General features: G+C 47.6%; 2 long non-coding RNA genes across 3 annotated transcripts; both read right to left on the bottom strand.

Annotated features, from left to right (window-relative positions):
- Nucleotides 1–18,152: 18,152 nt before the first annotated feature.
- LOC142557974 (uncharacterized) lies at nucleotides 18,153–22,650 on the bottom strand. Its single transcript, XR_012822908.1, has 4 exons — nucleotides 22,488–22,650; nucleotides 21,621–21,719; nucleotides 20,490–20,621; nucleotides 18,153–18,431 (listed from the first exon to the last, which is right to left on the bottom strand). It is a non-coding gene; the product is annotated as an uncharacterized LOC142557974 (long non-coding RNA).
- A 20,147-nt stretch (nucleotides 22,651–42,797) lies between these two features.
- LOC142592600 (uncharacterized) lies at nucleotides 42,798–48,243 on the bottom strand. Of its 2 annotated transcripts, none has more exons than XR_012830730.1 (3): nucleotides 47,987–48,243; nucleotides 45,903–46,030; nucleotides 42,798–43,873 (listed from the first exon to the last, which is right to left on the bottom strand). It is a non-coding gene; the product is annotated as an uncharacterized LOC142592600 (long non-coding RNA). The 2 variants fall into 2 exon arrangements; XR_012830731.1 differs by lacking the exon at nucleotides 47,987–48,243 and adding an exon at nucleotides 46,972–47,276.
- Between the last annotated feature and the right edge of the window lie 23,140 nt (nucleotides 48,244–71,383).

Consider the following 71,383-nt stretch of genomic DNA (forward strand, 5'->3'; position numbering starts at 1 on the left):
TTACCGGGAGAAGTTTTGGCGCTCTATCTGAGCCCAGACATTATTGTAGATAATTTCACAACTTTTTGCGGTACTTTTCAAGCACAGTGGCCGCGCTCGGCGTAGTGGCGCAGTTAGCGAAAAGCTGCGCAGCTGTGTGCCGCAGTTAGTTTCGTGTGTACTGAATCTTACCGGGACTAGTTTTGGCGCTCTATCTGACCCCAGACGTTATTTTAGCTAATTTCACTACTTTTTGCGGTACTTTGAAAGCAGACTGGCCGCGCTCGGCGTAGTGGCGCAATTAGCGAAAAGCAGCGCGGCTGTGTGCCGCAATTGGTTTCGCGTGTACTGAATCTTACGGGGACAAGTTTTGGCGCTTTATCTGACCCCAGACGTTATTGTAGCTGATTTCACTACTTTTTGCCGTACTTTGAAAGCAGAGTGGCCTCGCTCGGCGTAGTGGCGCAATTAGCGAAAAGCAGCGCGGCTGTGTGCCGCAATTGGTTTCACGTGTACTGAATCTTACGGGGACAAGTTTTGGCGCTTTCTCGGACCCTAGACATTATTTTAGGTAATTTCACTACTTTTTGCCGTACTTTGAAAGCAGAGTGGCCGTCCTCGGCGTAGTGGCGCAGTTAGAGAAAAGCAGCTCGTCTGTGTGCCGCAGTTAGTTTCGCGTGTACTGAACCTTATCTGGACAAGTTTTGGCGATTTCTCTGACCCTAGACATTATTTTAGGTAATTTCACTACTTTTTGGACTACTTTTCAAGCACAGTGGCCGCGCTCGGCGTAGTGGCGCAGTTAGCGAAAAGTAGCGCAACTGTGTGCCGCAGTAAGTTTCGTGTGTACTGAATCTTACCGGGACAAGTTTCAGCGCTTTCTCTGACCCCAGAAATTATTGTAGCTAATTTCACTACTTTTTAGGGTACTTTTCAAGCACAGTGGCCGCGCTCGGCGTAGTGGCGCAGTTAGCGAAAAGTAGCGCAGCTGTGTGCCGCAGTAAGTTTCGTGTGTACTGAATCTTACCGGGACAAGTTTTGGCGCTCTATCTGACCCCAGACGTTATTTTAGCTAATTTCACTACATTTTGCGGTACTTTGAAAGCAGACTGGCCGCGCTCGGCGTAGTGGCGCAATTAGCGAAAAGCAGCGCAGCTGTGTGCCGCAGTTAGTTTCGTGTGTACTGAATCTTAGCGGGACAAGTTTTGGCGCTCTATCTGACCCCAGACGTTATTTTAGCTAATTTCACTACATTTTGCGGTACTTTGAAAGCAGACTGGCCGCGCTCGGCGTAGTGGCGCAATTAGCGAAAAGCAGCGCGGCTGTGTGCCGCAATTGGTTTCGCGTGTACTGAATCTTACGGGGACAAGTTTTGGCGCTTTATCTGACCCCAGACGTTATTGTAGCTGATTTCACTACTTTTTGCCGTACTTTGAAAGCAGAGTGGCCTCGCTCGGCGTAGTGGCGCAATTAGCGAAAAGCAGCGCGGCTGTGTGCCGCAATTGGTTTCACGTGTACTGAATCTTACGGGGACAAGTTTTGGCGCTATATCTGACCCCAGAAATTATTGTAGCTAATTTCACTACTTTTTAGGGTACTTTTCAAGCACAGTGGCCGCGCTCGGCGTAGTGGCGCAGTTAGCGAAAAGTAGCGCAGCTGTGTGCCGCAGTAAGTTTCGTGTGTACTGAATCTTACCGGGACAAGTTTTGGCGCTCTATCTGACCCCAGACGTTATTTTAGCTAATTTCACTACTTTTTGCGGTACTTTGAAAGCAGACTGGCCGCGCTCGGCGTAGTGGCGCAATTAGCGAAAAGCAGCGCGGCTGTGTGCCGCAATTGGTTTCGCGTGTACTGAATCTTACGGGGACAAGTTTTGGCGCTATATCTGACCCCAGACATTGTCGTAGCTAATTTCACTACGTTTTGGGGTACTTTTCAAGCACAGTGGCCGTCCTCGGTGTAGTGGCGCAGTTAGAGAAAAGCAGCTCGTCTGTGTGCTGCAGTTAGTTTAGCGTGTACTGAATCTTACCGGGACAAGTTTTGGCGCTTTCTCGGACCCCTGACATTATTGTAGCTAATTTCACTACTTTTTAGGGTACTTTTCAAGCACAGTAGCCGCGCTCGGCGTAGTGGCGCAGTTAGCGAAAAGTAGCGCAACTGTGTGCCGCAGTAAGTTTCGTGTGTACTGAATCTTACCGGGACAAGTTTCAGCGCTTTCTCTGACCCCAGAAATTATTGTAGCTAATTTCACTACTTTTTGCGGTACTTTTCAAGCACAGTGGCCGCGCTCGGCGTAGTGGCGCAATTAGCGAAAAGCAGCGCAGCTGTGTGCCGCAGTTAGTTTCGTGTGTACTGAATCTTAGCGGGACAAGTTTTGGCGCTATATCTGACCCCAGACATTGTCGTAGCTAATTTCACTACTTTTTGGGGTACTTTTTAAGCACAGTGGCTGCGCTAGGCGTAGTTGCGCAGTTAGCGCAAAGCAGCTCGGTTGTGTGCCGCAGTTAGTTTCGTGTGTACTGAATCTTACCGGGACAAGTTTCAGCGCTTCCTCTAATTCCAGACATTATTTTAGGTAATTTCACTACATTTTGGGGTACTTTTCAAGCACACTGGCCGTCCTGGGTGTAGTGGCGCAGTTAGCGAAAAGCAGCTCGTCTGTGTGGCGCAGTTAGTTTCGCGTGTACTGAACCTGACCGGGACAAGTTTTGGCGCTTTCTCGGACCCCAGACATTATTTTAGGTAATTTCACTACTTTTCCGGGTACTTTTCAAGCAGAGTGTCCGCGCTCGGCGTAGTGCGCAGTTAGCGAAAAGCAGCTCGGCTGTGTGCCGCAGTTAGTTTCACGTGTACTGAATCTTACCGGGACAATTTATGGCGCTTTCTCTAACCCCAGACATTATTTTAGGTAATTTCAATACTTTTTGGGGTACTTTTCAAGCACAGTGGCCGTCCTGGGCGTAGTGGCGCAGTCAGCGAAAAGCAGCTCGTCTGTGTGGCGCAGTTAGTTTCGCGTGTACTGAACCTTACCGGGACAAGTTTTGGCGCTTTCTGGGACCCCAGACATTATTTTAGGTAATTTCACTACTTTTTCGGGTACTTTTCAAGCACAGTGGCCGCGCTCGGCGCAGTGGCATAGTTAGCGACAAGCAGCTCGGCTGTGTGCCGCAGTTAGTTTCACGTGTACTGAATGTTACCGGGACAATTTATGGCGCTTTCTCTAACCCCAGACATTATTTTAGGTAATTTCAATACTTTTTGGGGTACTTTTCAAGCACAGTGGCCGTTCTCGGCGTAGTGGCGCTGTTAGCGAAAAGCAGCTCGGCTGTGTGGCGCAGTTAGTTTCGCGTGTACTGAACCTGACCGGGACAAGTTTTGGCGCTATATCTGACCCCAGACATTATTTTAGGTAATTTCAATACTTTTTGGGGTACTTTTCAAGCGCAGTGGCCGCGCTTGGCGTAGTGGCGCAATTAGCGAAAATTAGCGCGGCTGTGTGCCGCAATTGGTTTCACGTGTACTGAATCTTACGGGGACAAGTTTTGGCGCTATATCTGACCCCAGACATTATTGTAGATAATTTCACTACTTTTTGCGGTACTTTTCAAGCACAGTGGCCGCGCTCGGCGTAGTGGCGCAGTTAGCGAAAAGCAGCGCAGCTGTGTACCGCAGTTAGTTTCGTGTGTACTGAATCTTACCGGGACAAGTTTTGGCGCTATATCTGACCCCAGACATTGTCGTAGCTAATTTCACTACTTTTTGGGGTACTTTTCAAGCACAGTGGCCGCGCTCGGCGTAGTGGCGCAATTAGCGAAAAGCAGCGCGGCTGTGTGCCGCAATTGGTTTCGCGTGTACTGAATCTTACCGGGACAAGTTTTGGCGCTCTATCTGACCCCAGACGTTATTTTAGCTAATTTCACTACTTTTTGCGGTACTTTGAAAGCAGAGTGGCCGCGCTCGGCGTAGTGGCGCAACTAGCGAAAAGCAGCGCGGCTGTGTGCCGCAATTGGTTTCGCGTGTACTGAATATTACGGCGACAAGTTTTGGCGCTATATCTGACCCCAGACATTGTCGTAGCTAATTCCACTACTTTTTGGGGTACTTTTTAAGCACAGTGGCTGCGCTCGGCGTAGTTGCGCAGTTAGCGTAAAGCAGCTCGGTTGTGTGCCGCAGTTAGTTTCGTGTGTACTGAATCTTACCGGGACAAGTTTCAGCGCTTTCTCTGACCCAAGACATTATTGTAACTAATTTCACAACATTTTGGGGCACTTTTCAAACAGAATGTCCGCGCTCTGCGTAGTTGCGCAGTTAGCGTAAAGCAGCTCGGTTGTGTGCCGCAGTTAGTTTCTCGTGTACTGAATCTTACCGGGACAAGTTTTGGCGCTTTCTCGGACCCCTGACATTATCGTAGATAATTTCACTACTTTTTGCGGTACTTTTCAAGCACAGTGGCCGCGCTCGGCGTAGTGACGCAGTTAGCGAAAAGCAGCGCAGCTGTGTGCCGCAGTTAGTTTCGTGTGTACTGAATCTCACCGGGACAAGTTTTGGCGCTCTATCTGACCCCAGACGTTATTTTAGGTAATTTCACTACTTTTTGCGTTACTTTGAAAGCAGAGTGGCCGCGCTCGGCGTAGTGGCGCAGTTAGCGAAAAGCAGCTCGGCTGTGTGCCGCAGTTAGTTTCGTTTGTACTGAATCTTACCGGGACAAGTTTTGGCGCTCTATCTGAGCCCAGACATTATTGTAGAAAATTTCACTACTTTTTGCGGTACTTTTCAAGCACAGTGGCCGCGCTCGGCGTAGTGGCGCAGTTAGCGAAAAGCAGCGCAGCTGTGTGCCGCAGTTAGTTTCGTGTGTACTGAATCTTAGCGGGACAAGTTTTGGCGCTCTATCTGACCCCAGACGTTATTTTAGCTAATTTCACTACATTTTGCGGTACTTTGAAAGCAGACTGGCCGCGCTCGGCGTAGTGGCGCAATTAGCGAAAAGCAGCGCGGCTGTGTGCCGCAATTGGTTTCGCGTGTACTGAATCTTACGGGGACAAGTTTTGGCGCTTTATCTGACCCCAGACGTTATTGTAGCTGATTTCACTACTTTTTGCCGTACTTTGAAAGCAGAGTGGCCTCGCTCGGCGTAGTGGCGCAATTAGCGAAAAGCAGCGCGGCTGTGTGCCGCCGTTAGTTTCGTGTGTACTGAATCTTACCGGGACAAGTTTTGGCGCTCTATCTGACCCCAGACGTTATTTTAGCTAATTTCACTACTTTTTGCGGTACTTTGAAAGCAGAGTGGCCGCGCTCGGCGTAGTGGCGCAATTAGCGAAAAGCAGCGCGGCTGTGTGCCGCAATTGGTTTCACGTGTACTGAATCTTACGGGGACAAGTTTTGGCGCTATATCTGACCCCAGATAACATTTTAGGTAATTTCACTACTTTTTGGGGTACTTTTCGTGCAGAGTGTCCGCGCTCGGCGTAGTGCGCAATTAGCGAAAAGCAGCTCGGCTGTGTGCCGCAGCTAGTTTCGCGTGTACTGAATCTAACCGGGACAAGTTTTGGCGCTTTCTCTGACCCCTGACATTATTGTAGCTTATTTCACTAGTTTTTAGGGTGCTTTTCAAGCACAGTGGCCGCGCTCGGCGTAGTGGCGCAGTTAGCGAAAAGTAGCGCAGCTGTGTGCCGCAGTTAGTTTCGTGTGTACTGAATCTTACCGGGACAAGTTTTGGCGCTCTATCTGAGCCCAGACATTATTGTAGAAAATTTCACTACTTTTTGCGGCACTTTTCAAGCACAGTGGCCGCGCCCGGTGTAGTGGCGCAGTTAGCGAAAAGCATCTCGGCTGTGTGCCGCAATTGGTTTCGCGTGTACTGAATCTTACGGGGACAAGTTTTGGCGCTATATCTGACCCCAGACATTGTCGTAGCTAATTTCACTACTTTTTGGAGTACTCTTTAAGCACAGTGGCCGCGCTCGGCGTAGTGGCGCAGTTAGCGAAAAGCATCTCGGCTGTGTGCCGCCGTTAGTTTCGTGTGTACTGAATCTTACCGGGACAAGTTTTGGCGCTCTATCTGACCCCAGACGTTATTTTAGCTAATTTCACTACTTTTTGCGGTACTTTGAAAGCAGAGTGGCCGCGCTCGGCGTAGTGGCGCAATTAGCGAAAAGCAGCGCGGCTGTGTGCCGCAATTGGTTTCGCGTGTACTGAATCTTACGGGGACAAGTTTTGGCGCTTTATCTGACCCCAGACATTGTCGTAGCTAATTTCACTACTTTTTGGGGTACTTTTTAAGCACAGTGGCCGCGCCCGGTGTAGTGGCGCAGTTAGCGAAAAGCAGCGCGGCTGTGTGCCGCAATTGGTTTCACGTGTACTGAATCTTACGGGGACAAGTTTTGGCGCTATATCTGACCCCAGACATTGTCGTAGCTAATTTCACTACTTTTTGGGGTACTTTTTAAGCCCAGTGGCCGCGCCCGGCGTAGTGGCGCAGTTAGCGAAAAGCATCTCGGCTGTGTGCCGCAATTGGTTTCGCGTGTACTGAATCTTACGGGGACAAGTTTTGGCGCTATATCTGACCCCAGACATTGTCGTAGCTAATTTCACTACTTTTTGGAGTACTCTTTAAGCACAGTGGCCGCGCCCGGTGTAGTGGCGCAGTTAGCGAAAAGCATCTCGGCTGTGTGCCGCAGTTAGTTTCGTGTGTACTGAATCTTACCGGGACAAGTTTCAGCGCTTTCTCTGACCCAAGACATAATTGTAACTAATTTCACAACATTTTGGGGCACTTTTCAAGCAGAATGTCCGCACTCTGCGTAGTGCGCAGTTAGCGAAAAGCAGCTCGGCTGTGTGCCGCAGTTAGTTTCGTGTGTACTGAATCTTACCGGGACAAGTTTTGGCGCTTTCTCTGACCCCTGACATTATTGTAGCTTATTTCACTAGTTTTTAGGGTGCTTTTCAAGCACAGTGGCCGCGCTCGGCGTAGTGGCGCAGTTAGTTTCGTGTGTACTGAATCTTACCGGGACAAGTTTTGGCGCTTTCTCGGACCCCAGAAATTATTGTAGCTAATTTCACTACTTTTTAGGGTACTTTTCAAGCACAGTGGCCGCGCTCGGCGTAGTGGCGCAGTTAGCGAAAAGTAGCGCAGCTGTGTGCCGCAGTTAGTTTCGTGTGTACTGAATCTTACCGGGACAAGTTTTGGCGCTCTATCTGAGCCCAGACATTATTGTAGAAAATTTCACTACTTTTTGCGGTACTTTTCAAGCACAGTGGCCGCGCTCGGCGTAGTGGCGCAGTTAGCGAAAAGCAGCGCAGCTGTGTGCCGCAGTTAGTTTCGTGTGTACTGAATCTTACCGGGACAAGTTTTGGCGCTATATCTGACCCCAGACATTGTCGTAGCTAATTTCACTACTTTTTGGGGTACTTTTTAAGCACAGTGGCCGCGCCCGGTGTAGTGGCGCAGTTAGCGAAAAGCATCTCGGCTGTGTGCCGCCGTTAGTTTCGCGTGTACTGAATCTTACCGGGACAAGTTTTGGCGCTTTATCTGACCCCAGACGTTATTGTAGCTGATTTCACTACTTTTTGCCGTACTTTGAAAGCAGAGTGGCCTCGCTCGGCGTAGTGGCGCAATTAGCGAAAAGTAGCGCAGCTGTGTGCCGCAGTTAGTTTCGTGTGTACTGAATCTTACCGGGACAAGTTTTGGCGCTCTATCTGAGCCCAGACATTATTGTAGAAAATTTCACTACTTTTTGCGGTACTTTTCAAGCACAGTGGCCGCGCTCGGCGTAGTGGCGCAGTTAGCGAAAAGCAGCGCAGCTGTGTGACGCAGTTACACGTACTGAATCTTACCGGGACAAGTTTTGGCGCTCTATCTGACCCCAGACGTTATTTTAGCTAATTTCACTTCTTTTTGCGGTGCTTTGAAAGCAGAGTGGCCGCGCTCGGCGTAGTGGCGCAGTTAGCGAAAAGCAGCTCGGCTGTGTGCCGCAGTTAGTTTCGTGTGTACTGAATCTTACCGGGACAAGTTTTGGCGCTTTCTCGGACCCCAGAAATTATTGTAGCTAATTTCACTACTTTTTAGGGTACTTTTCAAGCACAGTGGCCGCGCTCGGCGTAGTGGCGCAGTTAGCGAAAAGTAGCGCAGCTGTGTGCCGCAGTTAGTTTCGCGTGTACTGAATCTTACCGGGACAAGTTTTGGCGCTTTATCTGACCCCAGACGTTATTGTAGCTGATTTCACTACTTTTTGCCGTACTTTGAAAGCAGAGTGGCCTCGCTCGGCGTAGTGGCGCAATTAGCGAAAAGTAGCGCAGCTGTGTGCCGCAGTTAGTTTCGTGTGTACTGAATCTTACCGGGACAAGTTTTGGCGCTCTATCTGAGCCCAGACATTATTGTAGAAAATTTCACTACTTTTTGCGGTACTTTTCAAGCACAGTGGCCGCGCTCGGCGTAGTGGCGCAGTTAGCGAAAAGCATCTCGGCTGTGTGCCGCCGTTAGTTTCGCGTGTACTGAATCTTACCGGGACAAGTTTTGGCGCTCTATCTGACCCCAGACGTTATTTTAGCTAATTTCACTTCTTTTTGCGGTGCTTTGAAAGCAGAGTGGCCGCGCTCGGCGTAGTGGCGCAGTTAGCGAAAAGCAGCTCGGCTGTGTGCCGCAGTTAGTTTCGTGTGTACTGAATCTTACGGGGACAAGTTTTGGCGCTATATCTGACCCCAGACATTGTCGTAGCTAATTTCACTACTTTTTGGGGTACTTTTTAAGCACAGTGGCCGCGCCCGGTGTAGTGGCGCAGTTAGCGAAAAGCATCTCGGCTGTGTTCCGCCGTTAGTTTCGCGTGTACTGAATCTTACCGGGACAAGTTTTGGCGCTTTATCTGACCCCAGACGTTATTGTAGCTGATTTCACTACTTTTTGCCGTACTTTGAAAGCAGAGTGGCCGCGCTCGGCGTAGTGGCGCAGTTAGCGAAAAGTAGCGCGGCTGTGTGCCGCAGTTAGTTTCGTGTGTACTGAATCTTACGGGGACAAGTTTTGGCGCTATATCTGACCCCAGACATTGTCGTAGCTAATTTCACTACTTTTTGGGGTACTTTTTCAGCACAGTGGCTGCGCTAGGCGTAGTTGCGCAGTTAGCGCAAAGCAGCTCGGTTGTGTGCCGCAGTTAGTTTCGTGTGTACTGAATCTTACCGGGACAAGTTTTGGCGCTCTATCTGACACCAGACGTTATTTTAGGTAATTTCACTACTTTTTGCGTTACTTTGAAAGCAGAGTGGCCGCGCTCGGTGTAGTGGCGCAATTAGCGAAAAGTAGCTCGGCTGTGTGCCGTAGTTAGTTTCGCGTGTACTGAATCTTACCGGGACAAGTTGTGGCGCTTTCTCTAACCCCAGATAACATTTTAGGTAATTTCACTACTTTTTGGGGTACTTTTCGTGCAGAGTGTCCGCGCTCGGCGTAGTGCGCAATTAGCGAAAAGCAGCTCGGCTGTGTGCCGCAGCTAGTTTCTCGTGTACTGAATCTTACGGGGACAAGTTTTGGCGCTATATCTGACCCCAAACATTGTCGTAGCTAATTTCACTACTTTTTGGGGTACTTTTTAAGCACAGTGGCCGTCCTCGGCGAAGTGGCGCAGTTAGCGAAAAGCAGCGCAGCTGTGTGCCGCAGTTAGTTTCGCTTAAACTGAATCTGACCGGGACAAGTTGTGGTGCTTTCTCTAACCCCAGACAATTTTGTAGATAATTTCACTACTTTTTGCGGTACTTTTCAAGCACAGTGGCCGCGATCGGCGTAGTGACGCAGCTAGCGAAAAGCAGCTCGGCTGTGTGCCGCAGTTAGTTTCGTGTGTAGTGAATCTTACCGGGACAAGTTTTGGCGCTCTATCTGAGCCCAGACATTATTGTAGAAAATTTCACTACTTTTTGCGGTACTTTTCAAGCACAGTGGCCGCGCTCGGCGTAGTGGCGCAGTTAGCGAAAAGCAGCGCAGCTGTGTGCCGCAGTTAGTTTCGCGTGTACTGAATCTTACCGGGACAAGTTTTGGCGCTTTATCTGACCCCAGACGTTATTGTAGCTGATTTCACTACTTTTTGCCGTACTTTGAAAGCAGAGTGGCCTCGCTCGGCGTAGTGGCGCAATTAGCGAAAAGTAGCTCGGCCGTGTGCCGCAGTTAGTTTCTCGTGTACTGAATCTTACCGGGACAAGTTTTGGCGCTTTCTCGGACCCTAGACATTATTTTAGGTAATTTCACTACTTTTTGCCGTACTTTGAAAGCAGAGTGGCCTCGCTCGGCGTAGTGGCGCAATTAGCGAAAAGCAGCGCGGCTGTGTGCCGCAATTGGTTTCTCGTGTACTGAATCTTACCGGGACAAGTTTTGGCGCTATATCTGACCCCAAACATTGTCGTAGCTAATTTCACTACTTTTTGGGGTACTTTTTAAGCACAGTGGCCGTCCTCGGCGAAGTGGCGCAGTTAGCGAAAAGCAGCTCGGCTGTGTGCCGCAGTTAGTTTCGCTTAAACTGAATCTGACCGGGACAAGTTGTGGTGCTTTCTCTAACCCCAGACAATTTTGTAGATAATTTCACTACTTTTTGCGGTACTTTTCAAGCACAGTGGCCGCGATCGGCGTAGTGACGCAGCTAGCGAAAAGCAGCTCGGCTGTGTGCCGCAGTTAGTTTCGTGTGTACTGAATCTTACCGGGAAAAGTTTTGGCGCTTTCTCTGACCCCTGACATTATTGTAGCTTATTTCACTAGTTTTTAGGGTGCTTTTCAAGCACAGTGGCCGCGCTCGGCGTAGTGGCGCAGTTAGCGAAAAGCAGCGCAGCTGTGTGCCGCAGTTAGTTTCGCTTAAACTGAATCTTACCGGGACAAGTTGTGGTGCTTTCTCTAACCCCAGACAATTTTGTAGTTAATTTCACTACTTTTTGCGGTACTTTTCAAGCACAGTGGCCGCGATCGGCGTAGTGACGCAGCTAGCGAAAAGCAGCTCGGCTGTGTGCCGCAGTTAGTTTCGTGTGTACTGAATCTTACCGGGACAAGTTTTGGCGCTTTCTCTGACCCCTGACATTATTGTAGCTTATTTCACTAGTTTTTAGGGTGCTTTTCAAGCACAGTGGCCGCGCTCGGCGTAGTGGCGCAGTTAGCGAAAAGCAGCTCGGCTGTGTGCCGCAGTTAGTTTCGTGTGTACTGAATCTTACCGGGACAAGTTTTGGCGCTTTCTCGGACCCCAGAAATTATTGTAGCTAATTTCACTACTTTTTAGGGTACTTTTCAAGCACAGTGGCCGCGCTCGGCGTAGTGGCGCAGTTAGCGAAAAGTAGCGCAGCTGTGTGCCGCAGTTAGTTTCGTGTGTACTGAATCTTACCGGGACAAGTTTTGGCGCTCTATCTGAGCCCAGACATTATTGTAGAAAATTTCACTACTTTTTGCGGTACTTTTCAAGCACAGTGGCCGCGCTCGGCGTAGTGGCGCAGTTAGCGAAAAGCAGCGCAGCTGTGTGACGCAGTTACACGTACTGAATCTTACCGGGACAAGTTTTGGCGCTCTATCTGACCCCAGACGTTATTTTAGCTAATTTCACTTCTTTTTGCGGTGCTTTGAAAGCAGAGTGGCCGCGCTCGGCGTAGTGGCGCAATTAGCGAAAAGCAGCGCGGCTGTGTGCCGCAATTGGTTTCGCGTGTACTGAATATTACGGGGACAAGTTTTGGCGCTATATCTGACCCCAGACATTGTCGTAGCTAATTTCACTTCTTTTTGGGGTACTTTTTAAGCACAGTGGCTGCGCTCGGCGTAGTTGAGCAGTTAGCGCAAAGCAGCTCGGCTGTGTGCCGCAGTTAGTTTCGCGTGTACTGAACCTTACCGCGACGAGTTTTGGCGCTATATCTGACCCCAGACATTGTCGTAGCTAATTTCACTACTTTTTAGGGTACTGTTCAAGCAGAGTGTCCGCGCTCGGCGTAGTGCGCAGTTAGCGAAAAGCAGCTCGGCTGTGTGCCGCAGTTAGTTTCGCGTGTACTGAACCTTACCGGGACAAGTTTTGGCGCTATATCTGACCCCAGACATTGTCGTAGCTAATTTCACTACTTTTTAGGGTACTGTTCAAGCAGAGTGTCCGCGCTCGGCGTAGTGCGCAGTTAGCGAAAAGCAGCTCGGCTGTGTGCCGCAGTTAGTTTCGCGTGTACTGAACCTTACCGGGACAAGTTTTGGCGCTATATCTGACCCCAGACATTATTGTAACTAATTTCACAACATTTTGGGGCACTTTTCAAGCAGAGTGTCCGCGCTCGGCGTAGTGCGCAATTAGCGAAAAGCAGCTCGGCTGTGTGCCGCAGTTAGTTTCGCGTGTACTGAACCTTACCGGGACAAGTTTTGGCGCTATATCTGACCCCAGATATTGTCGTAGCTAATTTCACTACTTTTTAGGGTACTGTTCAAGCAGAGTGTCCGCGCTCGGCGTAGTGCGCAGTTAGCGAAAAGCAGCTCGGCTGTGTGCCGCAGTTAGTTTCGCGTGTACTGAACCTTACCGGGACAAGTTTTGGCGCTATATCTGACCCAAGACATTATTGTAACTAATTTCACAACATTTTGGGGCACTTTTCAAGCAGAGTGTCCGCGCTCGGCGTAGTGCGCAATTAGCGAAAAGCAGCTCGGCTGTGTGCCGCAGTTAGTTTCGCGTGTACTGAACCTTACCGGGACAAGTTTTGGCGCTATATCTGACCCCAGACATTATTGTAACTAATTTCACAACATTTTGGGGCACTTTTCAAGCAGAGTGTCCGCGCTCGGCGTAGTGCGCAATTAGCGAAAAGCAGCTCGGCTGTGTGCCGCAGTTAGTTTCGCGTGTACTGAACCTTACCGCGACGAGTTTTGGCGCTTTCTCTGACCCCAGAAATTATTGTAGCTAATTTCACTACTTTTTAGGGTACTTTTCAAGCAGAGTGTCCGCGCTCGGCGTAGTGCGCAGTTAGCGAAAAGCAGCTCGGCTGTGTGCCGCAGTTAGTTTCGCGTGTACTGAACCTTACCGGGACAAGTTTTGGCGCTTTCTCTGACCCAAGACATTATTGTAACTAATTTCACAACATTTTGGGGCACTTTTCAAGCAGAGTGTCCGCGCTCGGCGTAGTGCGCAGTTAGCGAAAAGCAGCTCGGCTGTGTGCCGCAGTTAGTTTCGTGTGTACTGAATCTTACCGGGACAAGTTTCGGCGCTTTCTCTAACCCCAGAAATTATTGTAGCTAATTTCACTACTTTTTAGGGTACTTTTCAAGCAGAGTGTCCGCGCTCGGCGTAGTGCGCAGTTAGCGAAAAGCAGCTCGGCTGTGTGCCGCAGTTAGTTTCGTGTGTACTGAATCTTACCGCGACGAGTTTTGGCGCTTTCTCTGACCCCAGAAATTATTGTAGCTAATTTCACTTCTTTTTAGGGTACTTTTCAAGCAGAGTGTCCGCGCTCGGCGTAGTGCGCAGTTAGCGAAAAGGAGCTCGGCTGTGTGCCGCAGTTAGTTTCGCGTGTACTGAACCTTACCGGGACAAGTTTTGGCGCTTTCTCTGACCCAAGACATTATTGTAACTAATTTCACAACATTTTGGGGCACTTTTCAAGCAGAGTGTCCGCGCTCGGCGTAGTGCGCAGTTAGCGAAAAGCAGCTCGGCTGTGTGCCGCAGTTAGTTTCGCGTGTACTGAACCTTACCGGGACAAGTTTTGGCGCTTTCTCTGACCCTAGACATTATTTTAGGTAATTTCACTACTTTTTGGGGTACTTTTCAAGCACAGTGGCCGTCCTCGGCGTAGTGACGCAGTTAGAGAAAAGCAGCTCGTCTGTGTGCCGCAGTTAGTTGCGCGTGTAATGAACCTTACCTGGACAAGTTTTGGCGCTTTCTCTAACCCCAGAAATTATTGTAGCTAATTTCACTACTTTTTAGGGTACTTTTCAAGCATAGAGGCCGCGCTCGGCGTAGTGGCGCAGTTAGCGAAAAGTAGCGCAGCTGTCTGCCGCAGTTAGTTTTGTGTGTACTGAATCTTACCGGGACAAGTTTAGGCGCTCTATCTGACCCCAGACATTATTGTAGATGATTTCACTACTTTTTGCGGTACTTTTCAAGCACAGTGGCCGCAGTCGGCGTAGTGGCGCACACACTAAACATTGTAACACCCTTAAGGGTGTAAATCAGTTTGTCGCGAGACGAACACCCTAAGGGTGCTGTTGTCTACACCCTACAGTTGGGGTGCCATTATAGCACCCTAGAGGAAGGGTGTCCAGCAAAATAAATTTAGGGTGTAGGGGTGCAAGTCCATATTAACACCCATCTATGTGGGTGTTGGAAGGGTGTACACCCTTTTATTTCTAGTGTGTATGGAAGGCAGGTTCGACAGTACACGCCTTCAATTACTACTATGTACAGCGATCCACGCGTAACTCTCGCGTGTGTCCGAAGGTTCAAGTTCGGCTACCAAACGCACCGTCGAACAGCCGGCCTTGAAGCTTCGATTAGCACACTCACACCTATACGAGTGATCACATTACATATTAGTAATTCACGGTGTATATGGCAAAATCTGTCTTCGCTGCACAAATACAACCTAGCAAATGTCACTTTTGAGCATGTATATCAACACCAACGGTTATCACGATTTCCAGATCCACATAACATGCAATACAGACTGGTATGATATATGCTGCATTTTCAACAAAAATGTAAATATATTTATTGCATGCTGCAATACAGAGTACAAGATATACATAAATCACAGGAAATATAAACATGCACAATCACCAAACACATCGGTAAGTACAAGAACATGGACATTTCCCACAAAGGTATCTAAAATATATGTATTGATCAAATCTGTTATTAGAGAAGAAACTATGTATAGCAGCACTGAAAGAGCCTGAGTTGACCTCGCAGTGTTTCGGGCCACATAAAGGAATAAATTATCAGTATAATGCTCAATGAACGAAAATTCAAGTTTTGATGCCTTGAAAAAAAAAGGGGGATATTGCAAAGGTGAATTAGGGAAGCAATTGAAATGCAGAGCAAACGCACAAGACACCTGTTATTTTGTAAACTAATGTAATCGCAAAGCATTGTGAAAAGTTTGGAAAGTCGTAGCATAACTGGCGAACATTTTTCGGACTGAAACAATACTTTCCAAGCGTAGACATGCTTTAAGTGAGGTTTAAGCCAGCAGCATTATTCCTAATTTTCCTTTCTAACAAGATTACTTGAGCACGCAAAATATGTAGAATTTTTTAGTGCCTACATAGTTTGTCCTCTTTTGTGAAACGAGAGTTCTCTGTGCTAAAGGTGCTGTGTAGCATATTTTCTAACTACAATTCCAGTTTCTATAAATTTTTGTCTTGTAACCCGAAGGCACTGGTACATATACAATATGTAGTTTGAAAATAGGTTCTTTTCTTACTATAAACCAAGAGTGAATATTCCACATTTACTATTGTGTGGGTGCAAAGTGCAGTTGAAGGCCTGATAAAAGCAAACCACTGTTGAGTAAACGATTTTGCTGAGCACGAAAGGTGGACAGTGTTTTAAAATACATAGTAAATTTCTAAATTATTTGCACTTAGATGCAATAATACAAGATTAGGGCTTGCTGTAGCAGTGAGTATGCAAATGAGCAAATATGGTTTAATAAATTATCCATACTCTGGTTACTAAAACAACACAGGCAGTCATGTAAAAGTTCAAGTTAAATATCACACTGTTAACATTTGCCAGCAAATGGTCGTATCAAACATTATAAATATACTGAAAAAGGTGCTTTCTTGGGATAGTTGGCAATTATTGAGAAAAAATTACGTACAGCGTGAATTACAAGGACTGCGAGAGGCGACACACTGCGCTGACTTCCAATAATATTTTATTGCGTTGCCACATTGTGTGTATGTATACAAGAGCGGGCATGCACAGAAAATGAGTCACAAGGGGCGTCTAACAGCAAGTCATTGTACTAAGCACGTGGTCACCTGAAAAAAAAACAATTTCTATCTCATGAAATACAATACTTCACTAGGGTCAGCGTGATAGAGGGGGCACTAAGGCACACACTACCCAGTTTTCTGGTCAAGTTTGCTTCTATAATTTCCCGGATGACTTGTGTCTCGCTACAACTTCCGTGTCTTCAAAGAGGGGCACGCAGCCAGTTCCAGGGCAATGGATGACGAATTGGCCTTGAACAGTGTTATGGACATTATAGTGCACTATTAAACGATCATTTAGGCACCCGCCTGTCCGTCCAACGTATTTACTGCCTCAAAATAGGGGAATATGGTAAACCAAATTCGTTGCACATATCGCAAAACGCTTTCTGTGCCCGACAGAGCAAGAACTCTGACGCGATTCAGGCGCGTTTACACACTTACAGAGCTTTGCCAGCTTTTCCGGGGTTGAGAAAAGGACTGCGATTCCTGGAGGTTGCCGAATCTTTTTTAGCCTATCGGAGACATCATGCACGTACGGTGGCACTGCGAACCGATGTCTTTCAACCAGCTGGTTCCTTGACTGAGCAGGCTCATCACGGTTTGTGCCCCTCAGAAGCTGTTCCGCTATGGCTGAAATCAAGGCCAAAGGGTAGTCAACTCTAGAAAGGCGATCAACCTGTGCAGCAAGACTATGTTGCATCTCGTGTGAGCAAGATTTATTGAGGCTGTTAAGGATGCAAAACTTTTAATACCTCATTTAACGAGGTCTGAGTGTGCAGAGTTAAAGGGCAAGAGTGACTTCTTACTTCTCGGTTCGAAGCACCAGCCTCAGATCTACAAAGCGCGAAGAATCATCAATGGGGGCCTCATGGGTTAGTTGTAGAGGCTTTCTTAAACATCTGCAAGACTCCCGAAGCAGCAGGCTCGAAAGCGTGATCAGTGCAATCAATAAATACCAGGTAGCCATTTACAAACCTGCACACTTTGACAGGAGATGCATCTAGGTGACCTTCAATATCGATATCATGAGCTAGATAAATATCACATAGTTGCGGCGTGAGGCATGATCCTATACAAACACCATTTATTTGTATATTGTGAAGGATCATGCTTGGCGCCGCCACTGATATTTATCTAGCTAATCATGATTGAAACATTCAAGGTCACCTGGATGCGTCTCACGTTGTCAAAGTGTGTAGGTTTGTGGACGAATACCCGGTATTTATTGATTGCACTGATCACGCTTTAGAGCCTGGCTGCTTTGGGAGACTTGGAGATCTTTAAGAGCTGCAGCCTCTAGAACTAACAAATGAGGTCCCCATTGATGAATCTTTGCGCTTTCTAGATCTCAGGCAGTGCCTTGAAAACAAACAGGTGTGCTAGTGCTTTGAACCGAGAAGTAAGAAGTCACTCTTGCCCTTTAACTCTGCACATTCAAAGCTTGTTAAACGAGGTATTGTGAAGTTTTGCCTCGTTAACAGCCTCAATAAATCTTGCTCACATGAAATGCAAGATAGTATAGCTGCACAGGTTGATCACCTTTCTGGGGTTGGCTACCCTTTGGCCTTAATTTCAGCCATAGCGGAACAGCTTCTGAAGGGCACAAAACGTGATGAGCAGTCAAGGAACCAGCCGGTTGAAAGACACAGGTTCGCAGTGCTACCGTATGTGCATGCTGTCTCCGATAGGCTAAAAAAGGTTCGGCAACCTCCAGGAATCCCAGTCCTTTTCTCAGCCCCGGAAAATCTGGCAAAGCTCTGTAAGCATGCAAACGCGCCTAAATCGCGTCAGAGTTCTTGCTCTGTCGGGCACAGAAAAGATTTTGCGATATGTGCACCGAATGTGGTTTACCATATTCCCGTTTTGAGGCAGTAAATACGTTTGACGGACAGGCAGGTGCCTAAATGGTCGTTTAAGAGTGCACTATAACGTCCATAACACTGTTCAACGCCACTTGGGCATTCATTGCCGGGACTGCTGCTGCATGCCCCTCTTTGAAGATACGCAAGTTCTAGCGAGACACAGCTCACCCGGTACATTATTGAAGCTGATTGCACCAGGAAATTGGGTAGTGTGTGCGTTAGTTCCCCCTCTATCACGCTGACCCCTAGTGAAGTCTTGTATCTCAACAGATAAATATTGCGATTTTTTTTTCGTGACCATGTTCTCAGTACATTGACTTGCTGTTAGAACACCCCTTGTGACTGCCTTTCATTTTCTGCGCCCCCCCTCTTGTGTATAAACACATTATGTGGCAATGCAATAAAATATTGTTGGAAGTCAGCGCAGTGTATGTCATCTCTCGCAGTCCTTGTCCTTCCCACTGTACATCATTTTTTATACTGCACAGTGAATATTAATTGATTAAAAATTAGAAAAATATAGTACACATCTGAGCTGCAAAAATGCAATTGATGCAGCAAATTACGTTTAGCTTTCCAAAAGAAAAAAAAATGTTCACGGTTAACCACGAGGTGCAGGGACTCCATTCTCTGAGCATCTTGACCAATAAATGCAGCGCATGGCATTGCTGGAATCTTGCGTCCTGTATTAGCAAAATAAGAAGAGAATCATAAGAGTTCAGTCTGCAATTACACATGTACACTGTGGAAAATTCGATAAGGCAGCAAGCTCCTGAAAGTAGCAAACTTAATTAATGTGACTGGGAACAATTCACAGCTCAGGCAACTGGGCAAGACAGGTGAAAGATAGGAGAAATTTTTATTTTGCAAATTTAGGAATTGCATTTACTGTGAACACTAAACCACTATGTCACTTTGAATACAAGGCACATACAGCAGCAAAAGCAAATAAATTTACAGTAGCCTTTTCACCATAGAAAATAAAAGTGAATTAAATTTAATGACACTACCAATGACATCTCTCAACAGACATTTGTCCAGGAGTGTGTATGTGACCCTAATATAAATTGACATGAAATCTGCAATATATCTCTGCATTACACTTTATAAGTACTGCAGCTGAGAACCTTACGGGATATGGTACATTAAGAGTGACATGCATAAGACATTAAAATATGGCTGTTTTTACACAACATTATTACACTAGGAGACAGAGTAGTTTTACAGAGTGCACACAAAATGAAAATGAGGGAACCCCCACTGGCATTCTCATTTGCCCTGCAATACCTGCATTCAGCCCAACAATCTCCAACTCTCCAATGCAGTTTATTAGACCATTTCTGTATACTGAAATTTATTGTGTATTTCTTATTTACTAATTTAGTAAGAACTGACATTTTGGCATACTTCCCTTGAAAATTTAGCATGTGTTAGCTATTTTCCTTAGAGCAGGCCCCTTTCTTTCAATGGGTTAGCTTGGCGATATGGTGACAAGTAGTATTCACAAAGATCATAAGTTTAAATAAACTTACGATCCTTCGTCATGCTCCCACTTTTTACTTCATGCTCTAAACTATGATACCCATCCTAGGCAGTTTATGTTATTCTGCGAATACATACATGGTCCTTCTTTATGTAGCCTCTCAACTAGAGCCTGAAATTTCTCGTCTCCTAAAAGAATCATCTTTACCACCCGAAATATATTGCATGGTTACCCCTCATTGGGGGAAGGAGGGATTGTATATAAGTGTTCATATTCAATGAACCTCAGAGCCACAACCATTTCTCATCCTGTGTTGCCACTACCCGCATGAGTCGCTATGGTTGTAAATTGGCTACCCACCCTCTCCCGCCTAAAATTACATTTTTCCACATGGAAAATCACCACAGCATTGCATTTGATTGAATGAGTCCTCCTGTGCATGTTTTTTTTTACTCGTCTTGTAATGGCTAGGTTCAACATGGTCAAGTTGTCTGAAAACTGCCAAGCCCCAACCAATACTTTGTGTAGTTTCTAAATTATGAAACATTCATTTTTCAAGACTTGTCCCAAATTAAGCATGAGGCAGATTTGCATGATGCAAATGAGGAAAGGTTGTGCTTAGTGACAATGATAGGCCTACTATATCCTGCAAAACTGTGCGAAATGACATATGCTTGCAATATTCATGAGCAGCTAGCTCAGTACAAGAAATAGGCGCAATGCCTGCGGAAATGTTTTTTAACACCCATGAGAGGTCCTAGTTTCTTGTAATTTCTTCAAATCCCTTGCAGTCTAGATTGCAATCCGGCGCATTTTGATATTGTATTTGAAATAAAAACAGCTAAAATTTTAAGGTTTTGAGAATTATACGGGATTAAATTAAAGGTAGCAGAGTAATGCAACGAGCAAATAACAAGCTCATTGCATGGAGTAAAGAAATATTCCTTTCCTGCAAAAACATTGGTAGCAGGAAGGTCATACGAAATTAGCACTGAATGCACAATAAAGAATATCGTGCTGGAATACTCCAGTCTGTGAATATTCTTGCACAAAGAAAATCCTCATTATGAAAGGCCATCAAGAAAATGCAAGTGTATGCTTTGGATCAGCAGTCATACCTGCAGTATGCAGTACAATCGGAAATATTTAAAAACACGCACAACTGCACATAATATCAAGCTTAGGCCGCCAAGGAGCCTCAGAGTTTTAAATTATAACTTGACTTACTATATTAAACTTCACACCTATATCTACTTACAATGTTGTCTTCCCAACTGCTTCCTAGAAGACATCAACCATCTATCTGCCTGAAGGGGAATGCAAGTGGCTTGCTCTTGATGGAGGGCACCAAGGCTGGGCATTGTGAAATTGCTGGTATCATCTGCATGACCTGCGAGAAACAACGCTCTAAGTTCAAGATAAACAAATGCTATTAGAATGAAAGAAAAGATCACTGGCAATGAGCCTCGTTTTGATTTGCACGAGAAAAGCAAAAAATATGGACTTTGTGCTGCTTACTGAAAAAGAAGCAAGCTTCCTTCTAGATGTTGCAGTCATGCATTAACATTGTCACACAGCTGCACGTTTGTATGCTCATATGCTGCTGTCGCTACTCTGCCAGCATGCTTTGCATCGCTTATTATTTCAAGTTATATTGATCATTGTGTTTTCTTCCCAATTTTTGGCAAATAGCACCACCAAAGAAGTAGCTCACTTACACACACACTCCCTTGTGAGGAGCAAATTCACATACACGCACGCATGCATGCACGCGCGCGCACACACACACATGCACACACAACAAACACACAAGCCTCTACCACATAAGCAGCTTCCCACGCTTGACACACTGAATTTTTTATCCTTTGACACTCCTACTGCTAAGGCATAAAAAAGCCTTCGTGTGACCAACCCCAAACTCCTCAACCTACACTTGCAGCTTAAACAGTTTCTCGAGAGCCAGGAGAAGCCTTGCAGCTTCCCCAGTTCTCCAAACTGTAGTTACGAATTTCAATAGGGCTATAGGCGACAGCTCTCGAAGGGCATGCAAACTACCAGGAGAGACCTAAAGCTTGCATATGATACCTCTAAAGCACATGAACAACACTCCAAATTTTCAAAATTCATTAGAGCTCCTGAGGACAATTGCTATATACGTAGGACGTATCGAAAAACCTGATGTTCACAATTTCAGCGGTTGTCTGTATCAACGGAAATGTGGGCTAATGGGAAATTCAGGTCTTTAAGCTCAGCATTAGCGTAATGGTGAAACACACTACCAGATTTCTTAATCATTTATTTATGCTCTGGATGTAACGTTCCCTTTAGAATAACAATCAAGGATATCAATTCATCAGGGCAGAGGAGGGAAAAAGGAGGAAGCGTATACCTGACGCCTTCCCACTGATCCTCCTGAGAAACGGCGCCTCATACAGCAGTTGTCCAGGTTGGCTTGAAACCAAACTCGGGTTTCAGGCGGCAACACTCGCTGCACCAAATTGGAAGAGTTTTATTGCGAGTAAAACTCTACCGGCCTTATGCAATACATATGCACGCACACAAAACGCACTCGCGCGCACAAAAATATACGCACTCTCAAAGCGCAGACACAAAAGCACGCACGCGCACACTGATAAACAGAAACAAGCACACATACATGCAGGCAGACACGCTATCACGTGCACGCACACACAGCGACCCACACAGAAACAAGCTCACAAAACACGTACGCACTAGACACACACAAGCACGCCGGCCCATACAAACCGGCATGTACGCGCGCGCACGCACGCACGCGCACACACGCACGCACGCACACAAAGCGAGCTGAGCGCACACACGCACAGACAAAACGAGCCGAAAACATGCTAAAGGCGCCCGGCAAGCCGCAACAGCAGCACGCGACCGCATCAGGGAGAACCAATACCGCGCCAGTTCTTTTGAAAGGTGGCAAAGTCAGTCGTCCTTTTTCTACGCGACGCAAAAGTGGTCGACCAGATTACAAGAAGCCACGCTGAACGCACAAAAGAAGCACATCTACGAACGTTCAAGCGCAGAGAAACAAAGCGTAACTATGCAGGCGCACCGCGCCCGATATAAGACGGGGCGCGATCGAGGTAGTTAACTTCCCTACTAGGAGTGCAGCTGCTCTTGCTCTTACATTAGTGAATTATGCTACGAGATCACAGTAAGAAACTTCTAGAGCGAACAAAAACACGTAACCCACCAAAGAAATACCAAATAAATGGGCACTTGCCTGAAAATTCCCATTATGGCAGTACTACCGACCGCCGACACAGGGCACATTGCAACTGCTCGTCTCAGCGTCCGTGGATCCATCTTCCAGTGCGTACGAACGCTTTGCTTTGAAGTGGAGCACGAGTAATACACAAAGCACGGGCCACACCTTTCTCTACACCGCGCACAAAACTAATCGCACGTGTAAAATTATTTCGCACAGCGCGAGACGCGAACGCATTTCATGTAGCGAGAGAATGCAATAATGGCGTAGCTTCCGCCTTCCCGTCCTGTCGCGCGCCGAAGTGACGGCATGTGACTGTACAGCGTCCTCCCGTCACTTCCGGTCGCTTTTCATTGGGCAGGGGGCGGCCGCGCAAATTGAACGTTTATTCTGACAGGTTTGCTTGCTCGCATGGCCGCCTGTTTGCTGCTGCTTCGTTCTGGTCTCCAACTAGAGCGGTGAGGCGGGTAGTTGTTACTCGGTTTTGTGCCGAGCATCTTTTTTTTTTGGGGGGGGGGGGCGCAGTCTGGTGCTGCATGACTGAGGGTACAGTACACAAATCGGGACCGTGAGCGAGACGATCGGCGCTCCTCTGCGGGTGCGATTAGATTATTTGCTGCGTCCGAACGAAGCAACCTTGCGAGGTCACAGTGTAGTTACAGCGATATCCTGGCTCGATAAAGACCCTCACATCTTGGTCGTGCGACAGCGACGCGTAAGCATTCATGAGGCGACTGAAGAATGTGTTTGCAAGAGCGTATGCTGTGGATAAGCAATTACAGCTTTGACGAAACCAGCCCCTAATATACAGGCTGAGCCTTACAAACTGTGTCCGAGGATGCGCTTAGAAAACAGACCAGTAGCTTAGTAAAACTCTGAATAACTTAGGCAAGGTACGTGGAGATTCGGATTTGAGAACTTCCAGCGTGATCTCGCCGCTATAAATGTCTTCGTTATGGCTTCACCAAGCAAATTGTGCGTTGATGCCATTGTACAGCAGAGGCTCGTCTAACAGCACGTCCCTGTTTGTTCAGCAATGTATCCACACAGCTTCTTTAATTTCGCCACTTTTTGTTGGGCTTTTACGGACACCGAAACATTCGTGCAGAATTGTGCAAGTTGCTCGCGCGTTTTCATTCTGCTATTGCAGTTTGTCTTAGAAGTGTTAAATTGCATGATAATATAATTGTGAGCACAAAATATAGTGATAATTAAATTGTAAGTGAAAGTGGGTACATTTTCTCAATGATACATTTTGGAGTGGCCGTCATGCCAGTAACATCAGAATCCTAGAAAAAGATCGACAGTCACTTAGGAATGCGAAAACTTAATGACTTCATGGATGTACACTTGCAATTATCACGTGACCATGATACGCACTACATTGTCACGTGTCCTTTACAATTCATCTGCCGCAATCCACCTTGCTACAGTTTGTACGAACCTTAACCGAATTTATTCCACCCTAATACACATTATTTACCCATAATTGCTCATAATTAACGTTGTTCTATTTACTACCTTCTGTATCACTACTGACGTCATACAAGGCGCTGATGACGTCACATTTTATTGCTTTATTATACATACTTTCAAGGCCTAGTAGATACAACAGATAGAAGGGGTGAAATTATACAATATTTGCAGTGCAGGGCAAGAATAGAAAATCAAACTGTAAGACACTTTGAACAGCGATGTTGAATTAGTGGTGTCACAAATTGAGACTGTGGAGGCGGAAAGGCGGTTCCATTCAGTGGCTGTTCTTGGCAAAAAGGAAGAATGGCACATGAATTTTGTGTTGATGGTCCATGTGAGACGAGATATAACTTGGTGGGGTGAAAATATTTTTAAGAGAAGGGTTAAAGTACCATATTCTATGAAAAATACAGAGACGAAGGTACCTACGACGTAACCAAAGGTCAGGTTGACCTAGTGTTCTTTTCATGGACGTGACGCTAAAATGACGTGAATAATTTGAGAGAATAAAAGGGCGGCGCGATTCTGAATGCTTTCAAGGGAAGCGACAAGATTGGCATGAGCAGGGTCCCGTATGGATGGTTGTTGCGGAGAACGCCATCTTTCCTACCTGAAAGGCCATAAAATGCTTTCGCATTAAAAATGCAATACATACATACCTTTCTCAATGCGTGGACGTGTACACGTTACTTAGGTTTATGCATCAATGCGTTCAACACCCTTCAGTCGTTGATTTAGCACCCTTCTTCTAGAAAAGTCGCACCTTATGTGTGGTATACACCCTCGTGAGAGGGTGTTTTGACCGAAAGGGGTGCTAAAAGGGTGTGGACGTGGGTGTAAATGCAGAAAGCACCCCCCTTAACACCCATAAGGGTGTAAACATGTTTAGTGTGCAGTTAGCGAAAAGCAGCTCGGCTGTGTGCAGCAGTTAGTTTCGTGTGTACTGAATCTTACCGGGAGAAGTTTTGGCGCTTTATCTGACCACAGACATTATTGTAGCTAATTTCACGACTTCTTGCGGTACTTTTCAAGCACAGTGGCCGCGCTCAGCGTAGTGGCGCAGTTAGCGAGAAGCAGATCGGCTGTGTGCCGGTGTTAGTTTTGCGTGTACTGAATCTTACCGGGACAAGTTTCGGCGCTTTCTCTAACGCAAGACATTATTGTAACTAATTTCACAACATTTTGGGGCACTATTCAAGCACAGTGGCCGCGCTCGGCGTAGTGCGCAGTTAGCGAAAAGCAGCTCGGCTGTGTGCCGCAGTTAGTTTTGCGTGTACTGAATCTAACCGGGAAAGGTTTGGCGCTTTATCTGACCCCAGATATTATTGTAGCTAATTGCACTACTTTGTGCGGTACTTTTCAAGCACAGTGGCTGCGCTCGGCGTTGAGGCGCAGTTAGCGAAAAGCAGCGCGGCTGTGTTCCGCAGTTAGCTTTGCATGTACTGAATCTTACCGGGACGAGTTTTGGCGCTTTCTCGGACCCCAGACATTATTTTAGCTAATTTCACTACTTTTCGGGGTACTTTTCAAGCAGAGTGTCCGCGCTCGGCGTAGTGCGTAGTTAGCGAAAAGCACCTTGTCTGTGTGCCGCAGTTAGTTTCGCGTGTACTGAACCTTACCGGGACAAGTTTCGGCGCTTTCTCTGACCCCAGACATTATTGTAGCTAATTTCACTACTTTTGGGGTACTTTTCAAGCATAGAGGCCGCGCTCGGCGTAGTGGCGCAGTTAGCGAAAAGCGGCTCGGCTGTGTTCCGCCATTAGCTTTGCATGTACTGAATCTTACCGCGACGAGTTTTGGCGCTTTCTCTGACCCCAGAAATTATTGTAGCTAATTTCACTACTTTTTAGGGTACTTTTCAAGCGCGGTGGCCGCGCTCGGCGTAGTGGCGCAGTTAGCGAAAAGTAGCGCAGCTGTGTGCCGCAGTTAGTTTCGTGTGTACTGAATCTTACCGGGACAAGTTTCGGCGCTTTCTCTGACCCCAGAAGTTATTGTAGCTAATTTCACTACTTTTTAGGGTACTTTTCAAGCACAGTGGCCGCGCTCAGCGTAGTGGCGCAGTTAGCGAAATGTAGCGCAGCTGTGTGCCGCAGTTAGTTTCGTGTGTACTGAATCTTACCGGGAGAAGTTTTGGCGCTTTATCTGACCACAGACATTATTGTAGATAATTTCACTACATTTTGGGGTACTTTTCAAGCAGAGCGTCCGCGCTCGGCGTAGTGCGCAGTTAGCGAAAAGCAGCTCGGCTGTGTTCCGCAGTTAGTTTCGCGTGTACTGAACCTTACCGGGACACGTTTTGGCGCTCTATCTGACCCCAGACGTTATTTTAGCTAATTTCACTACTTTGTGCGGTACTTTTCAAGCACAGTGGCTGCGCTCGGCGTTGTGGCGCAGTTAGCGAAAAGCAGCGCGGCTGTGTTCCGCAGTTAGCTTTGCATGTACTGAATCTTACCGGGACGAGTTTTGGCGCTTTCTCGGACCCCAGACATTATTTTAGCTAATTTCACTACTTTTTGGGGTACTTTTCAAGCAGAGTGTCCGCGCTCGGCCTAGTGCGTAGTTAGCGAAAAGCAGCTCGTCTGTGTGCCGCAGTTAGTTTCGTGTGTACTGAATCTTACCGGGAGAAGTTTTGGCGCTTTATCTGACCCCAGAAATTATTGTAGCTAATTTCACGACTTCTTGCGGTACTTTTCAAGCACAGTGGCCGAGCGCGGCGTACTGGTGCAGTTAGCGAAAAGCAGCGCGGCTGTGTGCCGCAGTTAATTTCGCGTGTACTGAATCTTACCGGGACAAGTTTCGGCGCTTTCTCTAACGCAAGACATTATTGTAACTAATTTCACAACATTTTGGGGCACTATTCAAGCACAGTGGCCGCGCTCGGCGTAGTGCGCAGTTAGCGAAAAGCAGCTCGGCTGTGTGCCGCAGTTAGTTTCGCGTGTACTGAATCTAACCGGGAAAGGTTTGGCGCTTTATCTGACCCCAGATATTATTGTAGCTAATTGCAATACTTTGTGCGGTACTTTTCAAGCACAGTGGCTGCGCTCGGCGTTGTGGCGCAGTTAGCGAAAAGCAGCGCGGCTGTGTTCCGCAGTTAGCTTTGCATGTACTGAATCTTACCGGGACGAGTTTTGGCGCTTTCTCGGACCCCAGACATTATTTTAGCTAATTTCACTACTTTTTGGGGTACTTTTCAAGCAGAGTGTCCGCGCTCGGCGTAGTGCGTAGTTAGCGAATTGTAGCGCAGCTGTGTGCCGCAGTTAGTTTCGTGTGTACTGAATCTTACCGGGACAAGTTTAGGCGCTTTCTCTGACCCCAGACATTATTGTAGCTAATTTCACTACTTTTGGGGTACTTTTTAAGCACAGTGCTGCGCTCAGCGTAGTTGCGCAGTTAGCGCAAAGCAGCTCGGTTGTGTGCCGCAGTTAGTTTCGTGTGTACTGAATCTTACCGGGACAAGTTTTGGCGCTTTATCTGACCCCAGACATTATTGTAGCTAATTTCCCTATTTCTCGGGGTACTTTTCAAGCACAGTGGCCGCTCTCGGCGTAGTGGCGCAGTTAGCGAAAAGCACCTCGGCTGTGTGCCGTAGTTAGTTTCGCGTGTACTGAATCTTACCGGGACAAGTTTCGGCGCTTTCTCTGACCCCAGACATTATTGTAGCTAATTTCACTACTTTTGGGGTACTTTTCAAGCATAGAGGCCGCGCTCGGCGTAGTGGCGCAGTTAGCGAAAAGTAGCGCAGCTGTGTGCCGCAGTTAGTTTCGTGTGTACTGAATCTTACCGGGACAAGTTTCGGCGCTTTCTCTAACGCAAGACATTATTGTAACCAATTTCACAACATTTTGGGGCACTATTCAAGCACAGTGGCCGCGCTCGGCGTAGTGCGCAGTTAGGGAAAAGCAGCTCGGCTGTGTGCCGCAGTTAGTTTTGCATGTACTGAATCTTACCGCGACGAGTTTTGGCGCTTTCTCTGACCCCAGAAATTATTGTAGCTAATTTCACTACTTTTTAGGGTACTTTTCAAGGGCGGTGGCCGCGCTCGGCGTAGTGGCGCAGTTAGCGAAAAGTAGCGCAGCTGTGTGCCGCAGTTAGTTTCGTGTGTACTGAGTCTAACCGGGAAAGGTTTGGCGCTTTATCTGACCCCAGATATTATTGTAGCTAATTTCACTACTTTGTGCGGTACTTTTCAAGCACAGTGGCTGCGCTCGGCGTTGTGGCGCAGTTAGCGAAAAGCAGCGCGGCTGTGTTCCGCAGTTAGCTTTGCATGTATACTGAATCTTACCGGGACGAGTTTTGGCGCTTTCTCGGACCCCAGACATTATTTTAGCTAATTTCACTACTTTTTGGGGCACTTTTCAAGCAGAGTGTCCGCGCTCGGCGTAGTGCGTAGTTAGCGAAAAGCAGCTCGTCTGTGTGCCGCAGTTAGTTTCGTGTGTACTGAATCTTACCGGGAGAAGTTTTGGCGCTTTATCTGACCCCAGAAATTATTGTAGCTAATTTCACGACTTCTTGCGGTACTTTTCAAGCACAGTGGCCGAGCGCGGCGTACTGGTGCAGTTAGCGAAAAGCAGCGCGGCTGTGTGCCGTAGTTAGTTTCGCGTGTACTGAATCTTACCGGGAGAAGTTTTGGCGCTTTATCTGACCACAGACATTATTGTAGCTAATTTCACGACTTCTTGCGGTACTTTTCAAGCACAGTGGCCGCGCTCGGCGTAGTGGCGCAGTTAGCGAGAAGCAGATCGGCTGTGTGCCGGTGTTAGTTTTGCGTGTACTGAATCTTACCGGGACAAGTTTTGGCGCTTTCTCTGACCCTAGACATTATTGTAGCGTAATTTCACAGCATTTTGGGGCACTTTTCAAGCAGAGTGTCCGCGCTCGGCGTAGTGCGCGGTTAGCGAAAATCAGCTCGACTGTGTGCCACAGTTAGTTTCGTGTGTACTGAATCTAACCGGGAAAGGTTTGGCGCTTTATCTGACCCCATATATTATTGTAGCTAATTTCACTACTTTGTGCGGTACTTTCCAAGCACAGTGGCAGCGCTCGGCGTTGTGGCGCAGTTAGCGAAAAGCAGCGCGGCTGTGTTCCGCAGTTAGCTTTGCATGTACTGAATCTTACGGGGACAAGTTTTGGCGCTATATCTGACACCAGACATTGTCGTAGCTCATTTGACTACTTTTTGGGGTACTTTTTAAGCACAGTGGCCGCGCCCGATGTAGTGGCGCAGTTTGCGAAAAGCATCTCGGCTGTGCGCCGCCGTTAGTTTCGCGTGTACTGAATCTTACCGGGACAAGTTTTGGCGCTCTATCTGACCCCACACATTATTGTAGATAATTTCACTACTTTTTGCGGTACTTTTCAAGCACAGTGGCCGCACTCGGCGAAGTGCGCAGTTAGCGAAAAGCAGCTCGGCTGTGTGCAGCAGTTAGTTTCGTGTGTACTGAATCTTACCGGGAGAAGTTTTGGCGCTTTATCTGACCCCAGAAATTATTGTAGCTAATTTCACGACTTTTTAGGGTACTTTTCAAGCACAGTGGCCGCGCTCGGCGAAGTGGCATAGTTAGCGAAAAGCGGCTCGGCTGTGTGCAGCAGTTAGCTTTGCATGTACTGAATCTTACCGGGACGAGTTTTGGCGCTTTCTCTGACCCCAGAAATTATTGTAGCTAATTTCACTACTTTTTAGGGTACTTTTCAAGCACAGTGGCCGCGCTCAGCGTAGTGGCGCAGTTAGCGAAATGTAGCGCAGCTGTGTGCTGCACTTAGTTTCGTGTGTACTGAATCTTACCGGGAGGAGTTCTGGCGCTTTATCTGACCACAGACATTATTGTAGCTAATTTCACGACTTCTTGCGGTACTTTTCAAGCACAGTGGCCGCACTCGGCGAAGTGCGCAGTTAGCGAAAAGCAGCTCGGCTGTGTGCAGCAGTTAGTTTCGTGTGTACTGAATCTTACCGGGAGAAGTTTTGGCGCTTTATCTGACCCCAGAAATTATTGTAGCTAATTTCATTACTTTTTAGGGTACTTTTCAAGCACAGTGGCCGCGCTCGGCGAAGTGGCATAGTTAGCGAAAAGCGGCTCGGCTGTGTTCCGCAGTTAGCTTTGCATGTACTGAATCTTACCGGGACAAGTTTCGGCGCTTTCTCTGACCCCACACAGTATTGTAGCTAATTTCACTACTTTTGGGGTACTTTTCAAGCATAGAGGCCGCGCTCGGCGTAGTGGCGCAGTTAGCGAAAAGCAGCGCGGCTGTGTGCCGCAGTTAGTTTCGTGTGTACTGAATCTTACCGGGAGAAGTTTTGGCGCTTTATCTGACCACAGACATTATTGTAGCTAATTTCACTACTTTGTGCGGTACTTTTCAAGCACAGTGGCTGCGCTCGGCGTTGTGGCGCAGTTAGCGAAAAGCAGCGCGGCTGTGTGCCGCAGTTAGTTTCGTGTGTACTGAATCTTACCGGGACAAGTTTTGGCGCTCTATCTGACCCCACACATTATTGTAGATAATTTCACTACTTTTTGCGGTACTTTTCAAGCACAGTGGCCACACTCGGCGTAGTGCGCAGTTAGCGAATAGCAGCTCGGCTGTGTGCAGCAGTTAGTTTCGTGTGTACTGAATCTTACCGGGAGAAGTTTTGGCGCTTTATCTGACCCCAGAAATTATTGTAGCTAATTTCACGACTTTTTAGGGTACTTTTCAAGCACAGTGGCCGCGCTCGGCGAAGTGGCATAGTTAGCGAAAAGCGGCTCGGCTGTGTTCCGCAGTTAGCTTTGCATGTACTGAATCTTACTGGGACGAGTTTTGGCGCTTTTTCTCACCCCAGAAATTATTGTAGCTAATTTCACTACTTTTTAGGGTACTTTTCAAGCACAGTGACCGCGCTCAGCGTAGTGGCGCAGTTAGCGAAATGTAGCGCAGCTGTGTGCCGCACTTAGTTTCGTGTGTACTGAATCTTACCGGGAGAAGTTCTGGCGCTTTATGTGACCACAGACATTATTGTAGCTAATTTCACGACTTCTTGCGGTACTTTTCAAGCACAGTGGCTGCGCTCGGCGTTGTGGCGCAGTTAGCGAAAAGCAGCGCGGCTGTGTGCCGCAGTTAGTTTCGTGTGTACTGAATCTTACCGGGAGAAGTTTTGGCGCTTTATCTGACCCCAGAAATTATTGTAGCTAATTTCATTACTTTTTAGGGTACTTTTCAAGCACAGTGGCCGCGCTCGGCGAAGTGGCATAGTTAGCGAAAAGCGGCTCGGCTGTGTTCCGCAGTTAGCTTTGCATGTACTGAATCTTACCGGGACAAGTTTCGGCGCTTTCTCTGACCCCACACAGTATTGTAGCTAATTTCACTACTTTTGGGGTACTTTTCAAGCATAGAGGCCGCGCTCGGCGTAGTGGCGCAGTTAGCGAAAAGCAGCGCGGCTGTGTGCCGCAGTTAGTTTCGTGTGTACTGAATCTTACCGGGAGAAGTTTTGGCGCTTTATCTGACCACAGACATTATTGTAGCTAATTTCACGACTTCTTGCGGTACTTTTCAAGCACAGTGGCCGAGCGCGGCGTACTGGTGCAGTTAGCGAAAAGCGGCTCGGCTGTGTTCCGCAGTTAGCTTTGCATGTACTGAATCTTACCGGGACGAGTTTTGGCGCTTTCTCTGACCCCAGAAATTATTGTAGCTAATTTCACTACTTTGTGCGGTACTTTTCAAGCACAGTGGCTGCGCTCGGCGTTGTGGCGCAGTTAGAGAAAAGCAGCGCGGCTGTGTGCCGCAGTTAGTATCGTGTGTACTGAATCTTACCGGGACAAGTTTCGGCGCTTTCTCTGACCCCACACATTATTGTAGCTAATTTCACTACTTTTGGGGTACTTTTCAAGCATAGAGGCCGCGCTCGGCGTAGGGGGGCAGTTAGCGAAAAGCGGCGCGGCTGTGTGCCCCAGTTAGTTTCGTGTGTACTGAATCTAACCGGGAAAGGTTTGGCGCTTTATCTGACCCCAAATATTATTGTAGCTAATTTCACTACTTTGTGCGGTACTTTTCAAGCACAGTGGCTGCGCTCGGCGTTGTGGCGCAGTTAGCGAAAAGCAGCGCGGCTGTGTGCCGCAGTTAGTTTCGTGTGTACTGAATCTTACCGGGACAAGTTTTGGCGCTTTCTTTGACGCCAGACATTATTGTAACTTTTTCACCACTTTGTGCGGTACTTTTCAAGCACAGTGGCTGCGCTCGGCGTTGTGGCGCAGTTAGCGAAAAGCAGCGCGGCTGTGTGCCGCAGTTAGTTTCGTGTGTACTGAATCTTACCGGGACAAGTTTTGGCGCTTTCTCTGACCCCAGAAATTATTGTAGCTAATTTCATTACTTTGTGCGGTACTTTTCAAGCACAGTGGCTGCGCTCGGCGTTGTGGCGCAGTTAGCGAAAAGCAGCGCGGCTGTGTGCCGCAGTTAGTTTCGTGTGTACTGAATCTTACCGGGACAAGTTTCGGCGCTTTCTCTGACCCCAGATATTATTGTAGCTAATTTCACTACTTTGTGCGGTACTTTTCAAGCACAGTGGCTGCGCTCGGCGTAGTGGCGCAGTTAGCGAGAAGCAGATCGGCTGTGTGCCGGTGTTAGTTTCGTGTGTACTGAATCTTACCGGGACAAGTTTCGGCGCTTTCTCTGACCCCACACATTATTGTAGCTAATTTCACTACTTTTGGGGTACTTTTCAAGCATAGAGGCCGCGCTCGGCGTAGTGGGGCAGTTAGCGAAAAGCGGCGCGGCTGTGTGCCCCAGTTAGTTTCGTGTGTACTGAATCTAACCGGGAAAGGTATCGCGCTTTATCTGACCCCAGATATTATTGTAGCTAATTTCACTACTTTGTGCGGTACTTTTCAAGCACTGTGGCCGCGCTCGGCGTAGTGGCGCAGTTAGGGAAAAGCAGCTCGGCTGTGTGCCGCTGTTAGTTTCGCGTGTACTGAATCTTACGGGGACAAGTTTTGGCGCTTTATCTGACCCCAGAAATTATTGTAGCTAATTTCACTTCTTTTTTCGGTACTTTTCAAGCACTGTGGCCGCGCTCGGCGTAGTGGCGCAGTTAGGGAAAAGCAGCTCGGCTGTGTGCCGCTGTTAGTTTCGCGTGTACTGAATCGTATACCGGGACAAGTTTCGGCGCTTTCTCTGACCCCAGAAATTATTGTAGCTAATCTCACTACTTTTTAGGGTACTTTTCAATCACAGTGGCCGCGCTCGGCGTAGTGGCGCAGTTAGCGAAAAGCAGCTCGGCTGTGTGCCGTAGTTAGTTTCGCGTGTACTGAATCTTACCGGGACAAGTTTTGGCGCTTTCTCTGACCCCAGAAATTATTGTAGCTAATCTCACTACTTTTTAGGGTACTTTTCAAGCACAGTGGCCGCGCTCGGCGTAGTGGCGCAGTTAGGGAAAAGCAGCTCGGCTGTGTGCCGCTCTTAGTTTCGCGTGTACTGAATCTTACCGGGACAACTTTTGGCGCTTTATCTGACCCCAGAAATTATTGTAGCTAATTTCCCTACTTTTTTCGGTACTTTTCAAGCACTGTGGCCGCGCTCGGCGTAGTGGCGCAGTTAGGGAAAAGCAGCTCGGCTGTGTGCCGCCGTTAGTTTCGTGTGTACTGAATCTTACCGGGACAACTTTTGGCGCTTTATCTGACCCCAGAAATTATTGTAGCTAATTTCCCTACTTTTTTCGGTACTTTTCAAGCACTGTGGCCGCGCTCGGCGTAGTGGCGCAGTTAGGGAAAAGCAGCTCGGCTGTGTGCCGCTCTTAGTTTCGCGTGTACCGAATCTTACGGGGACAAGTTTTGGCGCTTTATCTGACCCCAGACATTATTGTAGCTAATTTCACTACTTTTGCGGTACTTTTCAAGCATAGAGGCCGCGCTCGGCGTAGTGGCGCAGTTAGCGAAAAGCAGCGCGGCTGTGTGCCGTAGTTAGTTTCGCGTGTACTGAATCTTACCGGGACAAGTTTCGGCGCTTTATCTGACCCCAGAAATTATTGTAGCTAATTTCACTACTTTTTTCGGTACTTTTCAAGCACTGTGGCCGCGCTCGGCGTAGTGGCGCAGTTAGGGAAAAGCAGCTCGGCTGTGTGCCGCCGTTAGTTTCGTGTGTACTGAATCTTACCGGGACAAGTTTTGGCGCTTTCTCTGACCCCAGAAATTATTGTAGCTAATCTCACTACTTTTTAGGGTACTTTTCAAGCACAGTGGCCGCGCTCGGCGTAGTGGCGCATGCAGTTAGGGAAAAGCAGCTCGGCTGTGTGCCGCTCTTAGTTTCGCGTGTACTGAACCTTACCGGGACAACTTTCGGCGCTTTCTCTGACCCCAGAAATTATTGTAGCTAATCTCACTACTTTTTAGGGTACTTTTCAAGCACAGTGGCCGCGCTCGGCGTAGTGGCGCAGTTAGCGAAAAGCAGCGCGGCTGTGTGCCGTAGTTAGTTTCGTGTGTACTGAATCTTACCGGGACAACTTTTGGCGCTTTATCTGACCCCAGAAATTATTGTAGCTAATTTCCCTACTTTTTTCGGTACTTTTCAAGCACTGTGGCCGCGCTCGGCGTAGTGGCGCAGTTAGGGAAAAGCAGCTCGGCTGTGTGCCGCCGTTAGTTTCGTGTGTACTGAATCTTACCGGGACAAGTTTTGGCGCTTTCTCTGACCCCAGAAATTATTGTAGCTAATCTCACTACTTTTTAGGGTACTTTTCAAGCACAGTGGCCGCGCTCGGCGTAGTGGCGCAGTTAGGGAAAAGCAGCTCGGCTGTGTGCCGCTCTTAGTTTCGCGTGTACTGAATCTTACCGGGACAACTTTTGGCGCTTTATCTGACCCCAGAAATTATTGTAGCTAATTTCACTACTTTTTTCGGTACTTTTCAAGCACTGTGGCCGCGCTCGGCGTAGTGGCGCAGTTAGGGAAAAGCAGCTCGGCTGTGTGCCGCTGTTAGTTTCGCGTGTACTGAATCTTACCGGGACAAGTTTTGGCGCTTTCTCTGAACCCAGAAATTATTGTAGCTAATCTCACTACTTTTTAGGGTACTTTTCAAGCACAGTGGCCGCGCTCGGCGTAGTGGCGCAGTTAGGGAAAAGCAGCTCGGCTGTGTGCCGCTGTTAGTTTCGCGTGTACTGAATCTTACCGGGACAAGTTTTGGCGCTTTCTCTGACCCCAGAAATTATTGTAGCTAATTTCACTACTTTTTTCGGTACTTTTCAAGCACTGTGGCCGCGCTCGGCGTAGTGACGCAGTTAGGGAAAAGCAGCTCGGCTGTGTGCCGCTCTTAGTTTCGCGTGTACTGAATCTTACGGGGACAAGTTTTGGCGCTTTCTCTGACCCCAGAAATTATTGTAGCTAATTTCACTACTTTTTTCGGTACTTTTCAAGCACTGTGGCCGCGCTCGGCGTAGTGACGCAGTTAGGGAAAAGCAGCTCGGCTGTGTGCCGCTCTTAGTTTCGCGTGTACTGAATCTTACGGGGACAAGTTTTGGCGCTTTATATGACCCCAGACATTATTGTAGCTAATTTCACTACTTTTTTCGGTACTTTTCAAGCACAGTGGCCGCGCTCGGCGTAGTGGCGCAGTTAGCGAAAAGTAGCGCAGCTGTGTGCCGCAGTTAGTTTCGCGTGTACTGAATCTTACGGGGACAAGTTTTGGCGCTTTATCTGACCCCAGACATCATTGTAGCTAATTTCACTACTTTTGGGGTACCTTTCAAGCAGAGTGGCCGAGCGCGGCGTAGTGCGCAGTTAGCGAAAACCAGCGCGGCTGTGTGCCGCAGTTAGTTTCGTGTGTACTGAATCTTACCGGGAGAAGTTTTGGCGCTTTATCTGACCACAGACATTATTGTAGCTAATTTCACGACTTCTTGCGGTACTTTTCAAGCACAGTGGCCGCGCTCGGCGTAGTGGCGCAGTTAGCGAGAAGCAGATCGGCTGTGTGCCGGTGTTAGTTTTGCGTGTACTGAATCTTACCGGGACAAGTTTTGGCGCTTTCTCTGACCCTAGACATTATTGTAGCGTAATTTCACAACATTTTGGGGCACTTTTCAAGCAGAGTGTCCGCGCTCGGCGTAGTGCGCAGTTAGCGAAAAGCAGCTCGACTGTGTGCCACAGTTAGTTTCGTGTGTACTGAATCTAACCGGGAAAGGTTTGGCGCTTTATCTGACCCCAGATATTATTGTAGCTAATTTCACTACTTTGTGCGGTACTTTTCAAGCACAGTGGCAGCGCTCGGCGTTGTGGCGCAGTTAGCGAAAAGCAGCGCGGCTGTGTTCCGCAGTTAGCTTTGCATGTACTGAATCTTACGGGGACAAGTTTTGGCGCTATATCTGACACCAGACATTGTCGTAGCTCATTTGACTACTTTTTGGGGTACTTTTTAAGCACAGTGGCCGCGCCCGATGTAGTGGCGCAGTTTGCGAAAAGCATCTCGGCTGTGTGCCGCCGTTAGTTTCGCTTGTACTGAATCTTACCGGGACAAGTTTTGGCGCTTTATCTGACCCCAGACATTATTTTAGGTAATTTCACTACTTTTTAGGGTACTTTTCAAGCACAGTGGCCGCGCTCGGCGTAGTGGCGCAGTTAGGGAAAAGCAGCTCGGCTGTGTGCCGCTGTTAGTTTCGCGTGTACTGAATCTTACCGGGACAAGTTTTGGCGCTTTCTCTGACCCCAGAAATTATTGTAGCTAATTTCACTACTTTTTTCGGTACTTTTCAAGCACTGTGGCCGCGCTCGGCGTAGTGACGCAGTTAGGGAAAAGCAGCTCGGCTGTGTGCCGCTCTTAGTTTCGCGTGTACTGAATCTTACGGGGACAAGTTTTGGCGCTTTCTCTGACCCCAGAAATTATTGTAGCTAATTTCACTACTTTTTTCGGTACTTTTCAAGCACTGTGGCCGCGCTCGGCGTAGTGACGCAGTTAGGGAAAAGCAGCTCGGCTGTGTGCCGCTCTTAGTTTCGCGTGTACTGAATCTTACGGGGACAAGTTTTGGCGCTTTATATGACCCCAGACATTATTGTAGCTAATTTCACTACTTTTTTCGGTACTTTTCAAGCACAGTGGCCGCGCTCGGCGTAGTGGCGCAGTTAGCGAAAAGTAGCGCAGCTGTGTGCCGCAGTTAGTTTCGCGTGTACTGAATCTTACGGGGACAAGTTTTGGCGCTTTATCTGACCCCAGACATCATTGTAGCTAATTTCACTACTTTTGGGGTACCTTTCAAGCAGAGTGGCCGAGCGCGGCGTAGTGCGCAGTTAGCGAAAACCAGCGCGGCTGTGTGCCGCAGTTAGTTTCGTGTGTACTGAATCTTACCGGGAGAAGTTTTGGCGCTTTATCTGACCACAGACATTATTGTAGCTAATTTCACGACTTCTTGCGGTACTTTTCAAGCACAGTGGCCGCGCTCGGCGTAGTGGCGCAGTTAGCGAGAAGCAGATCGGCTGTGTGCCGGTGTTAGTTTCGCGTGTACTGAATCTTACGGGGACAAGTTTGGCGCTTTATCTGACCCCAGACATTCTTGTAGCTAATTTCACTACTTTTTTCGGTACTTTTCAAGCACAGTGGCCGCGCTCGGCGTAGTGGCGCAGTTAGCGAAAAGTAGCGCAGCTGTGTGCCGCAGTTAGTTTCGCGTGTACTGAATCTTACGGGGACAAGTTTTGGCGCTTTATCTGACCCCAGACATTATTGTAGCTAATTTCACTACTTTTGGGGTACTTTTCAAGCGTAGAGGCCGCGCTCGGCGTAGTGGCGCAGTTAGCGAAAAGCAGCGCGGCTGTGTGCCGTAGTTAGTTTCGCGTGTACTGAATCTTACCGGGACAAGTTTCGGCGCTTTATCTGACCCCAGAAATTATTGTAGCTAATTTCACTACTTTTTTCGGTACTTTTCAAGCACTGTGGCCGCGCTCGGCGTAGTGGCGCAGTTAGGGAAAAGCAGCTCGGCTGTGTGCCGCTGTTAGTTTCGCGTGTACTGAATCTTACCGGGACAAGTTTTGGCGCTTTATCTGACACCAGACATTATTGTAGCTAATTTCACTAATTTTTGGGGTACTTTTTAAGCACAGTGGCTGCGCCCGGTGTAGTGTCGCAGTTAGCGAAAAGCAGCCCGGCTGTGTGCCGCCGTTAGTTTCGTGTGTACTGAATCTTACCGGGACAACATTTGGCGCTTTATCTGACCCCAGAAATTATTGTAGCTAATTTCACTACTTTTTTCGGTACTTTTCAAGCACTGTGGCCGCGCTCGGTGTAGTGGCGCAGTTAGGGAAAAGCAGCTCGGCTGTGTGCCGCTGTTAGTTTCGCGTGTACTGAATCTTACCGGGACAACTTTTGGCGCTTTATCTTACCCCAGAAATTATTGTAGCTAATTTCACTACTTTTTTCGGTACTTTTCAAGCACTGTGGCCGCGCTCGGCGTAGTGGCGCAGTTAGCGAAAAGTAGCGCAGCTGTGTGCCGCAGTTAGTTTCGCGTGTACTGAATCTTACCGGGACAACTTTTGGCGCTTTATCTGACCCCAGAAATTATTGTAGCTAATTTCACTACTTTTGGGGTACTTTTCAAGCAGAGTGGCCGAGCGCGGCGTATTGCGCAGTTAGCGAAAACCAGCGCGGCTGTGTGCCGCAGTTAGTTTCGTGTGTACTGAATCTTACCGGGAGAAGTTTTGGCGCTTTATCTGACCACAGACATTATTGTAGCTAATTTCACGACTTCTTGCGGTACTTTTCAAGCACAGTGGCCGCGCTCGGCGTAGTGGCGCAGTTAGCGAGAAGCAGATCGGCTGTGTGCCGGTGTTAGTTTTGCGTGTACTGAATCTTACCGGGACAAGTTTTGGCGCTTTCTCTGACCCTAGACATTATTGTAGCGTAATTTCACAACATTTTGGGGCACTTTTCAAGCAGAGTGTCCGCGCTCGGCGTAGTGCGCAGTTAGCGAAAAGCAGCTCGACTGTGTGCCACAGTTAGTTTCGTGTGTACTGAATCTAACCGGGAAAGGTTTGGCGCTTTATCTGACCCCAGATATTATTGTAGCTAATTTCACTACTTTGTGCGGTACTTTTCAAGCACAGTGGCAGCGCTCGGCGTTGTGGCGCAGTTAGCGAAAAGCAGCGCGGCTGTGTTCCGCAGTTAGCTTTGCATGTACTGAATCTTACCGGGACAAGTTTTGGCGTTTATCTGACCCCAGACATTATTTTAGGTAATTTCACTACTTTTTGGGGTACTTTTCAAGCAGAGTGTCCGCGCTCGGCGTAGTGCGTAGTTAGGGAAAAGCAGCCCGGCTGTGTGCCGCTCTTAGTTTCGCGTGTACTGAATCTTACGGGGACAAGTTTTGGCGCTTTATCTGACCCCAGACATTATTGTAGCTAATTTCACTACTTTTGGGGTACTTTTCAAGCGTAGAGGCCGCGCTCGGCGTAGTGGCGCAGTTAGCGAAAAGCAGCGCGGCTGTGTGCCGTAGTTAGTTTCGCGTGTACTGAATCTTACCGGGACAAGTTTCGGCGCTTTATCTGACCCCAGAAATTATTGTAGCTAATTTCACTACTTTTTTCGGTACTTTTCAAGCACTGTGGCCGCGCTCGGCGTTGTGGCGCAGTTAGGGAAAAGCAGCTCGGCTGTGTGCCGCCGTTAGTTTCGTGTGTACTGAATCTTACCGGGACAACTTTTGGCGCTTTATCTGACCCCAGAAATTATTGTAGCTAATTTCACTACTTTTTTCGGTACTTTTCAAGCACTGTGGCCGCGCTCGGCGTAGTGGCGCAGTTAGCGGAAAGCAGCTCGGCTGTGTGCCGCCGTTAGTTTCGTGTGTACTGAATCTTACCGGGACAACTTTTGGCGCTTTATCTGACCCCAGAAATTATTGTAGCTAATTTCACTACTTTTTTCGGTACTTTTCAAGCACTGTGGCCGCGCTCGGCGTAGTGGCGCAGTTAGCGGAAAGCAGCTCGGCTGTGTGCCGCCGTTAGTTTCGTGTGTACTGAATCTTACCGGGACAACTTTTGGCGCTTTATCTGACCCCAGAAATTATTGTAGCTAATTTCACTACTTTTTTCGGTACTTTTCAAGCACTGTGGCCGCGCTCGGCGTAGTGGCGCAGTTAGCGAAAAGTAGCGCAGCTGTGTGCCGCAGTTAGTTTCGCGTGTACTGAATCTTACGGGGACAAGTTTTGGCGCTTTATCTGACCCCAGACATTATTGTAGCTAATTTCACTACTTTTGGGGTACTTTTCAAGCAGAGTGGCCGAGCGCGGCGTATTGCGCAGTTAGCGAAAACCAGCGCGGCTGTGTGCCGCAGTTAGTTTCGTGTGTACTGAATCTTACCGGGAGAAGTTTTGGCGCTTTATCTGACCACAGACATTATTGTAGCTAATTTCACGACTTCTTGCGGTACTTTTCAAGCACAGTGGCCGCGCTCGGCGTAGTGGCGCAGTTAGCGAGAAGCAGATCGGCTGTGTGCCGGTGTTAGTTTTGCGTGTACTGAATCTTACCGGGACAAGTTTTGGCGCTTTCTCTGACCCTAGACATTATTGTAGCGTAATTTCACAACATTTTGGGGCACTTTTCAAGCAGAGTGTCCGCGCTCGGCGTAGTGCGCAGTTAGCGAAAAGCAGCTCGACTGTGTGCCACAGTTAGTTTCGTGTGTACTGAATCTAACCGGGAAAGGTTTGGCGCTTTATCTGACCCCAGGTATTATTGTAGCTACACACTAAACATTTTAACACCCTTAAGGGTGTAAATCAGTTTGTCGCCAGACGAACACCCTAAGGGTGCTGTTGTCTACACCCTACAGTTGGGGTGCCACTATAGCACCCTAAAGGAAGGGTGTCCAGCAAAATAAATTTAGGGTGTAAGGGTGCTCGTCCAAATTAACACCCATCTGTGTGGGTGTTGGAAGGGTGTACACCCTTTTATTTCTAGCGTGTATGGAAGGCAGATTCGGCAGTACACGCCTTCAATTACTACTATGTACAGCGATCCTCGCGCAACTATTTCGTGTGCCAGAAGGTTCAAGTTCGGCTACCAAACGCACTGTCAAACAGCCGGCCTTGAAGCTTCGATGGGCATACACAACACCTATACGTGTGGATCACATTACATATTAGTAATTCATGGTGTATATTGGAAAACCTGTCTTCGCTGCACAAATACAACCTAGCAAACTTGACACTTTTGAGCATGTATATCAACACCAAGGTTATCACGATTTCCATATCCAAATAATATGCAACACAGACTGGTAAGATATATTCTGCATTTTCAAGAAAACGCAAATATATTTATTGCATGCTGCAATACAGAGTACAACATATACATAAATCACATGAAATATAAACATGCACAATCACCACACATCGGTAAGTACAAGAACATGTACATTCCCCCCAAAGGTACCTAAAATATATGTATTGATCAAATCTGTTATTAGAGAAGAAACTATGTATAGCGGCACTGAAAGAGCCTGGGTTGATTCGCAGTGTTTTGCGCCACATAAAGGAATAAATTTTTAGTATTAGGCTCCAGTGAACGAAAATTCAAGTTTTGATGCCTTAAAAAAAGGCATATTGCAAAGGTGAATTAGGGAAGCAATTGAAATGCAGAGCAAACGCACAAGAAAGGCACGTGTTATTTTGTACACTAATGTAATCGCAAAGCATTATGAAAAGTTTGGAAAGTCGATGTAAAGCATAACTGGCCAACATTTTTCAGACTGAAACAATACTTTCCAAGCATAGACATGCTTTAAGTGAGGTTTATGCCAGAAGCCTTATTGCTAATTTTCTATTTCCAACAAGATTACTTGAGCACAAAAAATACGTAGAATTTTTTAGTGCCTACATAGTTTGTCCTCTTTTGTGAAACGAGAGTTCTCTGGGCTAAAGGTGCTGTGTAGCGGTTTTTCTAACTACAATACCAGTTTCTATAAATTTTTGTTTTGTAACTCTAAGGCACTGGTACATATACAATATGTAGTTTGAAAATAGGTTCTTTTCTTACTATAAATCAAAAGAGTGCATATTCCACATCTACTAGTGCCTGGGTGCAAAGTGCCGTAGGAGGCCTGATAAAAACAAACCACTGTTGATTAAACGATTTTGCTGAGCAGAAAATGTGGACAGTGTTTTAAAATACATAGTAAATTTCTAAATTATTTGCACTTAGATGCAGTAATTCAAGATTAAGGCATGCTATAGCATGTGAGCATGCAAATTAGCAAATATGGTTTAATAAATTAGCCATACTCTGGTTACTAAAAGAACACAGGCATAGGCAATCATGCAAAAGTTCAAGTTAAATATCACACTGTTAACATTTGCCAGCAAATGGCCGTATCAAACATTATAATTATACTGAACAAGGGTAGTTTCTTGGGATAGTTTGCAATTAATGAGATAAAATTACGTACAGCTTGAATGACAAGAACTGCGAGAGATGACAGACTGCGCTGACTTCCAACAATATTTAATTATGTTGCCACATCATGTGTATTTGTACAAAAGCGGGCATGCGCAGAATATGAGTCACAAGGGGTGTCTAACAGCAAGTGACTGTACTAAGAACATCGCCCTTTGAAAAAAATAAACATTATAATTTCTATCTGTTGAGATACAAGACTTCACTAGGAGTCAGCACGATAGAGGGGTCACTAACGCACACACTAACCAGTTTTCTAGTGAAATCTGCTTCTATAGTTTCCCGGATGACCTGTGTCTCGCTAAAGCTTCCGTACCTTCAAAGAGGGGCACGCAGCCGCAGTCCCAGCAATGGATGCCGAAGTGGCCTTGAATAGTGTTATGGACGTTGTTATCGTGCTCTCCTAAATGATTGTTTAGGCGCCTGCCTGTCTGTCCTACAAAGTCAAATGAGATATTGTAAAGCTTTGCGTCCTTAACAGCCTCAATAAATCTTGCTCACACGAGATGCAACATAGCGTTGCTGCACAGGCTGATTGCCTTTCTTGGGTTGGCTACCCTTTGGCCTTAATTTCAGGCATAGTGGAACAGCTTCTGAAGTGCACAAAACATGATGAGCGCACTCGGTCAAGGAACCAGCCGGTTGAAAGACACAGGTTTGCAGTGCTACCGTATGTTCATGATGTCTCCCATAGGCTAAAAAAGATTAGGGAACCTACAGAAATCGCAGTCCTTTTCTCAGCCCCGGAAAAGCTGGCAAGGCTCTGTAAGTGTGTAAACGCGCCTGAATCATGTCAGAGTTGTTGCTCTGCCGGGCACAGAAAACGTTTTGCGATGTGTGCAACGAATGTGGTTTCCCAAATTCCCATTTTGAGGCAGTGAATATATTGGACAGATAGGCAGGCGCCTAAATGATCGTTTAAGAGAGCACTATAACAACGTCAATAACACTGTTCAAGGCCACTTGGGCATTCATTGCCGGGACTGCGGCTGCATGCCCCTCTTTAAGATACGGAAGTTTCAGCGAGACACAGCTCACCCGGTAAATTATTGAAGCTGATTTCACCAGAAAACTGGGTAGTGTGTGCGTTAGTGGCCCCTCTATCACGCTGACCCCTAGTGAAATTTTGTATCTAAACAGATAGAAATTGTGATGTTTTTTTTTTCAAGTGACCATGTTCTTTTTACAATGACTTGCGGTTAGAACACCCCTTGCGACTGGCTTTCATTTTCTGCGCATGACCCCTCTGTGTATACACACACGATGTGGCAACGCAATACAATATTGTTGAAAGTCAGTGGAGTGTGTCTCTCGCAGTCCTTGTCCTTCACGCTGTACGTCATTTTTTATACTGAACAGCCAATATTGATTCAAAATTAGAAAAATATAGTACACATCTGAGCTGCAAAAATGCAAGTGATGCAGCAAATGGCCTTTAGCTTTCCAAAAGAAAAAGAAATGTTCACGGTTAACCACGAGGTGCAGGGACTCCATTCTCTGAGCATCTTGACCAATAAATGCAGCGCATGGCATTGCTGGAATCTTGCATCCTGCATTAGCAAAATAAGAAGAGAATCATGAGAATTCAGCCCGTGCAATTACACACGTACTTTGCGGAAAAATGATAAATAATGTGACTGGGCAGAATGCACCGCTCAGGCAACTGGGCAAGACAAGTGAAAGGTAGGAGAAGTTTCTATTTTGCAAATTAAGGAATTGCATGTTACTGTGAATGCTAAACCACTATGTCATTGTGAACACAAGGTACATACAGCAGCAAAAACATAAATTTACAGTAGCCTTTTCACCATAGAAAATAAGAGTGAATAAAGTTTAAAGACTACCAATGACATCTCTCAACAACAGACATTTGTCCAAGAGTGTGTATGTGACCTTAATACAAAATTGACATTATGAAATCTGCAATATATCTGCATTACACTTTATAAGTACTGCAGGTGAGAAGCTTACGGGATATGGCACATTAAGAGTTAAATGCACAAGGCATTAAAAAATGACTGTTTTTACACAACATTATTACACTAGGAGACAAAGAGAACTGTTTTACAGAGTGTGCACACAAACTGAAAATGAGGGAATCCCCACTGGCATTCTCATTTGCCCTGAAATACATGCATCCAGCCCAACAATATCCAACTCTACAATGCAGTTTATTAGACACTTTCTGCATCCTAAAATTTATCGTGTATTTCTTATTTATTAATTTAGTAAGAATGGGCATTTTGGCATACTTTCCTCGAAAATTTAGCATGTGTGATCAACTATTTTTCTTAGAGCACGCCCCCTTCTTTCAATGGGTTAGCTTGGCAATGCACTGACAAGTAGTATTCCCTTATTTAAACTTATTATCCTTCCTCATGCTCCCACTTCATGCTCTAAACTGTGATGCCACTCCGATGCAGTTTATGTTAATCTGTGACTATTTACATGGTCCTTCTTTCTGTAGCCTCTCAACTAGAGCCTGAAATTTCTTGTCTCCTAGAACAATCGTTTTTCTTGCCCAAAACATATTGCACGGTTACCCCTCATAGGGGGTGGGGGGGTGTACTGTATATGAGTTTTCACATATTCAATGAACCTCAGAGACACAACCATTTCTCATCCTGTGTTGCTACTACCCGCATGAGTCACAATGGTTGTAAATTGGCTACCTGCCCTCTCTCGCTTAAAAGTACATTTTGCATGTGGAAAATAACCACAAGCATCACATTTCATTGAATGAGTGCTCCTGTGCATGTTTTTTTTTCCGTCCTGTAATGGCTAAGTTCAACATGGTCAAGTTGTTGGAAAACTGTCTAGCCTCAACCAATACTTTGTGTGGTTTCAAAATTATGATACATTCATTTTTCAAAACTTGTCCCAAATTCAGCACGGGACATTTTCATGATGCAAATGAGGTAAGGTTGTGCTCAGAGACTATGATAGGCCTGCTATATCCTGCAAAACTATGTGAAATGAAATATGCTTGCAATTTTCGTGAGCAGCTAGCTCAGTACAATTAGGCACATTACCTGCGGAAACGTTTTTTTAACGCTCTCGAGAGGTCCTGGTTTCTTGTAATTTCTTCAAATCCCTTGCAGTCTAGATTGCAATCCGGTACATTTTGATTTTGATATTGTATTCAAAATAAAAACAGCTGAAATTTCAAGGTTTTGATAATTATATGGGAATAAATTAACGGTAGAAAAGTGTAATGCAATGAGCAAATAACAAGCTCATTGCAGAGAGTAAACAAATATTCCTTTCCTGCAAATAAATTGGTAGCAGGAAGGTCATACGAAATTAGCAGTGAATGCACAATAAAGAATATGATGCTACAATGCCCCGGCATTCTGTGAATATTCTTGCACAAAGAAAATCCTCATTATGAAAGACCATCAAGAAAATGCAAATGTATACTTTGGATCAGCAGTCATACCTGCAGTATGGACTGTACCATCGGCAATATTTACAACCACACACAACTGCACATCATATCAAGCTTAGGCGGCCAAGGAGCCTGAGTTTTAAATTATAACTTGACTTATTATATTACACTACACAACTATATCTACTTACAATGTTGTCTTCTCAACCGCTTTCAAGAAGACATTAACCATCTGTCTGAAGGCGAACGCAAGTGGCTTGCTCTTGATGGGGGGCGCCAAGGCTGGGCATTGTGAAATTGCTGCTACCATCTGCATGACCTGCGAGAAACGACGCTCTAAGTACAAGATAAACAAATGCTATTAGAGCAAAAGACAAGATCATTGGCAATGAGCCTCGTTTTGGTTTGAACGAGAAAAGCCAAGAACATGGACTTTGTGCTGCTTACTGAAGAAGCAAGCCTCCTTCCAGATGTTGCAGTCATGCATTAAGATTGTCACACAGCTGCATGCTTGTATGCTGCTGTCGCCAGTACGCCAGTATGCTTTGAAGTTTATTATTTCAAGTTAAATTGATTATTGTGTTTTCTTGCCAATTCTTGGCAAACAGACCAGCAATGAAATAGCTCACTTACACACATACTCCCTTTTGGGGAGAGAATTCACACACACGGACGCATGCATGGGCGCACACACACACACACGCACACACATGCTTCTACAATATGAGCAGCTTCCTGTGCTTGACACACATACATTTTTTTTATCCTGTGTCACTCCTACAGCTAAGGCATAAAAAATCCTTTGTGTTACCAACCCCAAACTCCTCAACCTACACCACCAGCTTAAACACTTTCTCGAGAGCCAGGACAAGCCTTCTAGCTTCCCCAGTGCTCCAAACTGTAGTTACGAATTTCAATAGGGCTATAGGCGACAGCTCTCGAAAGGCATGCAAATTACTCGGAGACCTAAAGCTTGTATATGATACCTCTAAAGCACAACGCTTCAAATTTTCAAAATTCATTAAAGCTCCTGAAGACAATTGCTATATACGTAGAACGTCTCGAATAACCTGCCGCTAACAATTTCAGCGGTTGTCTGCATCAAAAGAAATGTGGGCTAATGGGAAATCCACGTCTTTAAAACACACTACCAGATTTCTTAATCATTTATTTATGCTCTGGATGTACCGTTCCTTTCACAATAAAAAACAAGGCTATTGATTTATCAGTGCATGGGAGGAAAAAGGACGAAGCGTATACTTGGCGCCTTCCCACTGGTCCTCCCGAGAAACGGCGCCTCTACAGCAGTTGTCCAGGGTGGCTTGAAACCAAACTCGGCTTTCCGGCGGGAACATTCGCTGCACCAAATCGGAAGAGTTTTATTGCGAGTAAAACTCTACCGGCCTCATGCAATACACACGCACGCACACAAAACGCACCCACACGCACACACAAGTATACGCACTCTCAAAGCGCAGACACAAAAGCGCGCACGCGCACACTGATGAACACAAACAAGCACACATACATGCATGCAGGCAGACACGCTAACACGTGCACGCACACACAGCGACCCACAGACAAGACACTCACAAAACACGTACGCACTAGACACGCGCAAACACGCCGGCCCATACAAACCGGCATGTACTGAACGCGCGCGCGCGCGCACGCACACACACACACACACACACGCACGCACGCACACACACACACACACACACACACACACACACACACACACACACACACACAAAGCGAGCTGAGCTGAGCGCACACACGCACGCACGCACACACAAATCAAGCCGAGCGCGAGCACGCGCACACGCACAGACAAAGCGAGCGGAAAAAATGCTGAAGGCGTCCGGCAAGCAGCAACAGCAGCACGCAACCGCATCAGGGAGAACCAATACCGCGCCGGTTCCTTCGAAAGGTGGCTAGGCCAGTCCTTTTTCTACGCGACGCAAAAGTGGTCGACCACATTTAACTGAAGTGCGAACGACCGTATTACAAGCAGCCGCGCTGAACGCACATGAGAATCACATCAATGAACGTTCAAGGGCTGAGAAACAAAGCGTAACTATGCAGGCGCACCACGCCCGATGTAGATTTGACAAACATTAGTCACACGGGACGCGATCGAGGTAGTTAACTTGCCCTAGTAGGAGTGCAGCTGCTCTTGCTCTTACATTAGCGAATTATGAATCATGCTACGAGATCACAGTGAGATATTACTAAAGCGAACAAAACAAATACCAAATAAACGGGCACTTGCCTGAAAGTTTCCATCATGCCAGTACTACCGACCGGGCACGTTGCAACTTCTCGTTTCAGCCTTCGTGGATCCATCTTCCAGTGCGTACGAACGCTTTGCTTTGAAGTGGGGCACGAGTAATACACAAAGCATGGGCCACATCTTCTTCTACCCCGCGCGCAAAACTAATCACACGTTTAAAATTACTTCGCACAGCGCGCGACGCGAACGCACGCGAAAACGAGCATGATGGCGCAGCTTCCGCCTTCCCGTCCTGCCGCGCGCCGAAGTGATGGTACAGCGTCGGCCGTCACTTCCGGTCGCTTTTCATTGGGCATGGGGTGGCCGCGCAAATTGAACGTTTATTCTGACAGGTTTGCTTGCTCGCATGGACGCCTGTTTGCTGCTGCTTCGTTGTGGTCTCTAACTAGAGCGGTGAGGCGGGTAGTTACTACTACGTTTCGTGCGGGGCATTTTATTTTGGGGTGGGGGGCGCAGTCTGTGCTGCATCACTGAGGCTACAGTACACAAATCGGGACCGTGAGCGAGACGATCGGCGCTCTTCTGCTGGTGCGATTAGATTATTCGCTGCGTCCGAACGAAGCAACTTCGCGAGGTCACAGCGTAGTTTCAGCGATATCATGGCTCGATAAAGACGCTCACATCTTGGTCGTGCGACAGCGACACGTAAACATTCATGAGGAGACTGAAGACTGCGTTTGCAAGTGCGTATGCTCTGGATAAGAAATTACAGCTTTGACGACACCAGCCCTTAATATATAGGCTCAGCCTTACAAGCTGTATTTGAGGAAGCACTTAGAAAGCAGATCAGTAGCTTAGTAAGCCTCTGAATGAATTAGGCAAGGTACGTGGAAATTCGGGTTTGAGAACTTCCAACGTGATCTCGCCTCTATAAGTCTTCTTTATGGATTCACCATGCAAATTGTATGTTGATGCCATTGTACAGCAGAGGCTCGTCCAACAGCACGTCCCTGTTTGTTCAGCAATGTATCCAAACAGCTTCTTCCATTTCACCACTTTTTGTTGGGCTATTAAGGGCACCGAAATATTAGTGCAGAATTGCGCAAGTTGCTCTCGTGTTTTCGCTCTGCTACTGCAGTTTTTCTAGAAGTGTTTAATTGCATGTTAATATTCCTGTGAGCACGAAAAATAATGATAATGGAATTGTAAGTGAAAGGGCGTTCTTTTTCTGGATGATACATTTTTGGAGTGGCCGTCATGCCAGTAACATCAGAATCCTTGAAGAAATATCGACAGTCACTTAGGAATGGGAAAACTTAATCGCTTCACGCATCTACACTTGCAATTGTCACGTGACCATAATACGTTAGTTCATACATTGTCACGTGTTCTTCACAATACTACCTTAATCTCCCGTAATCCACCGTGCTATAGTTTGTACGAACCTTAATGCAATTTATTCCACCCTTATTCGCATTATTTCACATTATTTACCCATAATTGCTCATACTTAACGTTGTTGTATTTACTACCTTCTGTATCACTACTGACGTCATACAAGACGGCGATGACTTCACATTTTATTTATTTATTATATACATTCAAGGCCTAGTAGGCACAACAGAAAGAAGTGGTGAAAATATGCAATAATTGCATTGCAGCGCAAAAATAGAAAATCAAACCATAAGATAATTTGAACGGTGACCTTGAATTAGTGGTGTCACAAATTGAGACTGTTGAGGCGGGAAGGCGGTTGCATTCAGTGGCTGTTCTTGGCAAAAAGGAAGAATGGCACATCAATTTTGTGTTGATGGTCGATGCGAGACGAGAACTTGGTGTGGTGAAAAGATTTTCTTTACGGGAAGGGTTAAATTAGCATATTCTATGAAAAAGACAGAGACGAAAGTATTTGCGACGTAACCAAAGGTCAGGTTCACCTAGTGTTCTTTTCATGGACGTGACGCTAGAATGAAGTGAATAATTTGAGAGAATAAAACGGGCGGCGCGGTTCTGAATGCTTTCTGAATGCTTTCAAGGGAAATGACAAGATTGGCATGAGCAGGGTCCCGTATGGATTGTTGTTGCGGAGAACGCCACCTTACCTACCTGAAAGGCCATGAAACGCTTTCGCATTAAAAATGCAATACATACACACATTGCTCAATGCGTGGACGTGTACACGTTACTCAGATTTATGCATCAATACGTTCAACACCCTTCAGGCGTCGATTTAACACCCTTCTTTGAGCAAAGTCACACCTTATGTGTGGTATCCACCCTTGTGATAGGGTGCTTTGGCCGAAAAGGGTGCTAAAAGGGTGTGGGCATGGGTGTAAATGCCGAGAGCACCCCTATTAACACCCATAAGGGTGTAAAAATGTTTAGTGTGTAATTTCACTACTTTGTGCGGTACTTTTCAAGCACAGTGGCAGCGCTCGGCGTTGTGGCGCAGTTAGCGAAAAGCAGCGCGGCTGTGTTCCGCAGTTAGCTTTGCATGTACTGAATCTTACCGGGACCGTGAAAGCGGTATGGCCTCTTCTTGTGCGTCTTCAAGAGCTGCCTAGCAGACTTCGAGTGCTTGCACAGGAGATGACGCTCTCTTCATGGTGCACACCAAACAGCCAGACCAACCAGAGCAACCGTCAATACCACCTGCCCTCTTTGATGCATCTCTATATGCCAACTGGACTCCGCCGAAGCGAGGCGACACTGCTTTATCGCTTATGGTTAGGGGTGGCTTTCACGAAATCTTACTCATTCCGCATTGGAATGGCCGACAACGCTCTCTGCAATGCCTGTCTTTGCGAGGAGACGCTGCAACACATTCTGTGCGACTGTCCTGAATATAATGTTCAGCGACAGTCCCTGGCATCCGTTCTCGCGCACCTTGACACTAGACCATTGTCCCTCGACACGATTTTCACATGCCGCCGACAGAAGACATCGCAGGTGAAGGCGACAAAGGGACTACTTCAGTTTTTGAAAGAGACGGGATTGGACAAGCGGCTCTGACAGTGTTATCACGTACAATGCCAGATTGATAGACTCTACCGGACGATGTTTGTGTGCTGTACTATGTGCTCTCTCTCTCTCTCCCCCTTCCCAATCTTTCATCGCACCCATCCCTCTCCCATGTGTAGGGTAGCAAACCGGTTACGCTAAACTGGTTAACCTCCCTGCCTTTCCTTCTCTACTTTTTCCTTCCTTCCTTCCTTACCGGGACAAGTTTTGGCGCTTTATCTGACCCCAGACATTATTTTAGATAATTTCACTACTTTTTGGGGTACTTTTCAAGCAGAGTGTCCGCGCTCGGCGTAGTGCGTAGTTAGGGAAAAGCAGCCCGGCTGTGTGCCGCTCTTAGTTTCGCGTGTACTGAATCTTACGGGGACAAGTTTTGGCGCTTTATCTGACCCCAGACATTATTGTAGCTAATTTCACTACTTTTGGGGTACTTTTCAAGCGTAGAGGCCGCGCTCGGCGTAGTGGCGCAGTTAGCGAAAAGCAGCGCGGCTGTGTGCCGTAGTTAGTTTCGCGTGTACTGAATCTTACCGGGACAAGTTTCGGCGCTTTATCTGACCCCAGAAATTATTGTAGCTAATTTCACTACTTTTTTCGGTACTTTTCAAGCACTGTGGCCGCGCTCGGCGTTGTGGCGCAGTTAGGGAAAAGCAGCTCGGCTGTGTGCCGCCGTTAGTTTCGTGTGTACTGAATCTTACCGGGACAACATTTGGCGCTTTATCTGACCCCAGACATTATTTTAGGTAATTTCACTACTTTTTGGGGTACTTTTCAAGCAGAGTGTCCGCGCTCGGCGTAGTGCGTAGTTAGGGAAAAGCAGCCCGGCAGTGTGCCGCTCTTAGTTTCGCGTGTACTGAATCTTACGGGGACAAGTTTGGCGCTTTATCTGACCCCAGACATTCTTGTAGCTAATTTCACTACTTTTTTCGGTACTTTTCAAGCACAGTGGCCGCGCTCGGCGTAGTGGCGCAGTTAGCGAAAAGTAGCGCAGCTGTGTGCCGCAGTTAGTTTCGCGTGTACTGAATCTTACGGGGACAAGTTTTGGCGCTTTATCTGACCCCAGACATTATTGTAGCTAATTTCACTACTTTTGGGGTACTTTTCAAGCGTAGAGGCCGCGCTCGGCGTAGTGGCGCAGTTAGGGAAAAGCAGCTCGGCTGTGTGCCGCTGTTAGTTTCGCGTGTACTGAATCTTACCGGGACAAGTTTTGGCGCTTTATCTGACACCAGACATTATTGTAGCTAATTTCACTAATTTTTGGGGTACTTTTTAAGCACAGTGGCTGCGCCCGGTGTAGTGTCGCAGTTAGCGAAAAGCAGCCCGGCTGTGTGCCGCCGTTAGTTTCGTGTGTACTGAATCTTACCGGGACAACATTTGGCGCTTTATCTGACCCCAGAAATTATTGTAGCTAATTTCACTACATTTTTCGGTACTTTTCAAGCACTGTGGCCGCGCTCGGTGTAGTGGCGCAGTTAGGGAAAAGCAGCTCGGCTGTGTGCCGCTGTTAGTTTCGCGTGTACTGAATCTTACCGGGACAACTTTTGGCGCTTTATCTTACCCCAGAAATTATTGTAGCTAATTTCACTACTTTTTTCGGTACTTTTCAAGCACTGTGGCCGCGCTCGGCGTAGTGGCGCAGTTAGCGGAAAGCAGCGCAGCTGTGTGCCGCAGTTAGTTTCGCGTGTACTGAATCTTACGGGGACAAGTTTTGGCGCTTTATCTGACCCCAGACATTATTGTAGCTAATTTCACTACTTTTGGGGTACTTTTCAAGCAGAGTGGCCGAGCGCGGCGTATTGCGCAGTTAGCGAAAACCAGCGCGGCTGTGTGCCGCAGTTAGTTTCGTGTGTACTGAATCTTACCGGGAGAAGTTTTGGCGCTTTATCTGACCACAGACATTATTGTAGCTAATTTCACGACTTCTTGCGGTACTTTTCAAGCACAGTGGCCGCGCTCGGCGTAGTGGCGCAGTTAGCGAGAAGCAGATCGGCTGTGTGCCGGTGTTAGTTTTGCGTGTACTGAATCTTACCGGGACAAGTTTTGGCGCTTTCTCTGACCCTAGACATTATTGTAGCGTAATTTCACAACATTTTGGGGCACTTTTCAAGCAGAGTGTCCGCGCTCGGCGTAGTGCGCAGTTAGCGAAAAGCAGCTCGACTGTGTGCCACAGTTAGTTTCGTGTGTACTGAATCTAACCGGGAAAGGTTTGGCGCTTTATCTGACCCCAGAAATTATTGTAGCTAATTTCACTACTTTGTGCGGTACTTTTCAAGCACAGTGGCAGCGCTCGGCGTTGTGGCGCAGTTAGCGAAAAGCAGCGCGGCTGTGTTCCGCAGTTAGCTTTCCATGTACTGAATCTTACCGGGACAAGTTTTGGCGCTTTATCTGACCCCAGACATTATTATAGGTAATTTCACTACTTTTTGGGGTACTTTTCAAGCAGAGTGTCCGCGCTCGGCGTAGTGCGTAGTTAGGGAAAAGCAGCCCGGCTGTGTGCCGCTCTTAGTTTCGCGTGTACTGAATCTTACGGGGACAAGTTTTGGCGCTTTATCTGACCCCAGACATTATTGTAGCTAATTTCACTACTTTTGGGGTACTTTTCAAGCGTAGAGGCCGCGCTCGGCGTAGTGGCGCAGTTAGCGAAAACCAGCGCGGCTGTGTGCCGCAGTTAGTTTCGTGTGTACTGAATCTTACCGGGAGAAGTTTTGGCGCTTTATCTGACCACAGACATTATTGTAGCTAATTTCACGACTTCTTGCGGTACTTTTCAAGCACAGTGGCCGCGCTCGGCGTAGTGGCGCAGTTAGCGAGAAGCAGATCGGCTGTGTGCCGGTGTTAGTTTTGCGTGTACTGAATCTTACCGGGACAAGTTTTGGCGCTTTCTCTGACCCTAGACATTATTGTAGCGTAATTTCACAACATTTTGGGGCACTTTTCAAGCAGAGTGTCCGCGCTCGGCGTAGTGCGCAGTTAGCGAAAAGCAGCTCGACTGTGTGCCACAGTTAGTTTCGTGTGTACTGAATCTAACCGGGAAAGGTTTGGCGCTTTATCTGACCCCAGATATTATTGTAGCTAATTTCACTACTTTGTGCGGTACTTTTCAAGCACAGTGGCAGCGCTCGGCGTTGTGGCGCAGTTAGCGAAAAGCAGCGCGGCTGTGTTCCGCAGTTAGCTTTGCATGTACTGAATCTTACGGGGACAAGTTTTGGCGCTATATCTGACACCAGACATTGTCGTAGCTCATTTGACTACTTTTTGGGGTACTTTTTAAGCACAGTGGCCGCGCCCGATGTAGTGGCGCAGTTTGCGAAAAGCATCTCGGCTGTGTGCCGCCGTTAGTTTCGCTTGTACTGAATCTTACCGGGACAAGTTTTGGCGCTTTATCTGACCCCAGACATTCTTGTAGCTAATTTCACTACTTTTTTCGGTACTTTTCAAGCACAGTGGCCGCGCTCGGCGTAGTGGCGCAGTTAGCGAAAAGTAGCGCAGCTGTGTGCCGCAGTTAGTTTCGCGTGTACTGAATCTTACGGGGACAAGTTTTGGCGCTTTATCTGACCCCAGACATTATTGTAGCTAATTTCACTACTTTTGGGGTACTTTTCAAGCGTAGAGGCCGCGCTCGGCGTAGTGGCGCAGTTAGCGAAAAGCAGCGCGGCTGTGTGCCGTAGTTAGTTTCGCGTGTACTGAATCTTACCGGGACAAGTTTCGGCGCTTTATCTGAACCCAGAAATTATTGTAGCTAATTTCACTACTTTTTTCGGTACTTTTCAAGCACAGTGGCCGCGCCCGGTGTAGTGTCGCAGTTAGCGAAAAGCAGCTCGGCTGTGTGCCGCCGTTAGTTTCGCGTGTACTGAATCTTACCGGGACAACTTTTGGCGCTTTATCTGACCACAGAAATTATTGTAGCTAATTTCACTACTTTTTTCGGTACTTTTCAAGCACTGTGGCCGCGCTCGGCGTAGTGGCGCAGTTAGCGGAAAGCAGCTCGGCTGTGTGCCGCCGTTAGTTTCGCGTGTACTGAATCTTACCGGGACAACTTTTGGCGCTTTATCTGACCACAGAAATTATTGTAGCTAATTTCACTACTTTTTTCGGTACTTTTCAAGCACTGTGGCCGCGCTCGGCGTAGTGGCGCAGTTAGCGGAAAGCAGCTCGGCTGTGTGCCGCCGTTAGTTTCGCGTGTACTGAATCTTACCGGGACAACTTTTGGCGCTTTATCTGACCACAGAAATTATTGTAGCTAATTTCACTACTTTTTTCGGTACTTTTCAAGCACTGTGGCCGCGCTCGGCGTAGTGGCGCAGTTAGCGAAAAGCAGCTCGGCTGTGTGCCGCCGTTAGTTTCGCGTGTACTGAATCTTACCGGGACAAGTTTTGGCGCTTTATCTGACCACAGAAATTATTGTAGCTAATTTCACTACTTTTTTCGGTACTTTTCAAGCACTGTGGCCGCGCTCGGCGTAGTGGCGCAGTTAGCGGAAAGCAGCTCGGCTGTGTGCCGCCGTTAGTTTCGCGTGTACTGAATCTTACCGGGAGAACTTTTGGCGCTTTATCTGACCACAGAAATTATTGTAGCTAATTTCACTACTTTTTTCGGTACTTTTCAAGCACTGTGGCCGCGCTCGGCGTAGTGGCGCAGTTAGCGGAAAGCAGCTCGGCTGTGTGCCGCCGTTAGTTTCGCGTGTACTGAATCTTACCGGGACAACTTTTGGCGCTTTATCTGACCACAGAAATTATTGTAGCTAATTTCACTACTTTTTTCGGTACTTTTCAAGCACTGTGGCCGCGCTCGGCGTAGTGGCGCAGTTAGCGGAAAGCAGCTCGGCTGTGTGCCGCCGTTAGTTTCGCGTGTACTGAATCTTACCGGGACAACTTTTGGCGCTTTATCTGACCACAGAAATTATTGTAGCTAATTTCACTACTTTTTTCGGTACTTTTCAAGCACTGTGGCCGCGCTCGGCGTAGTGGCGCAGTTAGCGAAAAGCAGCTCGGCTGTGTGCCGCCGTTAGTTTCGCGTGTACTGAATCTTACCGGGACAAGTTTTGGCGCTTTATCTGACCACAGAAATTATTGTAGCTAATTTCACTACTTTTTTCGGTACTTTTCAAGCACTGTGGCCGCGCTCGGCGTAGTGGCGCAGTTAGCGAAAAGCAGCTCGGCTGTGTGCCGCCGTTAGTTTCGCGTGTACTGAATCTTACCGGGAGAACTTTTGGCGCTTTATCTGACCACAGAAATTATTGTAGCTAATTTCACTACTTTTTTCGGTACTTTTCAAGCACTGTGGCCGCGCTCGGCGTAGTGGCGCAGTTAGCGGAAAGCAGCTCGGCTGTGTGCCGCCGTTAGTTTCGCGTGTACTGAATCTTACCGGGACAAGTTTTGGCGCTTTATCTGACCACAGAAATTATTGTAGCTAATTTCACTACTTTTTTCGGTACTTTTCAAGCACTGTGGCCGCGCTCGGCGTAGTGGCGCAGTTAGCGAAAAGCAGCTCGGCTGTGTGCCGCCGTTAGTTTCGCGTGTACTGAATCTTACCGGGACAACTTTTGGCGCTTTATCTGACCACAGAAATTATTGTAGCTAATTTCACTACTTTTTTCGGTACTTTTCAAGCACTGTGGCCGCGCTCGGCGTAGTGGCGCAGTTAGCGGAAAGCAGCTCGGCTGTGTGCCGCCGTTAGTTTCGCGTGTACTGAATCTTACGGGGACAACTTTTGGCGCTTTATCTTACCCCAGAAATTATTGTAGCTAATTTCACTACTTTTTTCGGTACTTTTCAAGCACTGTGGCCGCGCTCGGCGTAGTGGCGCAGTTAGCGGAAAGCAGCTCGGCTGTGTGCCGCCGTTAGTTTCGCGTGTACTGAATCTTACCGGGACAACTTTTGGCGCTTTATCTGACCACAGAAATTATTGTAGCTAATTTCACTACTTTTTTCGGTACTTTTCAAGCACTGTGGCCGCGCTCGGTGTAGTGGCGCAGTTAGGGAAAAGCAGCTCGGCTGTGTGCCGCTGTTAGTTTCGCGTGTACTGAATCTTACCGGGACAACTTTTGGCGCTTTATCTTACCCCAGAAATTATTGTAGCTAATTTCACTACTTTTTTCGGTACTTTTCAAGCACTGTGGCCGCGCTCGGCGTAGTGGCGCAGTTAGCGGAAAGCAGCTCGGCTGTGTGCCGCCGTTAGTTTCGTGTGTACTGAATCTTACCGGGACAACTTTTGGCGCTTTATCTGACCCCAGAAATTATTGTAGCTAATTTCACTACTTTTTTCGGTACTTTTCAAGCACTGTGGCCGCGCTCGGCGTAGTGGCGCAGTTAGCGAAAAGTAGCGCAGCTGTGTGCCGCAGTTAGTTTCGCGTGTACTGAATCTTACGGGGACAAGTTTTGGCGCTTTATCTGACCCCAGACATTATTGTAGCTAATTTCACTACTTTTGGGGTACTTTTCAAGCAGAGTGGCCGAGCGCGGCGTATTGCGCAGTTAGCGAAAACCAGCGCGGCTGTGTGCCGCAGTTAGTTTCGTGTGTACTGATACTTTCGTGTACTGAACGTTTGCTTAACAGTGAAGAAGAAAAAGCTCACGTTTACAATTCTTGGAGCCTATATATCTCCAGCAAGCCGTCTAGATTGTGAGCGCCTACGGGGAATATTGACATCGACTCCAGAGCCGTGGGTGCTCACTGGTGACTTTAACGCCCACCATTATCTATGGGGAAGCTCCAAAGTTAACTCTAGAGGCAGAACGTTGGTGTCCTTTGCTTCTGAACGGGAATTTTGCTTGTCGAATGATGGTAGCCCCACTTATCTGCGTGGATCAGCGTATAGCAGCTGCTTGGACCTCACCTTCGTGTCACGGTCGCTTTCGAGAAGAGTGCACTGGTTTTCCGATTTAGAAACACGGGGTAGCGACCACATCCCAACCTATTTGAAGATCGAAGGTTTGACTAGTTCCAAGTCTTCCAGAACCGTCCAGTGCACCGATTGGCCTAAATACAAAATAATAATGGAAGACTGTTGTCGTGACGGCACCTCTTATAACCTACAGGGCGCGATAAAGGATGCCATACAAACAACCACGCATCCGCTTTCGAGGAGTTCTTCCCGCACCGATTTCGACATTGAACTAGCAAAACTTCGCGCCATTCGCCGTCGTGCGGAGCGAAGATATAGACGCACGAAGTCAAATCATGATTTGAGATTGGCTAGACGAACACAAAAGAAAATACAGCGTCACATGAACAAGCTGGCTTCGCGACAATGGGCTTCCTTTTGCGAGTCCCTGGATCCGCGAAAACCTTTGTCGCTTATATGGAGGACTGTTCGTGGCCTTCGCACAACCTCTGGTCAGCGCCACCCGTTTAAATCTTTGGCACTTTATCTACAATGTAGAGATATTGACGTCGCTGAATCTTTCTGCAGAAAGATTGCTGGCGAGGCAAATTCCGATGGAACGGGTACGGGAACGCTCGACGACCCACTGTTCTCACGCGATCCCCGCATGGAATGCCCTTTTTCTATGGAAGAACTGGAAGCTGCGCTGGCTTTGTGCAGGCGCTCTTCAGCGCCAGGACCTGACGGCATTACATACCGTGCCCTGTGTAACCTAGGAGACCACGCTCGGAAAGCACTCTTGCTCCTATACAACGACTCCTGGCAGACGGGTACGGTTCCGCAAGAGTGGAAGTCAACTCGCCTTATTCCACTTCTCAAAGCTGGCAAGTCGCCTTTGGACATTTCCTCATACCGTCCGATCGCACTTGCCAGCTGTGTCGGAAAAACTATGGAAAGAATGGTTTTAACACGTCTGGAATGGTACTTAGAGTACTATGAATTCTATCCACAAGCTATGGCCGGATTCAGACGGGGCCGTTCGTCAACAGACAGCGTTGTTGACTTGATAACATTTGTGCAACACCAAAAGGCCTGTAAGCGACTATCTGCTGCTCTGTTTCTAGACGTTAAAGGAGCTTATGATAATGTCACCCATGAAGCCATCCTTAGCACGTTGGAAGCCGTCGGACTTGGTGGTAAGATGTATATGTGGGTGTGCAACTACTTACAGAGGAGACCATTCTACATGCACACAGAAAATGGCCCGACGTCCGAGCATTACGGTAGCCGAGGAGTCCCTCAAGGAGGAGTGCTTAGCCCGACTCTTTTCAATCTCACCCTCAGTGGATTAGTTTACAACCTGCCAAGCACCGTACGACTTTCCATCTATGCGGACGACATCTGCATTTGGGCATCAGGTGTGACACGACTTCAGCTTCGTGCTCGGCTTCAGAAGGCAGCCACAATGACATCTTGCTACCTTCGTCAACAAGGACTTGAAATTTCATGCGGAAAGTGCGCAATGGTGGCATTCACGAGGAAGCCAATGTCTGGTTACGCCGTATCTATTAACGGACAACTTATACCATACAGCAGAAGCCACAGGTTCTTGGGAGTCGTAATTGACAGAGACCTGTCTTGGACTCCGCACGTCAATTACGTGAAAAAGCGGCTGACTGCTATCTGTCACCTGTTCAGGTTCCTTGCAGGAAAAAGTTGGGGAGCATCTATACACGCTATGTTACAGTTGTACATGGCGTTGTTCGTTGGATTCCTGCGATACAGCCTGCCTGCAATATCCAACACCTGCAAGACTAACCTGCGTACGATTCAGAGTATTCAAGCCCAAGCCCTTAAGATATGTCTTGGCTTACCACGCAGTGCATCAACGGCTGAAACCATTGCCCTAGCGCAGGATTACCCGATCACGACGCACATTGCCGTTGAGACAATGCGTATGCATCTCAGGCATTATGCTAGGACCCCTTCCCACCACTTGGCGAGCCTCACTGCTGCAAGGCCCTGCTCGACATTTAGCGGTATTTTCAGTGCACATCGTGCGTCGTTTACCTCAGGGTACGCACCTGCGGCCAAGCCAGCGTTTCCTCCGTGGTGTTTGAGCCGTCCACAAGTTGAGATAACGATTCCAGGACTACAGAAGAAGACAGATCTACCGGCCCCTGCTCTAAAACAGCTGAGCTTACTTCTTCTGCATGAAAAGTACAGCAACCACGTGCACATCTATACCGACGGGTCGACTACGTCGTGCAGTTCTGGTGGTGCCGTGGTTATACCAACGCGAGGAATGACACTGCGGTTCAGGACATCGCATGTCACGACCTCAACGGCGGCAGAACTAACAGCCCTGCGTCGAGCACTCGAATTCATTGATTCGGAAAGACCCAGAAAATGGGCTGTGTTCTGTGATTCAAAACCGGCATTACAGTGCACGCAGTCAGTTCTCCGACACGGATGTCATGACCAATTGACATACGAAGTCGTGAAACTTTACCACGATGTCCAACAAAAAGGCCACGAAGTCGTTTTTCAGTGGGTACCTGGCCACTGTGGAATCAGTGGCAATGAGTCCGCCGATAACGCTGCTCGCACAGCTCATCAAGAAGACCACAGCATTCCGATTCCGTTTTCGAGGACTGACGCTGCAAGGCAGCTTCGACACCTGGCACGTAGCCTCACAGTGAGCGACTGGAACTCGCAAAACTTACGACTTACACGACTACATCGACTAAACCCCTCCCTGCAGCTCCGACCTCCACCCGGACTTCCTCGACGTGAAGCTACGCTTCTCTGTCGCCTTTGGTTAGGAGTGGCCTTCACAAAGGCATACTCTACATTAATTGGGGTGACTGACAGTGCAGCATGCGAGGTCTGTGGCACCGAAGAAAACATCGACCACCTGCTGTGCCACTGTCCAAGATATGCTCTAGAGCGACAAGAACTTGCCAAAGCTTTCCAAAAACTGGACAATCGGCCGCTTTCTGTGCAGGTGCTGCTGGAACACCGCCCCCATCGCCCATCGGCCCATAAAGCGGTGAAGGCACTTTTGTGTTTCTTAAGGACGACGGGTTTGTGCGACCACCTGTGACTTTTAAAGCAATTTCTGTAAAACCGCACGCGTCAGCGAACTTGCCACAATTTCATTCTTTCCTTCCCTCCTCTCTCTCCCTGTGATCTTTGCTTTCCCCTTTCCCATTCCCCCGGTGTAGGGTAGCCAACCGGACGTTATTCTGGTTAACCTCCCTGCCTTCTTCTTTTCTCTTTCCTCCTCCTCCACTGAATCTTACCGGGAGAAGTTTTGGCGCTTTATCTGACCACAGACATTATTGTAGCTAATTTCACGACTTCTTGCGGTACTTTTCAAGCACAGTGGCCGCGCTCGGCGTAGTGGCGCAGTTAGCGAGAAGCAGATCGGCTGTGTGCCGGTGTTAGTTTTGCGTGTACTGAATCTTACCGGGACAAGTTTTGGCGCTTTCTCTGACCCTAGACATTATTGTAGCGTAATTTCACAACATTTTGGGGCACTTTTCAAGCAGAGTGTCCGCGCTCGGCGTAGTGCGCAGTTAGCGAAAAGCAGCCCGGCTGTGTGCCGCTCTTAGTTTCGCGTGTACTGAATCTTACGGGGACAAGTTTTGGCGCTTTATCTGACCCCAGACATTATTGTAGCTAATTTCACTACTTTTGGGGTACTTTTCAAGCGTAGAGGCCGCGCTCGGCGTAGTGGCGCAGTTAGCGAAAAGCAGCGCAGCTGTGTGCCGCAGTTAGTTTCGCGTGTACTGAATCTTACGGGGACAAGTTTTGGCGCTTTATCTGACCCCAGACATTATTGTAGCTAATTTCACTACTTTTGGGGTACTTTTCAAGCAGAGTGGCCGAGCGCGGCGTATTGCGCAGTTAGCGAAAACCAGCGCGGCTGTGTGCCGCAGTTAGTTTCGTGTGTACTGAATCTAACCGGGAAAGGTTTGGCGCTTTATCTGACCCCAGATATTATTGTAGCTAATTTCACTACTTTGTGCGGTACTTTTCAAGCACAGTGGCAGCGCTCGGCGTTGTGGCGCAGTTAGCGAAAAGCAGCGCGGCTGTGTTCCGCAGTTAGCTTTGCATGTACTGAATCTTACCGGGACAAGTTTTGGCGCTTTATCTGACCCCAGACATTATTTTAGGTAATTTCACTACTTTTTGGGGTACTTTTCAAGCAGAGTGTCCGCGCTCGGCGTAGTGCGTAGTTAGGGAAAAGCAGCCCGGCTGTGTGCCGCTCTTAGTTTCGCGTGTACTGAATCTTACGGGGACAAGTTTTGGCGCTTTATCTGACCCCAGACATTATTGTAGCTAATTTCACTACTTTTGGGGTACTTTTCAAGCGTAGAGGCCGCGCTCGGCGTAGTGGCGCAGTTAGCGAAAAGCAGCGCAGCTGTGTGCCGCAGTTAGTTTCGCGTGTACTGAATCTTACGGGGACAAGTTTTGGCGCTTTATCTGACCCCAGACATTATTGTAGCTAATTTCACTACTTTTGGGGTACTTTTCAAGCGTAGAGGCCGCGCTCGGCGTAGTGGCGCAGTTAGCGAAAAGCAGCGCGGCTGTGTGCCGTAGTTAGTTTCGCGTGTACTGAATCTTACCGGGACAAGTTTCGGCGCTTTATCTGACCCCAGAAATTATTGTAGCTAATTTCACTACTTTTTTCGGTACTTTTCAAGCACTGTGGCCGCGCTCGGCGTTGTGGCGCAGTTAGGGAAAAGCAGCTCGGCTGTGTGCCGCTGTTAGTTTCGCGTGTACTGAATCTTACGGGGACAACATTTGGCGCTTTATCTGACCCCAGAAATTATTGTAGCTAATTTCACTACTTTTTTCGGTACTTTTCAAGCACTGTGGCCGCGCTCGGTGTAGTGGCGCAGTTAGGGAAAAGCAGCTCGGCTGTGTGCCGCTGTTAGTTTCGCGTGTACTGAATCTTACCGGGACAACTTTTGGCGCTTTATCTGACCCCAGAAATTATTGTAGCTAATTTCACTACTTTTTTCGGTACTTTTCAAGCACTGTGGCCGCGCTCGGTGTAGTGGCGCAGTTAGGGAAAACCAGCGCGGCTGTGTGCCGCAGTTAGTTTCGTGTGTACTGAATCTTACGGGGACAAGTTTTGGCGCTTTATCTGACCCCAGAAATTATTGTAGCTAATTTCACTACTTTTTTCGGTACTTTTCAAGCACTGTGGCCGCGCTCGGTGTAGTGGCGCAGTTAGCGAAAAGTAGCGCAGCTGTGTGCCGCAGTTAGTTTCGTGTGTACTGAATCTTACCGCGACAACTTTTGGCGCTTTATCTGACCCCAGAAATTATTGTAGCTAATTTCACTACTTTTTTCGGTACTTTTCAAGCACTGTGGCCGCGCTCGGCGTAGTGGCGCAGTTAGCGAAAAGTAGCGCAGCTGTGTGCCGCAGTTAGTTTCGCGTGTACTGAATCTTACGGGGACAAGTTTTGGCGCTTTATCTGACCCCAGACATTATTGTAGCTAATTTCACTACTTTTGGGGTACTTTTCAAGCAGAGTGGCCGAGCGCGGCGTAGTGCGCAGTTAGCGAAAACCAGCGCGGCTGTGTGCCGCAGTTAGTTTCGTGTGTACTGAATCTAACCGGGAAAGGTTTGGCGCTTTATCTGACCCCAGATATTATTGTAGCTAATTTCACTACTTTGTGCGGTACTTTTCAAGCACAGTGGCAGCGCTCGGCGTTGTGGCGCAGTTAGCGAAAAGCAGCGCGGCTGTGTTCCGCAGTTAGCTTTGCATGTACTGAATCTTACGGGGACAAGTTTTGGCGCTATATCTGACACCAGACATTGTCGTAGCTCATTTGACTACTTTTTGGGGTACTATTTAAGCACAGTGGCCGCGCCCGATGTAGTGGCGCAGTTTGCGAAAAGCATCTCGGCTGTGTGCCGCCGTTAGTTTCGCTTGTACTGAATCTTACCGGGACAAGTTTTGGCGCTTTATCTGACCCCAGACATTATTTTAGGTAATTTCACTACTTTTTGGGGTACTTTTCAAGCAGAGTGTCCGCGCTCGGCGTAGTGCGTAGTTAGGGAAAAGCAGCCCGGCTGTGTGCCGCTCTTAGTTTCGCGTGTACTGAATCTTACGGGGACAAGTTTTGGCGCTTTATCTGACCCCAGACATTCTTGTAGCTAATTTCACTACTTCTTTCGGTACTTTTCAAGCACAGTGGCCGCGCTCGGCGTAGTGGCGCAGTTAGCGAAAAGTAGCGCAGCTGTGTGCCGCAGTTAGTTTCGCGTGTACTGAATCTTACGGGGACAAGTTTTGGCGCTTTATCTGACCCCAGACATTATTGTAGCTAATTTCACTACTTTTGGGGTACTTTTCAAGCGTAGAGGCCGCGCTCGGCGTAGTGGCGCAGTTAGCGAAAAGCAGCGCGGCTGTGTGCCGCTGTTAGTTTCGCGAGTACTGAATCTTACCGGGACAACTTTTGGCGCTTTATCTGACCCCAGAAATTATTGTAGCTAATTTCACTACTTTTTTCGGTACTTTTCAAGCACTGTGGCCGCGCTCGGCGTGGTGGCGCAGTTAGCGAAAAGTAGCGCAGCTGTGTGCCGCAGTTAGTTTCGCGTGTACTGAATCTTACGGGGACAAGTTTTGGCGCTTTATCTGACCCCAGACATTATTGTAGCTAATTTCACTACTTTTGGGGTACTTTTCAAGCAGAGTGGCCGAGCGCGGCGTATTGCGCAGTTAGCGAAAACCAGCGCGGCTGTGTGCCGCAGTTAGTTTCGTGTGTACTGAATCTTACCGGGAGAAGTTTTGGCGCTTTATCTGACCACAGACATTATTGTAGCTAATTTCACGACTTCTTGCGGTACTTTTCAAGCACAGTGGCCGCGCTCGGCGTAGTGGCGCAGTTAGCGAGAAGCAGATCGGCTGTGTGCCGGTGTTAGTTTTGCGTGTACTGAATCTTACCGGGACAAGTTTTGGCGCTTTCTCTGACCCTAGACATTATTGTAGCGTAATTTCACAACATTTTGGGGCACTTTTCAAGCAGAGTGTCCGCGCTCGGCGTAGTGCGCAGTTAGCGAAAAGCAGCTCGACTGTGTGCCACAGTTAGTTTCGTGTGTACTGAATCTAACCGGGAAAGGTTTGGCGCTTTATCTGACCCCAGATATTATTGTAGCTAATTTCACTACTTTGTGCGGTACTTTTCAAGCACAGTGGCAGCGCTCGGCGTTGTGGCGCAGTTAGCGAAAAGCAGCGCGGCTGTGTTCCGCAGTTAGCTTTGCATGTACTGAATCTTACCGGGACAAGTTTTGGCGCTTTATCTGACCCCAGACATTATTTTAGGTAATTTCACTACTTTTTGGGGTACTTTTCAAGCAGTGTGTCCGCGCTCGGCGTAGTGCGCAGTTAGCGAAAAGTAGCGCGGCTGTGTGCCGCAGTTAGTTTCGCGTGTACTGAATCTTACGGGGACAAGTTTTGGCGCTTTATCTGACCCCAGACATTATTGTAGCTAATTTCACTACTTTTGGGGTACTTTTCAAGCGTAGAGGCCGCGCTCGGCGTAGTGGCGCAGTTAGCGAAAAGCAGCGCGGCTGTGTGCCGTAGTTAGTTTCGCGTGTACTGAATCTTACCGGGACAAGTTTCGGCGCTTTATCTGACCCCAGAAATTATTGTAGCTAATTTCACTACTTTTTTCGGTACTTTTCAAGCACTGTGGCCGCGCTCGGCGTTGTGGCGCAGTTAGGGAAAAGCAGCTCGGCTGTGTGCCGCTGTTAGTTTCGCGTGTACTGAATCTTACCGGGACAAGTTTTGGCGCTTTATCTGACACCAGACATTATTGTAGCTAATTTCACTAATTTTTGGGGCACTTTTTAAGCACAGTGGCCGCGCTCGGCGTAGTGGCGCAGTTAGGGAAAAGCAGCTCGGCTGTGTGCCGCTGTTAGTTTCGCGTGTACTGAATCTTACCGGGACAACTTTTGGCGCTTTATCTGACCCCAGAAATTATTGTAGCTAATTTCACTACTTTTTTCGGTACTTTTCAAGCAGAGTGGCCGAGCGCGGCGTAGTGGCGCAGTTAGGGAAAAGCAGCTCGGCTGTGTGCCGCAGTTAGTTTCGCGTGTACTGAATCTTACGGGGACAAGTTTTGGCGCTTTATCTGACCCCAGAAATTATTGTAGCTAATTTCACTAATTTTTGGGGTACTTTTCAAGCACTGTGGCCGCGCTCGGTGTAGTGGCGCAGTTAGGGAAAAGCAGCTCGGCTGTGTGCCGCTGTTAGTTTCGCGTGTACTGAATCTTACCGGGACAACTTTTGGCGCTTTATCTGACCCCAGAAATTATTGTAGCTAATTTCACTACTTTTTTCGGTACTTTTCAAGCACTGTGGCCGCGCTCGGCGTAGTGGCGCAGTTAGCGAAAAGCAGCTCGGCTGTGTGCCGCCGTTAGTTTCGCGTGTACTGAATCTTACGGGGACAAGTTTTGGCGCTTTATCTGACCCCAGAAATTATTGTAGCTAATTTCACTACTTTTGGGGTACTTTTCAAGCGTAGAGGCCGCGCTCGGCGTAGTGGCGCAGTTAGGGAAAAGCAGCTCGGCTGTGTGCCGCTGTTAGTTTCGCGTGTACTGAATCTTACCGGGACAACTTTTGGCGCTTTATCTGACCCCAGAAATTATTGTAGCTAATTTCACTACTTTTTTCGGTACTTTTCAAGCACTGTGGCCGCGCTCGGCGTTGTGGCGCAGTTAGCGAAAAGCAGCTCGGCTGTGTGCCGCCGTTAGTTTCGCGTGTACTGAATCTTACGGGGACAAGTTTTGGCGCTTTATCTGACCCCAGAAATTATTGTAGCTAATTTCACTACTTTTGGGGTACTTTTCAAGCGTAGAGGCCGCGCTCGGCGTAGTGGCGCAGTTAGGGAAAAGCAGCTCGGCTGTGTGCCGCTGTTAGTTTCGCGTGTACTGAATCTTACCGGGACAACATTTGGCGCTTTATCTGACCCCAGAAATTATTGTAGCTAATTTCACTACTTTTTTCGGTACTTTTCAAGCACTGTGGCCGCGCTCGGTGTAGTGGCGCAGTTAGGGAAAAGCAGCTCGGCTGTGTGCCGCTGTTAGTTTCGCGTGTACTGAATCTTACCGGGACAACTTTTGGCGCTTTATCTGACCCCAGAAATTATTGTAGCTAATTTCACTACTTTTTTCGGTACTTTTCAAGCACAGTGGCAGCGCTCGGCGTTGTGGCGCAGTTTGCGAAAAGCATCTCGGCTGTGTGCCGCCGTTAGTTTCGCTTGTACTGAATCTTACCGGGACAAGTTTTGGCGCTTTATCTGACCCCAGACATTATTGTAGCTAATTTCACTACTTTTTGGGGTACTTTTCAAGCAGAGTGTCCGCGCTCGGCGTAGTGCGTAGTTAGGGAAAAGCAGCCCGGCTGTGTGCCGCTCTTAGTTTCGCGTGTACTGAATCTTACGGGGACAAGTTTTGGCGCTTTATCTGACCCCAGACATTCTTGTAGCTAATTTCACTACTTTTTTCGGTACTTTTCAAGCACAGTGGCCGCGCTCGGCGTAGTGGCGCAGTTAGCGAAAAGTAGCGCAGCTGTGTGCCGCAGTTAGTTTCGCGTGTACTGAATCTTACGGGGACAAGTTTTGGCGCTTTATCTGACCCCAGACATTATTGTAGCTAATTTCACTACTTTTGGGGTACTTTTCAAGCGTATACTATAGAGGCCGCGCTCGGCGTAGTGGCGCAGTTAGCGAAAAGCAGCGCGGCTGTGTGCCGTAGTTAGTTTCGCGTGTACTGAATCTTACCGGGACAAGTTTCGGCGCTTTATCTGAACCCATAAATTATTGTAGCTAATTTCACTACTTTTTTCGGTACTTTTCAAGCACAGTGGCCGCGCCCGGTGTAGTGTCGCAGTTAGCGAAAAGCAGCTCGGCTGTGTGCCGCCGTTAGTTTCGTGTGTACTGAATCTTACCGGGACAACATTTGGCGCTTTATCTGACCACAGACATTATTGTAGCTAATTTCACTACTTTTTTCGGTACTTTTCAAGCACTGTGGCCGCGCTCGGTGTAGTGGCGCAGTTAGGGAAAAGCAGCTCGGCTGTGTGCCGCTGTTAGTTTCGCGAGTACTGAATCTTACCGGGACAACTTTTGGCGCTTTATCTGACCACAGAAATTATTGTAGCTAATTTCACTACTTTTTTCGGTACTTTTCAAGCACTGTGGCCGCGCTCGGCGTAGTGGCGCAGTTAGCGGAAAGCAGCTCGGCTGTGTGCCGCCGTTAGTTTCGTGTGTACTGAATCTTACGGGGACAACTTTTGGCGCTTTATCTGACCCCAGAAATTATTGTAGCTAATTTCACTACTTTTTTCGGTACTTTTCAAGCACTGTGGCCGCGCTCGGCGTAGTGGCGCAGTTAGCGAAAAGTAGCGCAGCTGTGTGCCGCAGTTAGTTTCGCGTGTACTGAATCTTACGGGGACAAGTTTTGGCGCTTTATCTGACCCCAGACATTATTGTAGCTAATTTCACTACTTTTGGGGTACTTTTCAAGCAGAGTGGCCGCGCTCGGCGTAGTGGCGCAGTTAGCGAGAAGCAGATCGGCTGTGTGCCGGTGTTAGTTTTGCGTGTACTGAATCTTACCGGGACAAGTTTTGGCGCTTTCTCTCACCCTAGACATTATTGTAGCGTAATTTCACAACATTTTGGGGCACTTTTCAAGCAGAGTGTCCGCGCTCGGCGTAGTGCGCAGTTAGCGAAAAGCAGCTCGACTGTGTGCCACAGTTAGTTTCGTGTGTACTGAATCTAACCGGGAAAGGTTTGGCGCTTTATCTGACCCCAGATATTATTGTAGCTAATTTCACTACTTTGTGCGGTACTTTTCAAGCACAGTGGCAGCGCTCGGCGTTGTGGCGCAGTTAGCGAAAAGCAGCGCGGCTGTGTTCCGCAGTTAGCTTTGCATGTACTGAATCTTACGGGGACAAGTTTTGGCGCTATATCTGACACCAGACATTGTCGTAGCTCATTTGACTACTTTTTGGGGTACTTTTTAAGCACAGTGGCCGCGCCCGATGTAGTGGCGCAGTTTGCGAAAAGCATCTCGGCTGTGTGCCGCCGTTAGTTTCGCTTGTACTGAATCTTACCGGGACAAGTTTTGGCGCTTTATCTGACCCCAGACATTATTTTAGGTAATTTCACTACTTTTTGGGGTACTTTTCAAGCAGAGTGTCCGCGCTCGGCGTAGTGCGTAGTTAGGGAAAAGCAGCCCGGCTGTGTGCCGCTCTTAGTTTCGCGTGTACTGAATCTTACGGGGACAAGTTTTGGCGCTTTATCTGACCCCAGACATTCTTGTAGCTAATTTCACTACTTTTTTCGGTACTTTTCAAGCACAGTGGCCGCGCTCGGCGTAGTGGCGCAGTTAGCGAAAAGTAGCGCAGCTGTGTGCCGCAGTTAGTTTCGCGTGTACTGAATCTTACGGGGACAAGTTTTGGCGCTTTATCTGACCCCAGACATTATTGTAGCTAATTTCACTACTTTTGGGGTACTTTTCAAGCGTATAGAGGCCGCGCTCGGCGTAGTGGCGCAGTTAGCGAAAAGCAGCGCGGCTGTGTGCCGTAGTTAGTTTCGCGTGTACTGAATCTTACCGGGACAAGTTTCGGCGCTTTATCTGAACCCAGAAATTATTGTAGCTAATTTCACTACTTTTTTCGGTACTTTTCAAGCACAGTGGCCGCGCCCGGTGTAGTGTCGCAGTTAGCGAAAAGCAGCTCGGCTGTGTGCCGCCGTTAGTTTCGTGTGTACTGAATCTTACCGGGACAACATTTGGCGCTTTATCTGACCACAGAAATTATTGTAGCTAATTTCACTACTTTTTTCGGTACTTTTCAAGCACTGTGGCCGCGCTCGGTGTAGTGGCGCAGTTAGGGAAAAGCAGCTCGGCTGTGTGCCGCTGTTAGTTTCGCGTGTACTGAATCTTACCGGGACAACTTTTGGCGCTTTATCTGACCCCAGAAATTATTGTAGCTAATTTCACTACTTTTTTCGGTACTTTTCAAGCACTGTGGCCGCGCTCGGCGTAGTGGCGCAGTTAGCGAAAAGTAGCGCAGCTGTGTGCCGCAGTTAGTTTCGCGTGTACTGAATCTTACGGGGACAAGTTTTGGCGCTTTATCTGACCCCAGACATTATTGTAGCTAATTTCACTACTTTTGGGGTACTTTTCAAGCAGAGTGGCCGAGCGCGGCGTAGTGCGCAGTTAGCGAAAACCAGCGCGGCTGTGTGCCGCAGTTAGTTTCGTGTGTACTGAATCTTACCGGGAGAAGTTTTGGCGCTTTATCTGACCACAGACATTATTCACTCTAAGAAAAAAAGGACTAAAAGGGGTAGCGAGGTTAGTCCTTTTGGGGACTAACTGATTTGCCACAACCATTAGTCCTTTTGGGGACGAACTGACATGGGATGAACTGTTACTCCCCATGCGCTTACTCCTTCGGGGACTAACAGTTGCCCCTGCCCGATGGTCCTCAAGGGAGTAACTGTAATTCGTTCCGACGCTCCGCAAAGGTGTAATTAATTAAAATAGGCATTTATACCCTAATAAAAAAATTAGAGCTGAAAAAAAAAACAACGTGCCCGACAGCAGGATTCGAACGAACTCACGTCCTCTCGCTCACAAGTCAGGTACTCTAACCACTTCACCACGCCGCTTGCTTGGGAAGACGGGCTCTTTCGACAAGGTTAAGCATGGGAACGCAAGTGCGGCAATATAAAAGTGACTGTATTTTGTGCAAGCTATGCAGTCAGAGTCTAACGTTGAGTGTACTTGCAACCATAAGCGACTGCGAAAAGAAATCAGCCCGAGTATTTTTAGGGTGATTTAAACTGAGGCACTACGCCATGTATACGTGTAGCGAGCTCAAACGGGGCACCGAAGAGGACAGAGAAGGGCAATTTCTCTGTCGCTTAGCGCGTGCCGTTTGAGCTACACATCGCTTCAGTTCGCAACCTCCTTGGAACGGAAGGAACTTAGGTACTATAGACCAAGAAAATCTAGCCGTCTATCAGTGGCTTGCGCGTTTAATGTGTATCGCTCACTTATGGGGTGCGCACGAAGGGCATGCCTCTTCACATTCCAGTTTTTAAGTTTCACGTAATTTTCTCACGAAGAGGCAAGGTGCTGCTTTGCATGTAGTTCAATAGACAATGCACGAACTTCGTACCATTCACGATTTATAGACAATACCGTTTTCGCCGCATCGCTCCATGACACGGACGAAAACAGCGAAGTGCCTGGGGAGTAACTGTTGCCGTTCGTCCTCCCATTGCTCTCTTTCCGAGCAGGGACTAAACACTTACTCTCCGAAATTTGCACACGGCCCGCACATTCATGCAGTTAGTCCTTTGAGGGACGAAAGCGCCCTTTTTAGGACTAACGGCGCAGTTACTCCCGTTTTCCCCGGGATTTTTCTTAGAGTGTTGTAGCTAATTTCACGACTTCTTGCGGTACTTTTCAAGCACAGTGGCCGCGCTCGGCGTAGTGGCGCATTTAGCGAGAAGCAGATCGGCTGTGTGCCGGTGTTAGTTTTGCGTGTACTGAATCTTAC

This window comes from Dermacentor variabilis, chromosome 9 (assembly GCF_050947875.1).
Source record: "Dermacentor variabilis isolate Ectoservices chromosome 9, ASM5094787v1, whole genome shotgun sequence".
Lineage (NCBI taxonomy): Eukaryota > Metazoa > Arthropoda > Arachnida > Ixodida > Ixodidae > Dermacentor > Dermacentor variabilis.